The sequence below is a fragment of the Canis lupus genome, chromosome 9 (assembly GCF_011100685.1).
Source record: "Canis lupus familiaris isolate Mischka breed German Shepherd chromosome 9, alternate assembly UU_Cfam_GSD_1.0, whole genome shotgun sequence".
NCBI lineage: Eukaryota > Metazoa > Chordata > Mammalia > Carnivora > Canidae > Canis > Canis lupus.
The window spans coordinates 34,012,820-34,074,153 of record NC_049230.1 but is presented as its reverse complement, the minus strand read 5'-3'; the positions used below and the strand labels follow the sequence as shown (position 1 = coordinate 34,074,153).

The window sequence follows — 61,334 nt, the reverse complement described above, 5'->3', positions numbered from 1 at the left end:
TTCATGTTTCCTCTTTTGTGAGAAAACATGTCTGTTGGCCATTTTTCTATGATAACATTGTTTTCATTGTTTTGGTTTTTTTTCATTTAGTAATTTGAAGGTGAATCTTCACTTTTTTAAGAACAAATTTGTCCATTACCACCACTGTTCCTCCAAGGTTCTTTCTACCTTCTTAACTAGATCTAGTATTCCTCTCATCCTATTGATAGCCTCTCAGAGGAAATCAACTATTTTTATAGGAACTATGGTGACAATTACCTTAAAGCTTTAATGATGTCATTCTCCTTTAATAAATTGATATAGTAAAAAATAAGTCCAAAGTCCATAGGATGGCTTTAAAAGCCTTCCATAATCTATTCTCAACCAATATTTTCAGCCCATTACTATCCTACATGTACTCTTTGCACCGAATAAACTGGATTGTTTGCCATACTTCTCAAATAGCCCCTGGGCGTTCTAATTCTCTGTCTTGATCTATGCTATTCCTAACACCCATCTGTTTATTGGAAATTCTTCTTCAAAGAAAGCTATTTTTTATAATGCCAACAAATATATATAGGAAAGAATTAGGGGGAAAAATGGCACTGGGTGGCTCAGGGCATGATCCCAGGGTCCTGGGATCAAGTCCCGCATTAGGCTCCCTCTAGGGAGCCTGCTTCTCCTCTGCCTATATCTTTGCCTCTCTCTCTCTCTCTGTGTATCTCTCATGAATAAATAAATAAAATCTTTAGGAAAAAAAAAAGTTAGGGGGAAAAAAATCACCATTTTGCAACCATAAAAATAAAACAGGTTTGGCAAGAATCATCAATTGATGAGAAATCCAGAGAGTGATAATTTATTAGGAATAGGCTATTTAACATAATCTCGGGACACCTGGGTGGCTCAGCGGTTAAGCATCTGCCTTTGGCCCAGGGCGTGATCCCGGGATCCGGGATCAAGTTCCACGTCGGGCTGCTTGCAGGGAGCCTGCTTCTCCCTCAGCCTGTGTCTTTGCCTCTCTCTCTCTCTGTGTCTCTCATGAATAAATAAATAAAATCCTTAAAAACAAAAACAAAAAAAACATAATCTCAATATATCCCTCTCCCAAATTACTTAATAATAAGGGTAACTACACTGAAGAAGTCAAAATACCCTAACCAAGTAATCAAAATTAATGTCACTAATAGGGGTTAAATACCACATACCTCCAGATTTGATGCCTTAGGAATTACATTGGTATTATTTATGCAGTCTTCCAGTCATGAAATTCCAACCATGTGTTCCTACCATGAGGAAACAGTAGAGAAATCCAAACTGAGGACATTCTATAAAATAACTTAGGCTGGGGGCACCTGGGTGGCTCAGTTGGTTGAACATCTGACTCTTGATTTTGGCTCAGGTTGTGATCTCAGGGTCATGAGATTAAGCTCAGTGCTGCTTAAAAATCTCTCTCCCCCTCTCCCTCTCTAAAAGAAAATAATAGCCGGTATTACTAAAAAATGTCAAAAATATTATTAAAAAATGTTAAATGGAAAGACCAAGGAAGACTGAGGACATTTTCCAGACTAAAAGAGATTAAATACAATACACAATTCTGACTGGATCCTGAACTGGGGGGAAATGCTATAAAGGAAGGACATTATTGGGACAACTGATGAAATGTGACTAGGGATTATAGATTTAGAATGTGTGCTTAATTTTTACCGAAATGAAAGAGTGTATTCATTCTAAGAACCCACATATATCCCTACCACATCTAAGGAAATATACTGATACATATACTTGAGAAGAGAACCTAGTAAGACCAATGTGCTAAAATAGGGTCAAGAGCAATGAAGATTACAACAGACAAATTAACCATGCTGGGAATCTTAAGGGAGCCATCATCACTCACCTTACTTTAAGAACAAACACACAGATTTGGGTCCTGATGTGCTTTTTCAATAAAGACTCAAGTTTCTAGTATTGAACAGAAAACTGTTAAGACAGCAAAGAAAAGTTATTTACCTATGAAAAATTTAGATTCTTAATTTTCACAAAAAATATCTAAAAACACACATTATACTACCTTTTGAATTTTAATGACACTAATAGCTTTATTTAACAAACATTGATGACTACTATGTGCAAAGCACTGTGCTAGGTGCCATAAAAGATACAAAGATGAAAAAGACATAGTCCCTGCCCACAAGGAGCGTATAATCTAGTGGGGGAGACAGACAGATACACAAATAACTAGAATACAAGGCAGTAAACACAGAGTGGGCAAGTGCTGAGTGTGGCCTGAGTGTTATACTAACTAGCCTCAAGGTTCCAATTTGAAACACTGGTGATGTAGTGTTGGCTGCTTTGAAGAAATCCCATTTCAAGATGAGCGTAACAGATGTTTAATTGGTCCTACCCAAGCAGCTGGAGCCAAGAGCGTAGGCCGGGTAGAGGGGCTGTTTGAAACACTGTCACACCTACATACATGATGCTGATACAGGTATGTAGGGACAGCTAAAAAAAAAAAAAAAAAAAAAAAAACAACATATATATATCATCTGTCCTTTGGTTAATGGCTATAGCTACTGTCTTAAACAATATATTTTTATATAAAAAGGAATCTGTATAATCCCAGAAAAATCAATTTAAGGATTAATATTAATTCAACAAAGAAACTTGCCATAGGCAATTTTCTTATTTACTAAGTGATTAAGTCTTTTCTCTAAATATCTATAAAGCTCTGTAGCAATTAAACAGTTAGACATCTAAGTATTGCTGAGTAAAAACCTCTTATATTCAGCCTTCTGAAGGAAATGGTCACATACCTGATAACCTGATATAATACTATTCTAATAGCAACAAGAAGGCCTTAAAGAGATTTAAGGAAAATAATTTTTAATACTTCAAATGCAAATGGAATACACGCTGATTAAATACAATTCAGTGTTCTTTGAAAATATTTCAATGACAGCATTTGATACCAGTTAAGGCCAGCAAAATTGACGTGAGGAAAATATTACATGTATTGTCTTTCATTGGTTTCATATATCATTGCCTAGGACAATGGCAACTCAATCTTTTCTTTGAAAATTCCATTTATTGGTACTGATGAACTTTGATTTGCTTTTAGCTTATATGCTAATAACAGCTGCTGACCACTTCCTCTTGGTAGTGCTGTCTGATATAAATGGCAAAGTAGAAGCACATTTCCTGGCTGCTTTTCCTACTTCCTGAATTGGAGGTTCACCACTTAGCCTGTTTCCTTCCGTGTGTCACTGTGATCCTGGGACCTCTGCTGTTTTCGCTCAAGGAAACGAGCACGTGCATCTGATATGGATTTATCATCATTTCTTCTTTGCATTTTCTTTAGGACTTCTTTTGAGATTCCATCTGAAAACGTTACAAATTAGTCCAGTAAAACTTCAGTTGTGAAAATCAGTACAAGAAATATTAGGAGAAGGACATGCCCTGATTTTTCAATGTTAAGGGGGAAAAAAAGTAAATTAAAATTTGTCCTTTTAAAAGAAACAGTGTAGTCTACAGTTAAAAAATAAAAAGGGAAGGGAAGGGGAAAAAAAGGGAAGGGGAAGGAGGAAGGGAAGGAGAAGGAAGAGGAAGAAGGGAGGGGAGGAAAGGGAAGGGGAAGGGAAGGAAAGGGGAAGGAAAGGAAAGGAGAAGGGAAGGGAAGGGGAAACAGAAGGGGAAAGGGAAGGAAGGGGAGAAAGCAAGCATGGAGACCTAAATGTTAGAACAACTGACCCTAATTCAAACATGTAGTAGAGTTATACAATGCAATGAAACACTACATTTTTAGACTCTTCCAGATCTTGGGCAAAATTCCTTACCACTCTATTTCTCATGGTGTTTTTAAAGATTTTATTTATTGATTTGCAGGTGGGGGGAGCGCACGCACAAGCAGGGGGAGCAACAGAGGGAGAGGGAGAAGCAGGCAGGGAGCCTGATGTAGGGCTTGATCCCAGGACCCTGGGATCACGACCAGAGTCGAAGACACCCAACAGACTGAGCAACCCAGGCACCCCTACTTATTTCTCATGATGTTAAAAAAGGATAATACAATTTGCTCCATCAATCAGCGTCAGAGGTAGGAGAAAGAATCCAGGCTCCAGGCTCCACGCTCAGTGCACAGTTGGTGCAGGGCTCAATCTTACAACCTTAAGATCATGACCTGAGCAGAAATCAAGAGTCTGGCACTTAACTGACTGAGCCATCCAGGCGCCCCAATGCCTTAGACTCTTAAGTTCTTGCATTGGTATGAGTATTCACATGGGTTCTTGGAACTAGACATAACTCTAGCTGAGGACATAAATGAATGTTACTAAATGTAGAGAGGACATGACCCTCATTTCTGCTACTGTATTTCTTCTGGCCAAGTGTATATAGTTAGGTCTTCATGACAATATACATTGTGGGGGGGAATGGTAATGCTTGTGAAAATCCATCAGCAGATATCTATACTTACATTTCTTTTTTATATATATTAATTTTTGTATGAGGCTGTATAGTTTATACATTTTTTCATTTAAAAAATTAAGGTATAATTTTTAAAAATTTATTTTTATTTATTTATGATAGACATAGAGAGAGAGAGAGGCAGAGACACGGGCAGAGGGAGAAGCAGGCTCCATGCCAGGAGCCCGACACGGGACTCAATCCCGGGACCCTAGGATCGCGCCCTGGGCCAAAGGCAGGCTCGAAACCGCTGAGCCACCCAGGGATCCCCAAGGTATAATTTATCTATAGTAAAATATACACTTTTTAGCATACAGTTCTATGAATTTTTACTATTCCATACAGTCTGTGACCAAAATCAGGAGACAGAATCCTCAACCCCCCAAATTCCCTCCTGTCCCTTTGTGGTCAACTCCTCCTCTCACCCCCAGCTTCTCACAACCACTGATCTATCTCAACAGATCTATTTTTTAAAAGGTATTGGTTTTCACATCCCAAATTGACCTTTATTATAAAATTTTAAGGGTGTCTGGGTGACTCAGTGGGTTAAGCATTCGACTCTTGATTTCGGGTTAGGTCATGATCTCAGGGCTGAGAGATGGAGTGCTCGCTTAGCACAGAGGCTGCTTGAGGTTCTCTCTCTCTGCCTTCTGCCCCTCCCTGCCCTCCCACTCTACAAGAATGTGCTCTCTATCTCAAAAATAAATAAGTAAATAAAAATAAAATCTTATTTAAAAATCAGCCTCAGAAAGCTTTTTACTGAAAAGCCTTTTGTACCTATGAGGTGAAAATTAAACTTTCTGTCCTAGTTCAGTATAACTGTTTATGTCTCTCAACTAGGGACCTAACATTTCACAGAAAAATCCCCTAGAAAAAATTTTAATTTTTTTTTAAATTTTTATTTATTTATGATAGTCACAGAGAGAGAGAGAGAGAGAGAGAGGCAGAGACACAGGCAGAGGGAGAAGCAGGCTCCATGCACCGGGAGCCCGATGTGGGATTTGATCCCGGGTCTCCAGGATCGCGCCCTGGGCCAAAGGCAGGCACCAAACTGCTGCGCCACCCAGGGATCCCTAGAAAAAATTTTAAAAAGATGTTCTGAAGTAATAGTTCACAAAATTTTATAAGCAAAATAAAAGTAGCAAAGACCTACTGAAAAACAGTATGTCATTATAATTAACAGTATAGGCCATCACATCAAGTCAGTTTCCTTGGATTCAAAAATCCAGACTCACAACTTATTAGCTATGGAATTTTCAGCAAATTATTATATGCTAAGTATTTCCTTATCTATAAAGCGGGGATATATACTTACATGTACTTAACTCATAGGGTTATTGTGAAAACTCAATGGGGTAATGCAAGTTATTAGCACATGACAAAGGCTCAACAGATACTGTTGTTATTAATAATGTTGTAGACAGAGGGGTTAAGGAAACATGATTAACTGGAAGGAAAGACAGAAGTGAAAGTAAAGTCTGAGACTCATGACAACTCTGCTTTCTCAGGGGACAGAGCCCGAAACTATGCTATGTAACAATATTTATGCTTCTTGGACTTCTATCACAAGAACAAGTGATTGACTCACCCTTTAGATGCTTTACATTTTCCTTATTTGTCCATCTCCTCCTTGCATCTTCTCTCACTTCACGTCGGGCCACACTGCTCAAATCATGTGCATTAAATTCATGCAACTTGGGTAACAAGTCTCTCACCCATTCATAACGGATTGGACACACAATTCTTGCGTAGACTTTGGTGGTAACTAATACCTCATGAAAAATGATCCATTCAAGTTTGGTTTCTTGTTCATGAAGCTATATAAAATAATTCATTTAAGGATGATAACTCAGTAAGCCGCCTTATTCCACATTTGATCAGCCACATACTAATAGCCCAAATTCTTCTGAATTAATTCCTATATTCTTCAATCAGGAGGCATGGGCCAACCAGTACCTTACAGTTTTATGTAATAAAGATATAGGCTAAACTTAACCTCAAAGTGAAAAGTAGAAGACATTTGTGCATTACTAATTCCTACACCTTTACAAATTTCTTTCCTTTATTAAAAATAGGACACTTTAATAATAATAATAATAATAATAATAATAATAATAATAATAATAAAGCACTTACTGCTGAGGAAGGATGAATGTGAACTGGGCTTCCACGCCCATCCATTGTGCAAAACGTTCTCCCAACAGATCTAAGAACCAAAACAAATAAAACAAAATCAAAGGATAAAGAACAGTAAAACAATGAAATAAATAGACCACCAAGTCTAACAATGAACAATTATGTTTTACCACAAAGAGTGCTACAAACAGAAGTTTAAACTTTTTCAACTGTCACTATAACTTCTCTACCAACTCCTCTTAAATAATGATACAACTTCTCATTATATATAAACTAAACAGTCATTTCAGTTAAGTACAACATTTCTGGTCAATAATTAGTAATATTAACAGTAATATCATATTTGTGCTTTAAAGTTTCTAGAATGATTTTATAATAAAGCCTCAAAACAACCTGCAAGTTTTGAGAGCAAAGTACTTTTATTTAGAAGTCAAAACTGAGATTCAAATAAATCAACTAGTCTTCTAAAGATCACAGAGTTAATGTATAGTGAAAGCAAGTCCCAAACATAGGTCTTCTGACTTAAATACAATGTTCTTTATATAGTATGCTACATCTCTTTTTAAAGGGATAATTTTCACTATTCTAAAATCTGATAATTAGAACATTGCACCTATCATTTTTCTAATTCATGTTCTTAACTTCAAATTCCTATCCTCTTCTGGGGTGCCTGGGTGGCTCAGTTGGTTAGGTGTCTGCCTTTGGTTTAGGTGATGACTCCAGGGTCCTGGAACTGAGCCCCACATTGGGCTCCCTACTTGCCTGCCCCTCCTTCCCACTCCTGTTCTCTACCTCTTTCTCAAATAAATGAATAAAATCTTTAAAAATAACTCCTATCCTCTTCTATACTTCCCTACATAAATATTATTTGAAAGACTTGTCAAAATACTAGCCCTAGTTCAATTATCACTACAGATGATTTCCTATAATACTTTGTATATAGTCCCATTGTAACACAGATCAGACTGCATTATACTTGTTTACATACTGTACAGTACAAAAATCTTTTTAACTTGAATTATGTGAGTTAGTTGCCAACCTTATGCCCCATCATCTCCAAATACATGAGTGTACATTTCCTAAAATCAAGGACATTCTCTTGGGCATCTGGGTGGCTAGGTGGTTAAGCATCTGCCTTTGGCTCAGGTCATGATCCTGGGGTCCTGGGATCCAGTCCCACATCAGACTCCCTGAGGGGAGCCTGTTTCTCCCTCTGCCTACGTGTCTGCCTCTCTGTGTGTCTCTCATGAATAAATAAATAAAATCTTAAAAAAAAAAGAACATTCTCCTACATAAATGTAATACATAATACAACCATCAAAACCAGAGAATTAACACTGAAGGATGATTAACATCTAATCCTCAGATCCCAATGAAGTTTTATCCAAATGTCCTAATAATATCCTTTACAACAAAAGGATCCAAATCAGAATCAAGTATTAATTTTATTTTTCATGTCCCCTTAGTCTCCTTCATTCTGGTATATTCCCCAGTCTTTGACCTTCCTGATCTTGACAGCTTTTTTAGTAATAATTTTGTAGTATGCTCCTCAATTTGAGTTTGTTTGTTTCAAGATGATTAGATTTAGGTTATGTATCTTTGGCAGAAACATCACAAAAGTGAAGTTGTATTTTTCATTATATCCTTTCAGGAAGAATATGATTTCAATTTGTTTCATGACTGATAGTGTTCACTTTGATGGCTTGATTTGGGTAGCATCTGCCAGGCTACTCCATGAAAAAAGTTACTTTTTTCCTTTTCTCTTTGTAATTAATAAGAGTTTTGTAGAGAGGTGCACGTCTAATTCCATTTGTCATTAAACTTTTAATTTATTCATTTATTAATTTATATAACTACAGACCCATTGATTTCATGTTTTACTTAGTAGGCTATATAATCCATTACTATCATTATTTATTTTGATGCTAAAATGTCCTATATTGGATCAGCTGGGGACTATTCAAGCAAGTAGGTCCAGCATACTTCTAACATGCCCTCAAACTTGATTTACCTCTTCTTGCTTACTGATAAAATAAGATGTTCTGGGCTCATCTTGTACTTTCCTACCCCTATTTCTCCAAACAGTCCATTAGGCGGCAGATGGTTGTTTCAAGTCACAATCTGGGCACTAACTATATTCATTACTATTATGTTACTGCTCTCACTTCATCTCAGAGCTAGGATCTTGTATAAATGTAAATATTTACACACATACATATAAATATATATTATAAATATATACAGTAACATCTATTTTTATTCCTATATCTATCTATCCATCCATCTAAGTATATTGAAAACCATTAAGTTCACAATGATACCCTAAAATTCCAATCCAACACTACAGGGCTCATTCTCATTTTCTATTTTCTCCCTTTCAGTATTTCTAACTCCATTCACCATTCCTTAATATATTAAATTATGTGATCAATTCCTTTGTATATAATAAGTTTCCCATCATCACTATTGTTACCCCTTCCCCTAAGAAGATGCCCTCTCTCACTACACTCAGACTCTAAATGCAACACCAAACACCTCCCATATGAGTGCCTTCCCCATCCTGCTCAACTGCTGACACTCTACCCTGAGCTCTCCTTCCTCAGAGATGGCATGCTCACTCAACTTGTTTGTCTTTCAACCTCCACACAGAGCTACCCCTTGCAAGGAAACCCTTGTCATTCAACTTAGGTACTGATACCCCATTCTAGACAGCTGTCCTACAAACTCCCTCCTACCAAACTTGAGGTCCAATATCCCACTCTGAGCCACTGCAGCTCTCCCTTCACAAGTGACAATTATGGAGTCACTGTAATTGATGTCATCATAATCACGGAGCTTAAATAAATCATCAATCTTTAATATATTAAATAGTTCAACACTGTAGTCAAATACAGTAGTATTTCTTATTCATTTCTCAAGTTCATATTGCTTACCTTCGAGCTACATTTTTGAAATAGCCTGCACAAAGACATCTTCGTAGTACTTCATGTTTTGGGCCTTCAAAGGTCTCTCTTGGAAAATCACTTTGCTATAGAAATAATATATATATAGTGGTAATCTCACAGAATAATATGAAATAATCTTTCATTCTGAAAACTATACATTTCTAAAGACTTCTGTTTCTGGCCGGAATGAAGTAAGAGGGATCAGATTTGAGGCACCTGGAAGGCTCAGTTGTTTAAGCGTCTGACTCATGATTTCAGCTCAGGTCATGATCTCAAGGGTCGTGAGACTGAGCCCCACAACAGTCTCTGTGCTCAGTGCAGAGTCTACTTGTCCCTTTCCTTCTGCTCTTCCCCTTAATCGCTAGCTCTCTCTCTCTCAAATAAATAAATAACATCTTTTAAAAAAAGAGAGATCAGGGATCCCTGGGTGGCGCAGCGGTTTGGCGCCTGCCTTTGGCCCAGGGCTCGATCCTGGAGACCCAGGATCAAATCCCACGTCAGGCTCCCAGTGCATGGAGCCTGCTTCTCCCTCTGCCTGTGTCTCTGCCTCTCTCTCTCTCTCTCTGTGTGACTATCATAAATAAATAAAAATTAAAAAAAAAAAAATAAAATAAAAAAATAAAAAAATAAAAAAAATAAAAAAAGAGAGATCAGATTTACCCTTCTGCTTGAAACAACCAAAAATATATGAAATAATGATTTCCAAAGCACTGCATATCAAGCAATAAGAATAGTGATCCATGAGAAATAAATGAAGTGTAAGAAATAAATGAAATAAGTCCAATGACTGCCCCTGCTTACAGTCAACCTTGAGAGAGATTCTGGATGAAGGCTCAGGGAAGGAATAATCCATGTGGAACCTGGAGCATTATTCCCCCAGCTAAAGAAACAGGGCCGAGAATCCAGGAAGACCAAGATGGCTAGAATTTACAGGCCAAGAGTTCAGAAGAGAAGAGAACTTGACAGAGATAGGGCTCCCAGAAATTTACTGAAGGGCCTCCACAAGGGTTCAGCTGAGCACTGGTTAGCATATAAAAGTGAGGAAATTACCCAAGACAAGGAAAAGCATCTCTCCAAAGGATAAGAGGTAATAGTGCTTGGTACTTACATGCAGCTAGGAATGGGGCCTATTCCTACAAACCAGAGATCAGAACATCTCATAATTTCCTATAGTTTGGGGTACGGTATTCAGAGAATCTTGCTAAAATGCTACTCAAGGAAAGATTATTATAATAATTACCTGTTTAAGCTTCCTGATTAGTTCCCGAAGTTGAGCTTCAACACGAAATGCAGAAAATAAGCATCTCCAATGAATCCAATGTTTTTGGCACCACGAAGCTGGAGCTCCACTGCAAAACAAAAATAATGGTATCTTGAAAATACCTTCTATAAGTGAAAGTCTAACAGGGGCGTCTGGCTGGCTCAGTCAGTAGAACATGTGACTCTCGATTTTGGGTTCAAAATGAGTTCAAGCCCCACATTGAGCACAGAATTTACTTAAAAAAAAAAAAGATAGTTTAACATTCTCATACCTATTACAAAGCTAGAAACAAATAAGCAATAGTCAGTTTTTTTAATGAGATCTGTCCAATTACTGAGAAAGCACTTTAAAGAATTAAAGAATTTGAAAAAACTAATGTGTCTGAGTGAATTAAAAAATAATTTGTATGGTGCCTGGGTGGCTCAGTCTGTTGGGCATCTGCCTTTGGCTCAGGTCATGGTCCCAGGGTCCTGGGATCAAGTTCTGCATCAGGCTCCCTGCTCTGTAGGGGGCCCTGCTTCTCCCTCTCCATCTGCCTACTCCTTCCTCTGCTGTTCTCTCTCTCTGTGTCAAGTAAATAAATAAAATCTTTTAAAATAATTTGTAAATGAATTTCCTCTTATACATATATACTTTAACAAATGCCCAATTATTTTCTCATCCATGCTACTTCTACAGAACCAAAATTCTATAAGGTCACCTTCAGGAAAGGTTTAGGGAGAGAATGAAGAAGATAACTAATATTATATAATAAATGCCTACTTAGTAACAGTTACCTGGCATAGATAAATCTCACTTATGTTCACAAAAATAACTTGAGGTCAATAGTATCCCCACTGAACCTTACTGTCTAAAGTTACATAATAAATATGCATTGGAGCTATATTTCAAACAGACAATTTCTTAGTACATAGAACTATTTCACATACCTTGATTTGCACTGTTCAAAGATGACAGCTAAAGTTGCAAAGTCATTAAATCCTCCAGCTTTAGCTGCCAATTCTCTATGTCTTTGTTCTGCTTCCTTCTGGTACTCTGGATCAACTAAAATGACAATTGGAGAGACAATTTAGTTACACTTTATATCAAATGCCTACATTCGCTTTGTTTACTCAAGGTCAGAATCTGCTTCATCATCTACAGTGGAATAAGGTGGAACTATATTAACTCTTCGGGGTGAGGGGAACACCTCTAATTACTCCCATAACTTCTTTTCTTCTTTTCTTTTCTTGTGATGTATAAAAAAGCAATACTTTGGAGCAATTCACCATACTTTGGAGATTTAACCAGAATAGTAACAATAATTCTCCCAATATGCTTGCCTTTAAAATAGAATTTAGAATTTATTTTTTAAGTTTGTTTTGATTATAAGAGTAACCCATGTTCACAGTAAAAAGAAAGTATGCAGGAGTTCAGCATTCCCCCACTCTGTCACATTACCCATAAACCAATCCTCAAGGCTAACCACTGTTAAGTATCAATTGAATGTGTGTCCTTCAAGATATTTTCTAAGTATATACCAGCATATGTATATAGTGGTTTATTTTTACATAAATGGGTTATAAGTTCTGAAACTTCCTTTATTTAATAATAGCTTCTTGTCAGTACCTGTAGAATTTTTCATTCTCAAAATAGCTACATTGTATCCCCAGGGGTATAAGGAACATAACACAATTTAACCAGTCCCTATTTATCCAATTCCTAATTAAGGGCAATTAGACAGGACTATCCTATAAGCAGAACTGAACTACTAAAAGCTTTTTCTTTCCTTTTTTAACTTTATATTGAAGTAAAACATGTATGCAGAAAACAACCAGGTTATAATTGTACAGTTCAATGTTAACAAGCATAACATACCAATATACTCAACACTCAGATCAACAGTGTATTACTAGCATCCAGAAGCCCTCTTTTTGCTCTCCTTGCAATAACTACCTATACCCTCTACAAGTAATCATATCCTAACTTCTGACCTCATAGAAGGGTTTTCCTGTTTCTAAATTTTGTATAAATGTACTTTGTGTTTGATTTCCTTAGTTCAACGTTGTTTTTGAGATTTATCTGTTAGTGATTTTGACCCAATCCCACTCAGGATTCATATGCTCTCTGACTGCCCAAGTTCCCCACGTAATACTTTACCCAAGCTAAATTTGAGAGTCTCACTTTTTTTCAAAATTTCCTAGGGTTCCTTCATTCATTCTACCACATCATACCACAATTCCTATTGCTTTAATATACACATCACAACTAAATTTAGCATAAGCACCATATTGCCTGATACTAGAGAGCAGCACTTATATAGACTACTACGATGCAAATCTGCAAGGCAGCAGTTCCTGGTATTAGGAGGAAAGCAATCTGATTAAAGAAAACACTTATGAAGATAAAAAGTCTTTCATCCCAGGCTTTAAGTAGCTTCCACCCTTGTTACCTAGGTAACAACTGAGGGAAGCAGCTAGAGACAAAAGTAGTAACAATATGATTAATTACAGGCCATACAAACAGCCTTACCAAGATGAAAATACAATTCCCATTTCCTGAACCACTTAGGGAAACTGATTTTTAAGCCAAAACATTTCATTTCCAGCACTGAATCACCACTGCCCAAAAGGTATTATGCCAAAATTCAAATTGCACTACACTCATCACCGTGTTCTGGCTCCCAACACTAGGAGACACGCCTATTTATCAGGCAGGGGCTCTAGGGTCCCTGAATTGTGTTTCATGCTATAGAAATGTAGAGCACCAGATTCCTTGAACCCCTGGGCTATAAAGCCACAGAGAAGCTTCCCACTTGGCTCAGTTCTTTTCTCTGCCCCAGACAACCATTCAATTTGGCACCAGCATAATTTACACAGGTAGCTTACCATCTCTTACTAAAATGTCAGAGTAACTGCACCAACTTTTAGTGTAGATCACAATGTTAAGCTCAGCTCATATTTTGTGAAGATTAACTCTACCTGGTTAGTGTTGGATCCTTGTTGTTTAGTGTCTACTTGCTCACATTTTTAAAAATGTAGGATACTCTATGTCCATCATGAATAAATAAATAAGGGGGGGTGGTCCCTGGGTGGCTCAGCAGTTTAGCGCATGCCTTTGTCCCAGGGCGTGATCCTGGAGTCTCAGGATCAAGTCCCACATCGGGCTCCTGGCATGGAGCCTGCTTCTCCCTCTGCCTATGTCTCTGCCTCTCTCTTTCTGTCTATCATGAATAAATAGATAAAATCTTAAAAAAAAAAAAAAAAAAACATAGGATACTGGGACCCCTGAGTGGCTCAGAGATTGAGCTTCTGCCCTGGGCTCAGGGTGTGATCCCAGGGTCTTGGGATCAAGACCCACATCAGGCTCCCAGCAGGGAGCCTGCTTCTCCCTCTGCCTGTGTCTCTGCCTGTGTGTGTCTCTCATGAATAAATAAATAAAATCTTTAAAAAAAAAAATGTAGAAGCATATTGCTTCCCTGGCTGTCCACCTCACATTGATAGCTTCTCTCTGTCTCTGCTCTCTTTTTCCATTATTCTCAAAGTCAAGAGAACAAATAACATTTTTTTGTTCCTTTTCCCTGATTCTCCCCTAAAATAACCTAATTAATTGAAATTAAAAGAGGCAGAAGTCCCACAGTAAATTCAGGATATGTCTAGGAAAGTCAAAACCCATGTCACACATAGTTCCTACAATCTCAGCAAGTCTGTCCTTTAAACAACAGTCTGATTATTCATCTTTAATTACTTTCCAGTAGACATATCACTGTCTTTAATTTATTACTATTTCCCCAGATGGAATTCTATTATCAGTTTTACATCATGCAAATAGGTAGATGATACTGAAGCAAGAACTATAAGTAACAAGGTGAAGCAGCAAAACAAGGTTTTATCAGCTGAACTTCTCCATTTGGGAAGATAATTTGGTACTTTTCTAGAGAGCACTCCATCAGAAAACAAAACCATTTCACAGAAGATTTCTTTTTTTTTCTTTTTTCCACAGAAGATTTCAATAATAATAACAGTCCTCGGAGCTAACACATGAAGTGCCCTTTATTTCAAAAATATCACAATTAAAATAAACACTTTAGGAACAACCCAGTGTTGTTATTTTAAATTTGTTCCATTTTGAGGCAACGCTTTTTATCACCTAAAAAAATATTTAACAGCTCTTACTTCATTGTGTGACTTCTAAAGCAATATCTATACTAGCATTCTAGCAGATGTTGTATACAGTTTACTATAGCAAAAGACATCACTAAAAATGTTGACAGTATGATCATTTTGATGTTTATAATCTTAATGTTAGATGTTAGAATACTGCCCAGTTTTACCAGTAAGTATATAAAAAACTAAATTAGGTGGATCTACAAAGACCCAAGCCAGAAAGGACTGTTTAACCTATAAAGACTACAAATGCATGTTAGAAGCAGCTGGAAAGCCAATATACATTTTGGGTGTAACAAGATCTTAACAAGTCACATGCTCAAAAGCTGAAGCTGCATTTTGCAGCAGCTAAAGTTCTTAATGATTCAGGTTTTTAAATTAATTATATATTTATATAAAAACCATAGTATTTAAACATGAACAAAAAACTGATAGCAATTGTTATCTCTAGGACATGTTTAGTCCTTGGGTCTGATGAGAAGAAGACTTACTTTTCATTTAGTTCTCTGTGTAGTGTTTGAATTGAATTTTTAACTATATACATATATTGGAAATGGTGATGTGAGGAGTGGGTGAAACCTTTCTCCCAGAGAGACATCTGTTAAACTAGTCAATCACCAAAGACAATCATTCAAAGTCTCTGGAGACTGACTGAATCTATAGAATTCAATAAGAACAGAATGAAGGGGATCCCTGGGTGGTGCAGCGGTTAAGCGCCTGCCTTTGGCCCAGGGCGCAATCCTGGAGACCCGGGATCGAATCCCACGTCGGGCTCCCGGTGCATGGAGCCTGCTTCTCTCTCTGCCTCTCTCTCTCTCTGTGACTATCATAAATAAATAAAAATTAAAAAAAAAAAAAAAAAAAGAACAGAATGAAGGATCACATTTGAGTGGGAACTACACTCAACCCCCCCATAGCTTTGTGTGGAAGAGGGCTTAGCAGCCTGAACACAGCAGCCTTTCCCTTACCTCCAGCTCATTGCTCTATAAGAATAATCAAGGCTGAACAGCTAATGAATGAGGAACAGTAATGGCAGTGCTTACAGCTCTGTTTTGCAGAAGTGCTGTTCTAGTGAGTTCAGCAGCTGAGTGGTACCTCCCACCACTCTCAGTTTCAGAGAGCTATACCGGGTTTTTGTTTTTGTTTTTGGCAGCCAGTGAATATCCACCGATACCATCTCACCAAGCTTTGTGCTGAGGAAAATGTATACTGGGCAGTGGTGGTAACCAAAGCACCAGTTCCCTATCTCCCACTTCAAGCTTCTGCTCTACAGGGAGGATCTTGTTGGGGCAGCCCGTGAAGAGCAGATTCCCAATCAACTCCCAGCTCCTATTCCATAGCACAGAGGTTCTACCCATGAGAGGAAAGAGACAAGCATTGTTAAAAACCAGCAATACTTTACCCCTGCCAAGGTACCTAACTTTATTTGGATCAGACTATGGAATAATTAATGCCCCAAAGGCACTGTCAAAAACAGCAGAGCAATGAGCTACCAATCAGTGGAGACTAACAGCTTAAAGTGTTACCATTAGAAATTGAGGCAGATAGGCCAAAAACTTAATAGGAAGATCAGAGAAACGTGCTAAACCCATAATTGTCTTGATGTTCTGTAAGACTATGCAGATGCCCAAGGTTATACCTTCTGAGGAGATACAAAAGGTACAAAAAGGAGAGGCAACATTTGAGCTTCCAGTCTATGGTTGAACACAGGACAAACTCATAAACTCTGAACTGTGAAAACAGTCTCTAAACTACACAACACATATCCAACAGTAAAAGGTAAAAAATTCACTAACTTAAAAGTATTAAGTACAACCTCCAGCCAACAACCAGTAGCTGACTGCTGGCATTGAAATGTACAAAAAAGTATGAAAACTTCACTAAGTGGGGCTCAATAGTAGATATGGTTTTGGAAGAAGAAAGAATCAAAATATAGATCAAGAGAGATTATGCAATCTGAAGAATAAAGAAAAAAAGGAATGATGAAAAATGAGCAGCCTCAGAGAAATGTGGGACACCATTAAGCACACGAACATTTATTTGTATAATAGGACTGCCAGAAGGAAAGAAAAGAGGCAGAAACATTTTTAAGGCAATAGCTGAAAAATTCCAAAATTTGATGAAGAACATTAATCTACACATTGAGGAAGCTTAATGAACTCCAAGTAGGATAAAAGCAAAAGGACCCACAGACACATGATAGCCAATATACTGAAAGCAGCAAAAGGAAAATGACTTATTATGCACAAAAGAATCCCAATAAAATTAACAAATGACTTCTCATTAGATGTAATGGATGCTGGAGGACTGTGGAATGATTTATTTATTCACAGTCTTGAAAGAAATTGCCACCTAAGAATCCTATATCCAATAAAATAATCTTTCAAAATGAAGGCAAAATAAAGACATTCCCAGATAACAAAACCTAAAAGAATTAATTGCTTGCATACCTGATTTACAGGAAATAATAAAGGAAGTTATTCAGGCTGAAGGCAAGTGGCACCAGACAGTAATTTGAATGACACTGAAAAAAAGCACTGGCAAAAGTAAATATGTAGGTAAATGGAAAAGAAAATATTTCTTCTATTATGTTCCTTTAGTGATTTAAAAGAAACTGCATGAAATATTACCTATAAAATTGTATTGTTGGGTGTATTAATAGAGAAATGTAATAGATTTGACAATAACACCTCATGTATTACATATTTTTTTAAAAAAGAGACCTAGGGGGATCCCTGGGTGGCACAGCGGTTTGGCGCCTGCCTTTGGCCCAGGGCGCAATCCTGGAGACCTGGGATCGAATCCCACATCAGGCTCCTGGTGCATGGAGCCTGCTTCTCCCTCTGCCTATGTCTCTGCCTCTCTCTCTCTCTCTGTGACTATCATAAATAAATAAAAAATTAAAAAAAAATAAAAAAAATAAAAAAAATAAAAAGAGACCTAGGTCAGTATCTAAAGGAAAAAAAACCCTCAAACCTGTGCCTGACATAACAATAGAAAAGGCCACTGCTATTTTATAGTTACATTTTCATTATGTGGAATTTGGAGACACTGCTAAATCTCCTAGCTACACCTCAGTGCTTCAGGGGTAATTCACGTTTCATATCCATTAACATGACTAACATCAAGTGCTTCACAAAGGCAAGATTTAATCAAAAATATCTCACCAAATCAAAGCAAAGAATATAAGATATATTCCTGTTGGCTATATTATCTGAATATTCTAAAGAGTAAGACCTATGTTCATAGATACCTAAAGCCAAATATTAGACTAACAAAGAGAAGTCTCCTTTTTCCTTGAGGGCCTACAAATATAGGTCACTTTCAAATAATGTTTTCCTAAAGTGTAGGTCCCAAATAAAGGCCTTCAAGATACTAAAAACCAATTCAATGACCTGATAAAAAAAACAAAGAACACATAATTAAAACCTAAGACCTGAACAACCTAAAAAGTTAAAAAGTTGAGAAAATAATCCATCCACACACAGAAGATTCTAAATAAAAATTTTAAAATCAGGGACACCTAGGTGGCTCAGTCTGTTGAGCATCTGACTCTTGGTTTCAGCTCAGGTCATGATCTCAGGACCACAGAATCCAGTGAGCCCTGTGATGGCCTGTGTGTTCAGTGCAGACTGTGCTTGAGATTCTCTCCCTTTCCCTCTGCCCCTCCCCTCTGTTCCCACATGCTTTCTATTTCTAAAATAAATAAAATCTTAAAAAGAAAAAAAATTTAAAGCCAATACCTGGCCTTCTACTTCCAGTACTGGAATAGACTTAATTTTTCATTTCTTCACAACTTCTTTCAAAGACATATGAAAGTTTAAAGGAATATTATAATACTGTATTTGAAGTTTATAAGGTACTAAATGTAATATATATGACAACAATAGCACACATGATGGAGGAATGAATAGAACTAAATTGTTGCAAGGTTTTCTATATTTTACATGAAGCAATAAAATATTCATTGAGTAAACTGTGATTAAAGATGTAAATTATAAGCCCTCAGCAAGGAGACTAGCAACAAGAATAAAGGGTTCAACACAATCCCTATCAAAATTCTAGCAGACTTTTTCTAGAAAAACCTGGTATGCTGATTCTAAAATCTTTATAGAAATGCAAGGAATATGGAATAACCACAAGAGTATCAAAAAAGGAACACAATGGGATCCCTGGGTGGCTCAGCGGTTTGGCACCTGCTTTTGCCCCAGGGCGCGATCCTGGAGACTTGGGATCGAGTCCCGCGTCGGGTTTCTGGCATGGAGCCGGTTTCTCCCTCTGCCTGTGTCTCTGCCTCTCTCTTTCTATGTCTATCCTGAATAAATAAATAAGTCTTAAAAAAAAAAAAAAGGAACACAATGTTGAAAGACTTACAATGTCTGATTTCAAAATTTATCATAAAGCTATTTAATCAACACTAAGTGGCACTGACATAAGGATATACAAACAGATAAATGAATAAAATAAAGTCCAGAAAGAGTCATATATATATACCCATAGATTTTTCTACAAAGGTAACAATGCAGTTCAGTGGGGGAAAGAAATCTTTTCCATAAATGTGCTGGAATAAGTGTATATTCACAGAGGAAAAAAAAGTACCCTAGACCTCAACCTCATACCATATACAAAACTTAATTTCAGATGGATCACTGTACTAAACTTTATTAAAAGCTAGATACTGTAGAGCTTTTAGGTAAATATCCATAGAAATATGAGAGAGAAATATATTTTCACGATCTTGGGGAAGGAAAAGATCTTTTAGCAGTCAGAAAGTAGTAACCACAAAAAATAGTAACAGATGTATTAAACTTCTCAAAATTCAAAAGCGCCCCTCATCAAAAGCCACTGTTCAGAAAGTAAACAGAAAAGCCCAGAGTAGGAACAACTACATGCAACTCATACCTACCAAATAACTTGTATCCAGAGTAAATTAAAAACTCTGAGATTCCATAATTTTTTAATAAATTTAAAGTATGGGTAAAATATTTTAACAGACAATTCACAAAGGAAGACAGACAAATGGCCAATAATCACATGAATGTATAAAAATATTAGTTAGCAGGAAAATGCAAATTAAACCATAAGGAGGGATCACCAATATATAATAGAATGTATAAAATAGAATAGAATGTATAAAATTAACTGACAGGCAACATCAAATGTTGAGGAAGACGTAGTACAAACTGAATTCTCAAACACTGCTGATGGAATTTTAAAATGGCATGGCCATTTTGAGAAAAGGGTTGGCAATTTCTTTTCTTTTTTTTAAAGACTTATTTATTTTAGAGAGAGCAAGTGAGAATATAAACAGGGGGAGGGGCACAAGGAGAAAGAGAATCCCAATCCCAAACCAACTCCCCACTGAGCCTGAAGCCCAACACAGGGCTCCATGAGGGAGGGAGGAGGAGCTTGATCCCACAACTCAAGCTGAATGGGAAACACATGCCTACTCAATACTGTAGCAATTTGTTTCCTAGGTAGTTAACTAAGAGTAATGAAAATATACATCTATAAAAAACCTAGACAGGAATATTCAAAACAGCTTTTTTTTTTTTTAAGATTTATTTTTTTGAGAGATAGTGTATACACTCGCAAGAGAGTGAGGGTGAGAGGAGTAGAGAAGCAGGGAGAGGGACAAGCAGACTCTGTGCTAAGCCCCAGAGCCCAACTCCAACTCGATCTCAAGACCCTGAGATCACAACCTGAGCCAAAACCAAGAGTCCATGGCTTAATGGAGTGTGCCACCCAGGAACCCCTTAACAGCTGTATTTATAAATAGCACCAAATAAGAAACCATTCAAATGTCTATCAATAGAATATTGGTAAAAACTAATTGTAGTATGTCCATACAGTGGAATTACTATTCAATAAAAAGAACAAAGCACTAATAAATACAACATAGATCAATCTCATTACATTATGTTGACCAAAAGAAGCCAAACACAAAAAAAGTACATATTATATAAGTCCATTTACATGAAGTCTCAGAAAAGCCAAACTTAAAAAAAAAAAAAATCGAGAAGTGGCTAACTGGGGGGAGGTGGGATAGCTAGATTCTGACTGCAAAGGGGTATTGAGGAAATTTTCTGGAGTGATAAAACTGTTCCATACCTTTTTTTTTTTTTAAAACTGTTCCATATCTTAACAGGAGTATGGGTTATATGGGTGTGTGCACTTCGCAAAACTAATTGAATTAACAACTTTCATACGTTTCAAGACATGTACATTTTACCTCAAAATAAAAACTGTTAGCAGACATTGGTATATCTGAGGAATCCTAAAACTACTTTTGTATATTCTAGTGACAATGGACAATTAGAATATGGACTCTGGACTAGATAATAGTATTGTGTCAATATTAAATTTCCTAATTTTGGTAAATGGACTATGGTTAAATAAGAGATTGCCCTAATTCTTAGTAAATATGCATATCAATATTTTGTGGTGAGAGTGTAATATTCTCAAAACGTTCCCTTTTTTATTCTAAAAAAGAAATAAAATGCATACATATAGAGATAGAGAAAGAAGAAAAGAATAACACAAATATAGCAAAATACTAAAAACTGCTGAAACAAGGTAAAACATATAAAGGAATTCTTTACTATTCTTTCAACATTTCTGTAAGTTTAAAATTTTATAATATTAAATTTTATAAAGGTAATTAAAAATTAAAAAACTAACGCCAGGGGATCCCTGGGTGGTTCAGTGGTTTGGCTCCTGCCTTTGGCCCAGGGCGCAATCCTGGAGTCCAGGGATCCAGTCGCATGTCAGGCTTCCAGCATGGGGCCTGCCTCTCCCTCTGCCTGTGTCTCTGCCTCTCCCTCTCTCTCTCTCTCTCTCTCTCTCTCTCTGTGTCTATCATGGATAGATAAATAAAATCTTAAAAAAAAAAAAAAAAAAAAAAAAAAACTAACACCAGAGTGGTTTCATCTATTTAAAAATTCCAAAGAGGAAAAACAGCTCCTTTTTCTGGCCTTACAAGACTATTAGACTGGATCACCCTAATCTAATCTAATTCCCTGAGTTTACAAATGAAGAATGAAGTCCAGAAAAACTAGGCCAATAGTCAGATAATTAGGTTTCAGGGAGTCAGGTTAGAACCCTGGTCTCTTGACTCTCACTTCAACACTCTATAATAGTTTTTAGAGCATCTTTGGCTTTGAAAACCAGCCAAACTTACTTATTTACTCACTTTTTAAGTTTATTATTAAAGGATAGCTGACAAACATGCTACATTAGGTTCGGGTGCACAACATACCAATTCAACGATTCTTTACATTATTCAATGCACGACAGTAAGCATACTTCCTATAAAACATTATTATAATACTACTGACTGTATTCTTATACTGTACTTCTCATCTCCATTACTTATTTATTTATAACTGGAATTTTGTTTCTCTTAATTCCATTCACCTATTTCACCCACCCCCCTACCCACCACCCAGCCAACCTTACTTACTGCATATATAGTCTTCGCTAGAAAAAAAATAATTGTATATTACTAGAACCAAAATTCTGACACTTAAGACTACAATCTAGAAAGTGAGAGGGAAAAAAAAGACTACAATATATTTGAGATAGGCAGCACATGGATTAAACCAGAGTACTTTTATAGAAAAATGTATCCTCCATTATCGTCTTAGCAATAAATAAACCAATCTGGACACAACACTCAGCCTATAAAGGGATATGGCCAGTATGATAGCACATACTATTGTTAGCCTTGGCTGCAGGCAAGATACACTGTCTATTCCAAAGCTTTTTTAAAATTAATTAATTAATTGGGGGCAGGGGACAGAGGCAGTGGGAAAGAGAAAATCTTAAGCAGGCTCCATATGCAGGGGCTTGATCTCACAACCCTGAGATCATGACTTGAGCTGAAAACAAGGGTCAGAAGCTTAACTCACTAAGCCACTCAGGCTCCCCCCAGAGGCTCTTTAAAAAAAAAATTGTGATCCTCTCCACTCCCATTAGGAGAAAATAAAGCTGATGAAGTAAGGTGTGTCCCATACTGACACACCAAGAAAGGAAAGAAGTAGAAGTTTAAAGACATTAGAAATCTCAAAATAATTCTTTGGATACAACGGCTGAACTTCCATTTCTTTTGAGTCTAGGGAAGAAAAGTTAATATATTACTAATGTACTATAACAGGGCAAAGTTCCACTATACTATCTTCCTTTACCAGTGAAAGGAAATTAACTCTCAGCCAGGAACATTATCAACTCTCTATTTCAAGCAGCTCAGTTAAAGGATAACAAAATGTAAAATTCGTTTATCCTCAGTTCCATCCCTCATAGGGCTAGATATATGGGAATAAAAAATGCCAGTCAATCACTGGAGAATCTAAATAAATGGAGAGATATTTCATGTACTTGGATAAGAAGGCTCAATAACTGTCAAGGTATCAGTTCTTTCCAGCCTGACTTACAGATTCAACATAATCCCACCCAGGTAAAGGACCAGCAACGTATTTTATGGATATCAACAATCTGGGTGTAAAGTTTATATAGAAAGGGAAAATAGCCAAAACAATATTGAACTGTTTTGGAAGGGCAAAGTCAGAGAACTGACCCTATCCAACTTCAAGAGTTACTACAAAGCTCCAATAATCAAGACAGTGTGGTACTGACAAAACAGGAAAAGAGATCAATGGAACAGAATACAGGACCCAGAAACAGACCCACACAAATACAGTTAAATGATCTTTAACAAGGAAGAAAGGCGTTTCAATGGAAAAAGGATAATCTTTTGAACAAATGGGGCTAGAACAAATGGACATCTAATTCCTAGAGAATAACATGGGAGAAAACCTAGAGGATGTGATAGAGGATGCTGATAACTTTCCAAATACAGCACCAAAGGCACGACCTGTGATAGAAGTAACTGAAAACTAGACTTCATTAAAATTAAAAACTTCTGCTCTATGAAAGACAACATCAAAAGAATGAGAGGACAAACTACAGACTCAGAAAAATATTTGCAAAAGACATACCTGATAAAGAACTGGTATCTGAAATGTACAAAGAACTCTTAAAGCTCAACAATAAGAAAATTAATTAATTAATTAATTTATTTATTTATTTATTTATTAGTATCCAATTTTTAAAAGATCTGGGGGCACCTGGCTGGCTTAGTTAGTAGAGCATGCAACTCTTGATCTCAGAGTTCTAAGTTTGAGTTCCATGTTGGGTGCAGAGATTACTTAAAAATAAAATCTTTAAATAAAATAACATAAGAAAATGAATAGACCTGAATGGACACTTCACCAGAAAAAGATCTACAATGGCAAACAAGCATATAAGAAGATGGTTAGGGCAGCCCGGGTGGCTCAGCGGTTTAGCGCCACCTTCGGCCCAGGGTGTGATCCTGGAGACCCGGGATCGAGTCCCACGTCAGGCTCCCTGAGTGGAAGCCTGTTTTTCCCTCTGCCTTGTGTCTCTGCCTCTCTCTCTCTGTGTCTCTCATGAATAAATAAATAAAATATTAAAAAAAAAAAAAGAAAAAGAAGAAGAAGATGATTAACACCGTATGTCATCAGGGATCTGCATGGTAAAACAAGATACCAGTATACATTTATTAGAATGGTCAAAATCCAAAACAATGACAATACCAAATGCTGGTGAGAATGTGGAGCAACAGGAATTCTCAGACTCATTGCTTATAAGAGGGTTTGGGGGTTTGGGGGAAGGGATGTAGGGATAAATAGGTGGAGCACAAGGGATGTTTAGGGCAGTGCGATTATTTAGTATATTACTGTAATGGTGGAAATGTTTCATTACAGATTTGTCAAAACCCAAAGAATATACAATACAGTGACCCTTTAAGTAATCATAATGTATCAATACTGGCTCATCAATAATAACAAATGTACTACATGAACAAAAAAATGTTAATAATGAGCAAACTGTGTGCATCTGTACTTATCCTCAATTTTTCTTTAAACCTAAAACTGCTCTAAAAAATAAAGTCCATTATTTTTTAAATAAACTTCTTACCAGGTCTAATGAAGACATTTTCCACAGACAACATTGCTGCTATTGGAAGTAGTAGATCTTCACAATCCAGAGAAGCAGCCTTTATTACTGCACATGTCAGATGTGGAGGGAGAGGAAATTCCACCATAGACAAACCCAATCTGGTCACATGGCCACTCCTTAAAAGAAAGAAAAAGTTCTTAAGTCTTTCTACCTTGAGAGAGTACAAAGGAAATGTTCATCTTCAGAAAGATCAGATACAGTTTATATTACCTTAAATCAAATCCAGAAATTCAATTCAATATAAGAAACATGACACATTGATCATTGGTAAAAGAAAACGTTAAGATGATATGTTCCCTGCTTTCAAGGGCCAATACATCCAAAAAATAAGCAGTGAGGCAGAATAAAGTACATTAAAAAAAAAAAAAAAAAGACACAAAATGCTACAGAAGCATAGAAGATGTCCTCCAAGAAATCAGAGAATAATTACCAAATCTTTCCCCATCACACAATCATGAGAACCAAGACTATGGCTCTCTTATTATTTAGATATATACTCAGCCTAATGCCTGGCATTGAAATTATACTCAAAAATTACTGTAAATGGGACGCCTGGGTGGCTCAGTGGTTAGGAATCTGCCTTTGGCTCAGGGTGTGATCCTGATTTAGCGATTGAGTCCTATATCGGGATCCCTGTGAGGAGCCTGCTTCTCCTTCTGCCTGTGTCTCTGCCTCTCTCTGTCTCTCTCATGAATAAATGAATAAAAGCTTTAAAAAAAAATTACTGTTAAATAATACCAGATATAACATAGTTTACCATGTAATTTTTAAATTCAGAATTATGGCAAAGAAAAACTGAGGAAAAATGCTAACTTCATATAAAATAATCCATTCAATTTAAACAAATCATTTTCTACTGATAAAGGAAACTATTAAGAACCCTATTTTAAAAAGATTGAGGAGATGCCTGGGTGGCTCAGTCAGTTAAGCATCCGACTCTTGATTTTGGCTCAGATCATGATCTCAGGGTCATGGGATCAAGCCCTGCATCAGGCTCTATACTCAGCATGGAGTCTACTTGTCCATCTCCCTCTGCTCCCCTGGCTTGTGCCCACGTGCACACACTCTGTGTGTGTGTGTGTGTGTGTCTCTCTCAAATAAATTAAATTAAATTAAATTAAATTAAATTAAATTAAATTAAATAGAAACTGGGGTACCTGACTGGCTCAGTAGGTAAAGCATGTGATTCTCAATCTCAGGGTCATGAGTTTGAGCCTCATGTGTGGCACAGAGTTTAATTAAAATAAAAATTAAAAATTAAAAAAATAATAAAATGAAACAAAGAAATTAAGATCTGCTATGGTTGGTTTTGTTTTTGTTTTACCTGTCAATAGCATCACACTGGTAAAGTTGTTTAAGAGCTTCCAAAATAAGTCTCTCATTAGGTGGATCCAAATAGGGAAACCTGTGTGTTTAAATGAGATATGAGTGAGATTCCATTTTTTGACCACTGTAAGATTTTATACAGACTTGAAAATTTCTTTAAAAATTTTTACTTGATCTATTTTCAAGCCCTCTTCTCTCTTTTTTTCCTAAGCATTCTGATCATGAGCAGCATTCAACAAAGGAAGAAACTGTTTTTTCTGAATCACACTCTTTTTTTTTTTAATTTTTATTTAAATTCTAGTTAGTTAACATACAGTACAATATTAGTTTCAGGAGTAGAATTCAGTACTGAATCACACTCTTCTATTTAATTCAAGAAGCATTTCTTTTTGATTCCCCCTTAGCTAGAACACTCACTCATTCTTCTCTGCTTATTCTAATCCTGCCCCATTCTTCATAGCCAATGTCAAATCTACTCTGTTCTGTAAACCACAGCTTTTATTATACAATTTTATTATAAACCAGTGGAGAAAAATCAATTGAATGTGGGCAAACATTACAATTAACAGTACTTTAGCATGGCTTTTAATAAAATGGTTAAGTATAGCTGATTAATTTTACCATATTTGCTTTACGTATATTCTTATTTTCTCCTGAATTATCTGAAAACAAGTTGCAAATACAATGCCAATTCACCCCAAAATACTTCAGCATGCATCCTCTGAAAATAGACAATTTAGAAGCATTTGGGTGGTTTAGTCAGTTGAGTATCCCACTCTTGATTTTGGCTCAGGTCATGATCTCAGGGTCCTGAGATGGGGCCCACATCTGGCTCCACAATCAGCACGGAATCTACTTAGGAATCTTTCCCTCTTCCTCTCCCTCCCCCTTTTCTCCTCCCCCCACCCACATGCACACTAGCTCTCTCTTAAATAAATATCTTTGAAGATAAAGATATTCTCTTAATAACCACAAAACTATTAGTGAACATAAGACAATAATATTCACAAAGGGTGGCATATAACCAAGCATGAACATTTACATACATATTGTATTATTAAGAACAATAATTACTTAATACTCTCTGCACTGGATTACTTTTTCCACCGCAAGTCTTAGATGATTAAGTCATCTACTCCAACTTCTCACCTTGAAAAACTCCAACAAAGGACAAAAGGTCCAATACCTTACACAAAAGTCCATCCAAGGATTCACAGCTCTACTTAAAAACAAATAAACAAAAATCTCGTAGACTGTTCTATAATCAGTTTTCCTACAACTTGCACCAACAAGTCCTGGTATCTTCTAGAGCAAGAGTCGACAAACACTTTCTGTAAAAGGCCAGATAGTAAATAGTTTAGGTTTTGTAGGCCATATGGTCTCTGTCACAATTATTCAGCTCTGCTGTTGTAGCAAAAGCAGCCATACTTGAATGAATATGCATGGCTGTGTTCCAATAAAATTTTATTTACAAAAACAGCCAGTGAGCCTGGACCATAGTTTTCGACCCCTGTCCTAGAGCAATACCAAACTAGTCAGCTTCCTCTTCTATATGAGAGCCCTTTCAGATCTGCTAAAAAAAAAAAAAAAAACAAAAAAACAAAAAACCTATCATTATTTTTCTCCCTTATTTACCAAATTTGTCAAGCACTCTTTGTATTATTTGCTTTCTAAGAGTGCTTCCTTTGGCAGCACATATACTAAAAAATATTTGCTTTCTAAGAGACCCAACATACCTAATTATCATCTTTCAGAAACACTCTAGCTTGTCAAAATTCTCATAAAATGTGAGGATATCCAAAACTGAACTCCAAATGTAGAGTGACCAACAGGAATGCTATAATTCCAGTCATCTGGATATTGCAATCTATTAATTAAAGTTTATGCCAGTAGGAATTTTTTATTGTTTTCTTAACAGAATAGTAATTGCAAGCTCATACTAAGTTCTGGTGATCTGATAATTTCAGATCTTTCCCACGTGAATTTCCTTAATGTATAACCAAAACACAGGATATAAAATGTAATCTTTCAGACTTTTGCTTGTTGATTTTTGTCCAAGGTTCTGGCTTATTGAGATCATTCTAAATCTTCCGGTTTTAATCAACTACTAATTAGATATCTAGACATTTTCCAAAAATCTGATAACCATGATTTTAATATCTTTAATAGTTTTATTGAAATGGTCATGAGGAAAGAGCAAAGTTCAGCATACTATCAGCCAAACTTCCATCTAGGCTATGCTAAGCCATTAATCAATACATTCTGGATTTAGCTATTAGGCAACTATAATCAGCAGTACTGTCATCTTATTCACAAAGATGTCAAATATAATCTTATTATATACTGTGTAGAAAACAAGAGATATATTAGGTTATTGTTCAATAAATTCTTATGGTACACCCATTATGTGGACTAGTTTTGTCCTCAAACTGAAAAGAAAATCGTTTATTTTAACATATTCTTCATGAACCAGTTTGAGCCATACAGATTATTATAAATCACCATCAAATTCTCTAAAACCATTTTTCTAATAAACTAAGCTAGAATTTGCTAAAGATCAATTTCAAACATACTGGGTAATTATTTCCAGATTCCACCCTTTTCCTAAATAAAGACGTCAAAAATTGTATTTCTCACAATTTTCTGGCAACCTATTCTGCATAATTTCTCTTAGATAACCCTAAATCTGCAAGTTTTTAGTACTATGGAAATAATGTATAAAGCCTCAAGACACTCATTTATGGTCATTAGGTTTTATCTTATTTCCTAATCCATCGTGGTCATCAATTCCTTACCTAGACTTGTTCTTATCTTTCTGATTTTAAAAACATTCTTGATAGAGAAAAAAGAAGCAAGACAATAATTGAAAAGCTCCATTTTCTTTTTTTTTTTTTAAGATTTTATTTATTTATTTATTTGAGAGAGTGAGAGAGAAAACAGAGGGAGAAGGAGAACAGACTCCTGCTGAGCAGAGAGCTGAACCCCCAGGACCCAGAGATCATGACCTGGGCCAAAGGCAGACTCTTAATCAACTAAGCCACCTAGGCACCCCTAAAGCTCCATTTTCCTTCTGTCATCTATGAGTACTCTACCATATATCCCAAATACTGGCTCTATTTTTCCTTATACTACACACATATTAAAAAGAGAGAGGAGGGAGACACTCAGCTGTTTCAGTTGGTGGAGTATGTGACTCTTGATTTTGGAGTTTTGAGTTTGAGCCCCACACTCAGTGTAGAGGTTACTTAAAAATAAAATCTTTTAAAAAAGAGAAAGAAATCTTTTGTTTGTTTCTAGCATTTTGGAACTTTTAGTTAACATTCTAAGTCTTAAAACTTAAGATGGAAAAATAACTCAATGCAGATGATATTAAGTAATTATGATTCCTACTTTTTAAATATATTCTTAATTATATGCCACTCTCAATATTCTTTTTTTCTAATACATGTTTATTCTTGATTATATGTTGCTTTGTAATTATATTATTCACAAAAATAATAATATTATGAATGTTATTTTAAAACCTAGGTTCATCTGAAAGCTTTCTGTTTAGGGATTTGGATTTCTTCAAATGATCCTTCTTTCTCATTGGAATCATTCATGATTACAGTTAGAATTTCATATATTATATGGTTTCCTCTTTTTAAAATCTATGTTCTCATTTAGAAAATATCTACTCTTAAACTGTCCAAAATATATTTTAATTGGCTTTCCAAGAGTATACAATACATATTTGGGTACGCCTAGTAATTATTTTCCTACTTATGAATTTAAAGAATGCATGGTCACCTTCTAAGGTTTCTGACAGTTTCACATTCGCAGTCAATTTAGACTAAAATTAAAATTCAGGGACACCTGGGTGGCTCAGCAGTTGAGCATCATGCCTTCAGCCCAGGGCATGATCCTGGAGACCCAAATAAAATCTTTAAAAAATAATAAATTAAATTAAATTAAATTAAAATTCATCATTTCCTTTACCATGTATAATATGAAATTTCAAGCCCCTACAACAATGTTCTATCCTATGCCAATTAATTATATAGTTTAACATTTGAGTAATTTAACAGTTGTTCCATTCTTTGTTTCATGTGTCTGAATCTTATTTCCCTAACATAAGTTAAGTTTAGTAAAAGCAAAATACTACCACAGAGTATTACTCTATCTCTCAAAGTACTTGGTACAATGCTGGTCATACAAAAGATGCTACCAGAAAACCAGTTTCTGATTGGAATAAAGGTCATTATATATCTTCCATTACAGATGAACAGTGGTCACTAAATGATCCAAATAAACATCAGCATGAATATTTAGGCCAAGGTTAAAACAAGAACAAGGAATCAAATCACAGGAAAGCATTGCAAAGAAGCCTTTTATTTGGGTTTAGCTAAACCTCAAAATGAAAGGGATGTAAGAGTCAAATACTTCAAATGAATTCTGAGGAATAACATGGCTCCATCCTAACAAATTTTTCTTTTTTCAAATTGTCTACATACCTTATAACATCGTGTATGGCAAGGCACTTTAAGGTCAGAACTACAGATGTCAAACTAGTTCTCTTAATCTCAGGGATCACATGGTCAGGCATACACTGGTTCCAAAAATCTTTACTATAGATCCGAAAGCATTTTCCTGAGGAAGTCCTGCCAGCTCGGCCACTTCGCTGTAACGCCTCACTCCTTTAGAAGCAGAAAAAGAGAAGTCCCCAAAACATACTGTAAATTTCCTAAGTAGTTAACATCATACCCCTAAAACAGTTAAAAATTATCTATCAAGTTGTTTTTTGAACAAAAAAAGCTTGACATAGAAACTTACTTTGAAATTGGAACCACCTCCAGGATGTCCAACCCTAATCTGGGATTGTGATTTAACTGCTTCACAAAGCCACCATCTACCACATATCTAAGAAAAACGAAAACCAGTTAAGTTTCTAGAAAATAAGACTTGATTTTTAGCTACTTTGGATTCTCCTTTTCTACCAAACTAACAACTACATGATGACTTTTATATTAAACGTAAAGCCTAAAAGTCAAGAAATGAGAATACCTGTACATCACTAATGGAAATGTACAATGATTAAGCCAAAGTGCAAAATGGTTTGAAGCTTCCTCTAAATGTTAAACACAGAACCACATGACCCAGAAATTGCATTCTTAAGTGTGTCTCAAAAGAACTGAAACAAGTACTCAACCAATATTTGTAGGCATATTTTTGTAGAAGCACTATTCATAAGAGCCAAAAGGTAAAAATAATCTAAATGTCTATTAACTATTAAAGGATAAATGGATAAACAAATTATGGTATACACATACAATAGGATATTATTCAGCCATTAAAACAAATAAAGTGTTGATACATGCTACAGTGTGGATAAACCTTGAAAGCATAAGTGAAAGAAGCCAGACACAAAAGGTCACATACTATATGACCATTCATATGAAATATCCAGAATAAATCTCCATAAAAACAGAAAATAGGTTGGTGGTTGCCAAAGGCTGGAATGGAGAGGAGCATAGGGAATAACTGCTTAAAGGATACAGGGTTTTACTTTGGAGCAATAAAAATGTTTTAGAAGTAGAGATAGTGTTAGTGTTTATACAACACTATAAATGTATTAAATACTGATTGTTCACCTTTAAATGTTAATTTTACATTATGTGAATTTCTCCTCTAAAAAACAAACTTACAAGACACATCTAGACCACTCTAATAGGTTCAGAACCTAATTCCAGGTAGCCTTTAACAATAGCATTTAAATCAATAAAACAGAGAACAAGTCAGGTAAACAACTAAGTTAGGAATAGAAGTAAGTCTACCATTCACTAAAGGAACATTCCAAATATTATTTGGAATATTATTATAAATAATATATATATATATTATAATATATTATAAAAATATTTAATGACTTTTGTCTTTACTGGAAACAGAAAATTAAGAGGTTAACCTACTCTGAAGAAATGACAGCCCTTAGTGAAATATTTATTTTTAAAGTAAAGGAGAAAAGCAAAGGAAATTAAATTTCCTCTCAGATCCAGGTGATCATTTTACCCAAAAGAAAGATAAAGGATCTTTGAGGGATCCCTGGGTGGCGCAGGGGTTTGGCGCCTGCCTTTGGCCTAGGGCGCGATCCTGGAGACCCAGGATCGAATCCCACATCGGGCTCCCAGTGCATGGAGCCTGCTTCTCCCTCTGCCTGTGTCTCTGCCTCTCTCTCTCTCTCTCTCTCTCTGTGACTATCATAAATAAATAAAAATTAAAAAAAAAAAAAAAAAAAAGAAAGAAAGATAAAGGATCTTTGAGATTTAGGTCTAGTCTTCCTGTGGCAAACAGACAGACTTTTAGTTAAAGACACAAAATATACTGGATAAAAGATAAATATCCAAAAGGACTGTGGTTCAATAGGGCAAAAGAACTTCACATTAACTATCAGTCTAGACTTAAAATTTCCCAGTGTTTCTCCATTAAGTATACTCAAAAATTTGATGGCATCATTGATTACATTAAAAATAAGAGACTCACATCATAGTTCATTTCACAAAAAGGTGAGAAAAGTGAGCAACAGTACCTTCAGCTAAACACTTGGATATACAACACTTAACTCCACCAAGTGCAGGTGCCAGGTGAGAAAGAAATATCAAATCATCTTAGATATATGCTGATAATGAGTATAGAAAAACAGCTTTGTGTTTTTTTTGTTTTTTTTTTTTTTTTATGATAGTCACACAGAGAGAGAGAGAGGCAGAGACACAGGCAGAAGGAGGAGCAGGCTCCATGCACTGGGAGCCCGATGTGGGATTCGATTCCGGGTCTCCAGGATCGCGCCCTGGGCCAAAGGCAGGCGCCAAACCGCTGTGCCACCCAGGGATCCCAGAAAAACAGCTTTGGCTTTCTATTCAATGAATAATGAAACCCATAAAGCATGACACATAATCTTAAATTTGGGAAGAGAAAGCTACAAATTGCCAAGTTCAAGTAGTTAAAAGTATGATCAAGAATACTACGTGTAGGGCACCTGGGTGGCTCGGCAGTTAAGTGCCTGCCTTTGGCCCAGGGCGTGATCCTAGAGTCTCAGGATCGAGCCACAACGGGCTCCCTACATTGAGCCTGGTTCTCTCTCTGACTATGTCTCTGCTTCTGTGTATCTGTCATGAATAAATAAATAAAACCTTAAAAAAGGGGGGGGGGAATACTATGTGTACCTCCCACTCCATTTCCTAACCATGGCAATCAATAATTATTAAAAATGGTAGGTGATTACAAGTAGGTGAGAAGGAAATTAGTGGAAGGCACCAAGGAGCAAACTCAAAGCTAAGTGGCTTAAAAGTTGTACCTGATTCCATCTATTGTCAAAGATGTTGCAGAAATATTGGTGGATATGACACATTTTCTAATTCCAGGTGGAGGTGGCAAAAATATTCTTCTCTGTTGATCTAAAATACATGTAAAGAGCAAATGTTAATTTACAACATGCATTTATCAAATTCCACGTTTGAAAAACTTTCTTTTCATTAAAAGTTATGTTTCCTTCACCTCTTTAACTATCTTGAATTCAAAATAGCAAAATTTATCTTTGCTCACCTTTTACTGCTAACTTTTTTAGATCTATTAAACCACAGATTATTATTGCTAAAATAAACCCTATAACAAAATTTATATAGGTCTATGGCTCCCTTTGAGTATATTTAAAAACTGTGGCCCTCTTCTCCATTAAAAGGCACATATGTACACACATACACAAATTTCAAATAACTTCAGGGTGTTCAGGGACTCTCTGAAGCCCATCCAATGACTACACATTCAGGACCTCTCTCTACCTCAAAAACTGATTAGCTAAATGGTTTTTACTTTTTGGGATATTTTTCTAATGCCCACCTCTCTAAGCAAGTAACACAACAGTCATTTCCCCTACCCACACATTCTGAAGAGTGAACCCCAACAAGCAATGCTTATACTATAGTACCCTGTTGCTCCAGCCATAGTTTATGGCACTAAAGATAAACATCTCCCCAAAGTGGGAGCAATCTGATTCTCCTGAAATTTGGAGTAAGATCCAGGAGATGCTCTATTTGATTGGCTAGTCTCTTACAAAGAGGAAAAATGAACTTGTGAACCTAGGGAAGTGGTTAATGCACATGGAGGAAAGCCATGAAAGTTGACAGAGTATTTCTGAGTTCCTGGCTCTTCCCAGCACTTGAGAGGACTGGGTGTAAAATAAGTAGTAAGACAGATTTAGCCAGACTTGCTCTCTGCCAGGTTAAGCACAAAATAAGACAAGAGGGTTAAGAATGTTTGCAAGGAAATGATTACAGTATAGGTGAAAGAAAGTAAGTAAAGGCCCGATAAAGGACATGTGTCAATGCATTCTGAAAATTGTTGAATTACAAGCAGTAGAGTATTAGGCAAAAACAGAAAGTAATCATCAGAAAGATGTTTAAAACTGAGATCAGAAATGATGGTAATGACAAAGTCTAGGATGGAAAGCTTCTGGACGGGTGGCTCAAGTGGGACAAAGCAAAAGATCATTTAAGTTATAGAGATCAAGGAACTTCAAAGCAAGAGATTTGTTTGGACGGATCACAGTACTTCAATAATCTCCAAAAATTAGGAGTGATCATTTCATCAAGTACACAAGTCAATCTATTGGGGGTATAAAAAGAAATTAATAGCATTTTTATATGTTTCATAACTTTTTAAACTGTTATATATTTACTATTGTACATTAGAAGAGTAAGTATATATGTAAGAAGAAAAATAATTAAATGCCTGGATATATTTATTTTCCACAATTATGCCCATATTTGCTTACAAAATTCATCTTTTCTACATAAGCAATCTCAAATTGTTTTCTTTTCAGTCGCTGAGAAAATCTTAACAAAACCTGTTCCCAAATAAAATCTTAAAAAGATCCAAGTGTTCCCAGTATATATAACAGAACAAGCTTGAACTACTGTAAGGGAGAAAAAGAGTGGCACAGATGAGCATAGTGTTAAAAATCAGGGAACTAGGCCAATCATCTCATTTTATAGATGAGAAAACTAAATTCCGGAGAGGTCAATGACTTGCTAAGATTTACACACAGATGGACAAGTTTGAAACCAAGTTGAGTAATGCTGCTATTCTTCCACATTATTCAGAAATTAATTTCACAAGTAAAAAAGTGCTAGAAAGGCAGTTTATAAAAGATCTGTGGAGAAGCTTTAAGGTGAATACAAAAATAATTCCAAAAAGACCTATTTCTTTTACAGTTTTTTGGCAAAAAACTTAAGTGTTAAGAATTATTTTTCAAGTATTAGACTTAGGTAGCTCATTTCTTCCAAATGGTTCAAAAGAGTTTTATACTACTTTGTAGTTCACATTATGTTTATACATTATTTATGATCTACTTATTCTACCACAGTGTTGTTCCATGGAACAAGGACTTTCTTTTATTCAAGACATATCCCCACTACCTAGAACAATATCTAGACCACAGAAAGTGTCCAAGAGAGTTCAATGAATTGATAAATAAAAAATGCATTATATAAATAAGTTAAGACCCTTTCTACCTTTAAAATTCCACACTACCCTAAAATTTGCATACATTAAAAATGGCCTTTCTGAACATATTTATCTAGTCCATTTTTCAATCAACTCATTTCTAAAAATATCTAATTTTTTAAGTGTTCAGGTCAAACAAAATTTCCGTTTCATTTACCATTTTGTTCACTATAATCAACTGAAAAGTCTTGAAACTGCTGTTTTGACAAGACTCATGTTTATTTCATTTACATTTCACTCCCAGTTTAATACCATATTCCCCAAGTACAAACACATACCAGTTTTCCTTAAGTTTATTTATTTATTTTTTAGTGATCTCTACACCCAGTGTGAGGCTCAAACTCACAACCCTGAGATCAAGAGTCACATGCTCTTCTGACTGAGCCAGCCAGGAGCTCCAACACATACCAGTTTTATGTTTGTTTATAAAGATTTGGAAAAAAGTTAAATAAACATATCCTAAAGCACATTCTCACTCTTCAAGAAGGAAAGGGGAAACGGAATACTTTCATTAAGATGTAGTAAAGTCCTAGGATGTTATCAGTGAGGGGAGCAGGGGATTGGCTAACAGCTAAGAAAGATGTTCCAAAGTTTACAAAGAAATAAGGATATGAGATATTACTCATAATGAAGGGACACTCCTAGATATATACATATAGCATATTATATGTTAAGACTAACTGAAACTTCCTCACAAAATTTCTTGTCCTGGGAAGCCTAGGTGGCTCAGTGGTTGAGCATCTGCCTTTGGCTCCGGTCATGATCCGAGGGTCCTGGGATCAAGTGCCCCATTAGGCTCCACACAGGGAGCCTGCTTCTCCCTCTCTCTCAGTCTCTCTCTGCCGCTTTCTCGGTCTCTCATGAATAAATAAATAAAATCTTTAAAAAAAAGAATTGTTTTTTTTACCTTTAAAATCTTTAAAAATTTAAAAATCTTTAAAATTTAATTTTATTTTTTATTTAAATTTTTAATTTAATTTCTTGTCCTGGGATGCCTGGGTGACTCAGTGGTTGAGCATCTGCCTTTGGCTCAGGTCATGATCCCAGGGTCCTGGGATCGAATGCCCCATTAGGCTCCACACAGAGAGCCTGCTTCTCCCTCTCTATCTCTGCCTCTTTCTCGGTCTCTCATGAACAAATAAATAAAATCTTTTAAAAAAAGAATTGTTTTTTATCTTTAAAATCTTTAAAAATTTTTAAATCTTTAAAATTTAATTTTTTATTTAAATTTTTAATTTAATTAAATAAAATTTAATTAAATTTTTTATTTAGATTTTAAATTTTAATTTTAAAATCTTTAAAAAAAAGATTTTATTTATTTATTCATGAGAGACACACAGAGAGAGGCAAAGACACAGGCAGAGGGAGAAGCAGGCTCCCTGCAGGGAGCCTGATGTGGGACTGGATCCCAGGACTCCAGGATCATGCCCTGGGCCCAAGGCAGGCACTAAACCGCTGAGCCACCCAGGGACCCCCAAATAAAATCTTTTTTAAAAAATTTTCTTGTTCCAAGGTCCCCCATAAAGATTCCAAAGAACTATTTCTGAGAGAAGGAAAAAGAAAGAGAAGAAAAAAAAGAAGGTAACTTAAAGTAGTAAACAGAAACTGTTTCTTGGCGGGGGGGAAGATGACAGTTTTGAGAAGAAAGAGGTACAACACTGCTAAAACTGTACCCAGCTTCCCTCAAGAAGTTAGTTTTGGGTGAGTAAAAATGTCTTAAGAATTCTCACTAACACAACTGAAAATCAAATTCCTGACACAGAGAAAAGGCTTGAGATAATCAGTAAGTGCAATTAAAAAAATAACTAGAAGGAAGCTAAAAAACACAGAACACAGGCAATCCAACATAAGAATAACTGAAGTACAGAAACCAATAAATAGATAAAAACTATATTCAAAGATACAACGTGACAGTTTCTCTGAAATAAAGAATTGAGTATTCAGATCAAAAGAACATATATAAAAGTTCATCTTGGTTGTGGTGGTCATTGTACAGGTATGTACATTTGTCAAAACTCATTGAACTTGAAACGCTCATAGTTTGTTACATATAAATGATACCCCAATAAAGTTGATTTTTTAAAAAAGCACATCAAATTCCAGGAAATTCTGATATAAAACGCTCAACACCAAAAATTTCCTAATTAAAACCACTGAATTTTAAACATAAGAGAAATTTTCAGGCAATCAGACAGAAAAAGCAAATCACTTACTAGGAAGGGGGAAAAAAAAATCAGGCTGCCCTCAGACTTCCGAACTGTGGCAACATTATAAGTCAGAAGACAAGTGGACAATATCTACCAAGTTCTAAGGAAAAGAAAGTGTGACCCAAGAACATAAAATCCAGTCACAATATAGTTCAAGTATACAGGCAAAAGCCAGATATTCTCAAACATAAAAGAGTAATAACAAAAATAATACTCAAGAGCTCTTCTATTAAAAAAAAAAAGTGAACAAAACCCAGGAAACTGAAAATTAACCAAAAGTAACTTATTTTATCCTAAACATTTTATTTACTTGGCAGAGAGAGAGACAGAGAGAGAGAGAGAGAAAGAACATAAGCAGGGGGAGCAGCAGGCAAAGGGAGAGGGAGAAGCAAATTCCCTGCTGAGCAGAGCCCAAGGTGGGGCTTGATCCCAGGACCCTGGGATCATGACCTGAGCCTAAAGCAAACACTTAACTGACTGAGCCACATAGGCACCCTTAGCCAAAAGTAACTTCAGAATGGAAAAACCATGGTCAACAGGATTGATGATAAACACCTAAACAATGTAAAAATAACTAACAAAAATCAGAAGGGAAAGATACAGAAAAATCAAAGTATTTAAATCTTTATCTTCCAAGTCAGATGATCAGCAGATAAGATCTCCAATCTTCTAAAAAGAAGTGATTAACTTCAGCCTCTTAAAATTTTTCATCTTTTTAAACTTGAAAGCAACCTTTTTTTTTTTTAAAAGGAACATTTTATATCATATTCTCAAGTGGTAAAGAGTTACTTGACATTTAATAATTCCTTCAAGTATATTTACATAAAATTAAAAACGTTTTGGGACACCTGGGTGGCTCAGCAGTTAGGCAGTTGCCTTCGGCTCAGGTTGTGATCCCGGGATCCAGGATCAAGTCCCACACTGGGCTCCTGTGAAGAGCCTGCTTCTCCCTCTGCCTATGTCTCTGCCTCTCTGTGTCTCTCATGAATAAATAATCTTTAAAAAATAAAAAAAAATAAATAAAAACACTAAAAAAAATAAAAACTTTTTAAAAAAGCAAATAACAGTATAATCTCACTTTTAAAAAGTATTTCTATCAATCCACCTATTTGTTTGCTTATCCTTCTGCATGTACACACACACACACACACACACACACACGGTTATTTTTATATGAAGGAACTTGAAGTGATTACTTTCACCTTTGTAACTTTGGACACTGCTTGAATTCATTATAATGAAATTATATCATTTTTCTTTGAATAATTTTTCTTAAAGGAAAATTGGAGCAAAAATATGGAGACACTAAGAGTGTTAATTCTGCACAGTGGCAAATGGATTGTTTCTGTACTTTTCTATTCTTTAAAATTTTCTAAATTTTTAGAAATTTAGAAGGGCTAAAAGAGAAAGGACTTTAATGTTTTAAAGAGAAAAACATTAAAGAACATGTATAACAAAATGCCATTTTTCTTAGAAAAACTTAACAATAATATACACTTAAATATATAAAACAAGTTTAGAACAATATACCTCAGAATACTAGTAGTGATTATCACTTAACCATGTTGGTGAGATTTAATTATCTTACTTTTCTGACTTTATTTTACAACTACATACTCTACAACTATGTGCTCTTTACAACTATGTATGCTTTTAAGACAAAAGAAAATTTTTCCCACTTGGAGAGACTCCATGTAGAGTAAAAATTTTTATGCGAAGCTCACTAGCCTTATTTTCTCTCATCTTTAATCTTAACGTGTAAGGAAAGTATCACTGAAAATTCAAATTCTAGATACCTGCCGAATTGAGATGTCTTCATTTTGCAAGAAACCAAGCAAGCAAGCAAGCAAGCAAACTACTTTTGGATTAATACAAAAGTATTAATCTTTTAAAATACTATATACAATACAAGGTAAAGCTCCTTTCCTTTTCCTCATATATTCTGAAAACACAAGTACTATTTTTCACCCCCTACTGAATAACCAGTTATCAAATGCAGGTTTACCATGTGACCTCAGAAACATTACTTAGTCTCTATCCAAAAAAAAAAAGAGGCCTAATTATGCAAGAAAAATAAATATGGGTATGTGTGCATTTTTCTAGAGAAAGAAACCATGGCTTTCATGATCTTTTAAAAAGAATATGAGACTCCACCCTCTAAAAAGGCTAAGAAGCACTGAGTTTAGATAATTGCTTTCAGTGCTAAAATTGTCAAATTCCATGCAAATATTTTTTGCTTATGAAGTAACAGGTATATTTCAGTAAACCTGATGAACTGCAAAATCTTAAACAAAGGAGGGAAGACAGAAGAGCAAAAAGGTTTGAGGAAACAAGAATAAGGTCCTAGACACAGCTAGCACTTGATATAAGACTTCACAGAATGTCTAACAGAAAGTGAAAAATCTGGAACTCAGATTAAAAAATACTGCCTACACTATGAGCTTGAGAAAACTACCACAAAGGGTAGGGGTTAGGAGTTTAGCCCAGGGAGTAGGATCATATAATCTTGGCAGTAAAAGGGATACCAGAGCACCTCTTCACATTTGACAGTTGAAAATTTTTTATGTCAATTAGGTATCTTAAGATGTCCCTTTAAAACAGCCACCCTCATGGCTAACAGAAATAAAAGCAAATACAACATATTCACCTCATAATCTTCACTTATTTACTAAACCTAGATCTGAGTCATTTTTGATTCACCCTTCACAACAGGCTACAGGCAGGAAACCCTTCTTCCCTCTCCTCACTCCCAAGTACAAGTTTTCTATTCCTAAAAAATAATGGGAAATAAAGGAAATAACATATCCCCACCACCCAAAGTAGCAATAATAAAGAAAATAAGTGCTGTCTTGTATTAGCCAGGCTTAAAAAAAAAGCCTAAGATCCCAGGAACTTACCACTCCCAACTTCATTTCACCCATTACTCAGTACCTTATCAGCTCCATTTGAATGCCTCTTTGCATTGTTATAAATTGCTCCAGTAAATATTACTATGCTCATGATGGATCACCAGTATCTGGCCCTCATAGAGCCCTTGGAACCAGAAGGGAAACTAAAATAAACAAAGCCCTTCAGTAATGGCTCTACCAATACCCAGTTCTACATCTTTACCGTTCACATATATACACCAACACAGAAATCTCATACACTGGGAATTAAGGCTGAAAGCAGGCTGAAATCACACTGGAAAGATAATGAATGCCAAGTTATTAAGTCAGTATTTTAATTGTTGGTAATAAGAAATGGCTGAGATACCCAACAGGAAACTGACATGATCAGAGTTGTGCTTCTGAAAGATTATGCTTACCACTGCAGGTAGGATGGTAAGTTACATCAGGGAAAACAGGTTAGCAGGTTATGTTAACAACTCAGGAAAGGAAATTGAGGATCCCAACTCTAATGATGACAATGAAAAACGAAAATGAATGAATGAATGATCTGGACAGGACAAAACAAAAATAAAAACACCTGCAGGAGTTGTCACTTATTTGGTCTGAATGATCACAGATGATATGATGCACAGTCTAGAAAGCCTTGTGAGGAGATCCAGGAATTCTAGACTACAGGAGTGAGACTTAAATAGAGATAGTCATCCATACAGAAGTGATAGGGTGAGTCCTGGGAGTCAACCTCTCCAAAACAAAGAATTCCAAGGAAACAGCAAGCTAAGGATAAAACCTTAAAAAAGTAGTCACATTTAGAGAGGAACAAAGGCTGGGAAGGGTGAGAGGGTAACATACTTAGAGAAAGAGTGGTCAGGAGAACCAGGTAATTAAATATTATCCCAGAGGACAGCATTTCAAGGACACTTATCATCACAAAACCAAAATACAAACTATTGAAAAAAAAAAAAAAAACACATGAGATTTGAGAAAGAAGAGGTCATTAGCAACCTTTAATAATATAAAAACTGGGGTTTAGAACATTAAACAAGACTCAATAGCAGACTCAGCATGTTATTTTCAATGTGACAATAACAAAGGAAAGAATGAAATTATTTATATAGAAAAATATATTTATATTATTAATGGTTAATAACAAAGCAACTGTAATGAGTTTTGAATTACCTTAGCAGTTAACAAAGTAAATTATGAAGGAGCCACCAGATCAAATTCCAGAAAACAATGAGAACCTTAATTATCTAATAATGACTCTAAGAATTCCCTTAAAGATATAAAAACCTAAAAATAGATTTCAAAATAATAAGAGATTTCAAAAATAGCATGTTGTCTATATTTACCAAAACACATATTCCTAAACGTTTTTTGTTAATGTAAAATTAAGAACCTCTACTCAACAAAAATAAAAACACATATAAAACATAAAAACATTCAAATGCTTTTTACATTATATTAAATGCTAATCACCACCAAACTCTAATTTCCCTTTAGTTTTACATATCAAATTCCATAATCATTTTACTAAACATATTCTAAACCTAATTCAACAATATTTATTATGAACAAATATCCAAATACGAGTTTGCATTTGCTCTTTGAAATTACAAAAGAGGGGGCAGCCCCGGTGGCACAGCGGTTTAGCGCCGCCTGCAGCCCAGGGCGTGATCCTGGGGACTCCAGATCGAGTCCTGCGTGGGGCTTCCTGCATGGAGCCCGCTTCTCCCTCTGCCTCTGTCTCTCTCTCTCTCTGAATGAATTATAAATAAATAAATCTTAAAAAAAAAAATAGGGGATCCCTGGGTGGCACAGCGGTTTAGCGCCTGCCTTTGGCCCAGGGCGCGATCCTGGAGACCTGGGATCTAATCCCACGTCGGGCTCCCGGTGCATGGAACCTGCTTCTCCCTCTGCCTATGTCTCTGCCCCTCTCTCTCTCTCTCTCTCTCTCTCTCTCTGTGTGTGTGACTATCATAAATAAATTAAGAAATTAAAAATAAATAAATAAATAAAAGATAAAAAAAAATAAATTACAAAAGAGGGATGGCTGGGTGGCTCAGTGGTTGAGCGCCTGCCTTTGGCCCGGGGCGTGATCCTGGGGTCTCAGGATCGAGTCCTATATTCGGGCTCCCTGCACGGAGCCTGCTTCTCTCTCTCTGCCTATGTCTCTGCCTCTGTGTCTCTTGTGAGTAAATAAATAAAATCTTTAAAAAAAAAATGAAATCACAAAAGAACACCATCATTCTTGAAAAGTAGACTAATGTGTGCTACTTCAAAAGAAAACAAACACAGTGTTTAGTCACAGATGTACCTGGATGTATATAATTTCTAGAAATTCTTTGGCAATGCTAAATTAGTTTTAACTTACGGCACTACTATCAAGATATTATACTCCTAATTTCAAGAAATTACCAATAATATGTTTGTTCTGCTGGGAGAGGACACAGCCCACTCTTAAACAATACCAAGACAGGATGTCCAAGGCTCCTAAAAAAGTGAATATGGAAAGACTGGAAAAAAAAAAAAATAACTTCTCTCAAGGAATGCTGGTTCCCTTAAAGTTCTATTTCATGATCTGGGTATTGGTTACAAAAATGAGTTGTTTATAAAATTAACTGGCTGAACACTTAGGATCTGTACACTATTTGTACATGTGATTATCAATTAAAAAAAATTAGTCAAATTTTCTATTCTAGTGAGGAATTACCTGTTGTCATAGATCCATAACATGGCAATATTAACAAACCATCCAGAGTTGTATCTTGAACATCATAATCATAATCAACAGACTCTGCCATCTGAAAAAGTAACTCACAACTTTTTTCAATTTCAAACTGACCTGAAATGACGGAGGGAAAGTAACATCAGCAATTGAACAGCAAAATTAATTTAAGAATGAAAAAAAAGCATTCTAGATTAAAATTATTATTTTTGCATACTAGTTATTTTCAATTGCATTTTATCTAAAAAAGATGAACACATAATTGTAACAAATCTCAACAATATGGGGGATCCCTGGGTGGCTCAGCGCTTTAGTGCCTGCCTTTGGCCCAGGGCACGATCCTGGAGTCCCGGGATCGAGGCCCGCGTCGGGCTCTTGGCATGGCATGGAGCCTGCTTCTCCCTCTTCCTGTGTCTCTGCCTCTCTCTCTATGTCTATCATGAATAAATGAATAAAATCTTTAAAAAAAAAATCTCAACAATAAAATTAATAGAACACTACTTTCCAAGGAATTTAAACATCTATAGAAATAAAAATGTTTATAATCTTCAAGCCTTTCTCTCATTTTGCTAATACATTATCTGAGGAAGACTCAGTAAAGCTAATCATAAATATAGGAGAATCTAGTCCAGGAGATACTGCATTTAGGTGTATTTCAAAATACTTAAGTAACCTGAAAAAGGCAGAGATTGCTACAATGTCTCACTTCTGACATCTGTACAAGCAGAGTAGGAGGTGAACCATGAAATGACTCATTTCTGTTAGTGGGATGCTGCTAATTGAAGAATCACACCAGTTTAGGATTTAACTAATCTATTTTTGACTTCCAAAAAAGGCTTGTCTATGAGACATGGATTCAACACCTTATGTACTGCTTTCACACAGTACCATCCCACCACTCAAAAAAAGGAACTAGTAGGATGTCTTTTGACATAAAGGAATTAATCATTCAGACCCAGGACCATTTAGTGTTAGAATAGCTCTACAGAAGATAGACTAATAAAAAAATTAATAGTTTACCATTTAATATCTTTTTACTAAAAGGTCAGTGTGTTTTATATATGTTTTACTAATGAGACTGGCAGTTTTTACAGCAGTATAGAATTATCTTATATATCTTATATAAGATAGAATATCTCAAACTATTCAGATAATCATACAAAGCTAAGGCAATATGAATTAAAGCCCAGATTTCCCAACAAAGGTAACACTCTATTTTGGTGCCACATTGCATTCATAAATAGTAACATTTAAACCTGATACTGAATTCTCACCAGTTAGAAAAACCAAGATGTCTCCAGCCATTTCATTCAAATGGATATCCATGGTCACTTTCACAATCTAAAGCAAGAAACAAGCATAATACATTGATGGAAATGCAGTCCGCCACTCCCAACCACCTCCCCTTATTCCACAGAAAAATGAAATTTGAGTGTCAAAAGTTCTAGAACCGGGCAACCAGGTGGCTCAGTATGTTAAGAGTCTGCCTTTGGCTCAGGTCATGATCCCAGCTCCTGGGATCAAGCCCTCTGTCAGGCTCCTTGCTCAGTAGAGAGCCTGCTGCTCCCTCTGTTTGTGCTTGTAATCTCTCTCTCAAATAAATAAATTTTTAAAATCTTTTATTTTTAAAGATTTTATTTATTTATTCATGAGAAACACAGAGACACAGGCAGAGAGAGAAGCAGGTTCCTGGCGAGGAGCCAGATAATGGGACTTGACTCTGGACCCAGGATCATGCCCTGAGCCAAAGGCAGATGCTCAACTGCTGAGCCACCCAGGCATCCCAAATTTTAAAAATCTTAAAAAAAAAAAAGTTCTAGGACCTATAAGGGCTACTATTAAAATAAAAGGGAAAAAAGGACTTACTGAACTACTCAATTAGAATCACAAATATAAAAAAAGACATAAAAAGGATGCCAAATAATACCGCTTGAATATATGCAGTATTTTCTCTGTCTCGTGGGCCAATCAAATTGCAGAATTTTTCTCTGACTGGATAAAGCCTTCCAGGTATATCAAATATTGGACAATTTCCAAAGAATGCTGAGAGCTTGGCTAATTCCATAGTTGCTGACATCACCACGACCTTCAAATGTTCCTTCCTATTAGGAGACTTCTCTTGAAATAACTTCTTCAATAAACCAAATAAGATGTCCTAGAAAAAGAAGTAAATTTCTAGTAAGTCAAAAGTATACCTAACAACCAACTTATTTGAAATATTTTGCTTTCCTAACCAAAGAATTCCTATTTCAATACATTAAAATGTAAGTAAGACCAGGCAATTCTCAACAGGGTAAAAGCTACCCCAGATAAGTCAACTAACAAACAACCAGTATATTAAAATACTCACTGTAGTTAGAGTTCTCTCATGGGCTTCATCTAAAATGATGACACTGAACTTGGTAAGATTTGGATCTCCCAGAATATGTTTCAGTAAACATCCATCAGTCATATATTTGATTGCAGTTTCCTAATGTTCAAACAGCAGAGTATATCAACTTATATAGAGAGAGAGTGTTACAGAAATTCACCCCTGCTTCATAGACTAAATTCCCCCCAAGTGTACAGACATTAAATGATCCAACTAATCTGACTAAATAAAAAAGTACATAAAATCTTCTAATAACAAGAATAGTACATTGTAGAATTTGTCATCTATACAGGGACAGAGATAAGGAACTAAGGTGAATGTTCTGGGATAAAGCAACAAAAGGGACTAATCAATAAGGAGATATAAAGTAGTCAGGGAAAGTGGTAAGATAATGCAATAGCTTCTTCCTGTGAGCAAGTTGTGAGAAACACAATGAAATGGGATCCATCTCCCTGTCTCAGCCAGTTTTAAAGGACTCAGGAGAAAAGGTAGAAGAAATGGTCAGGTGCAATTTCCTCTCACTCTCTTCCTTCCTGATGCTTTGCTTATCTTAAAAAGTGTCAGCCAATTAGCATTAAAACAAGGTGAGAATAAGGCCCAAAGGCTAGAAGTTAACAACAGTATATACATAAAACAGAGGAAGAAAAAAGAAAGAAAATTCCCTAGCAGTAACACTAGGAATGCAAATATAGCATTTTGGGGAGTCACTGTGTGCCTTAATTGATGGCCATTCCTATTAGGGACTGTATTTAAATAGGGATTGTTTTGTATCTTGTACACTAACTATAACCATTAACTATTAAAAAGAAAACAATTTTAAACTTGTGTCATGAATACAGATGATACTTGCTTATAACACAGATGATACTTGCTTACTGACTTTGCTAAGTTATCTGTTTTCCACTGACTTCAGGAATACAAATATATAATATGGATGAACCTTGAAAACATTATACTAAATGAAACAATCTAGACACAGAGGAAAATATTGTAAGATTCAACTTATATGAGGTACTTAGAAAAGGCAAATTTGTAAAGACAGAAAGTAGAATAGAAGTTATCACAGGCTGGAATGGGGGAGTCAATGTTTAGTAAATACAGTTTCTGTTTGAGATGATGAAAACGTTCTGAAAATAGATAGTGGTGATGGATACACAAACTGAATATATTTTACACCAATGAAATGTAACACCTAAAAATGGTTAAAATAGTTACCATTTAGTACAATAAAAAATTGTTTTAGTACAATAAAATATTGTTCTAAAGAATACAAATGTAAGTTTCAGATAAAAAAAACTTAAAATAAGAGAATCCTTAAAAAATATATACCTAACTGTCCCTTATAAAATTAATTGAGAAGGGAGAAAATAGTAAAACTACTAGACACTTAAGAGCTAAATCATTTAACAAAGGGCATCAAAAATTACTTCTAATATGAGTCCTTATTTCTTTAAAATATAAATGCAGATTTGAAGTTAAATCTTTCATAACTTTCTCCAATCTTTCTGTAAGTTTACAGAACTTAAATTGCAATAAAACTTTTGTACCTTAGAGCTGCAATCATCGAAACGAACTTGGTACCCTACTTTGGATCCCAAAGCACATTTCATTTCTTCAGCAACCCTCTGAGCAACTGATATAGCAGCTACTTTTCGTGGTTGAGTCACACCAATCATACCATGTTGTGAAAACCCTATCAAAACCAAAGGTAAAAAACACAAAATTGTTAGTAATTGCTTCCATTTAGAGCTAAACTGTTTCTGACCAATCAACACAAACTGTTTAAAGGTTTCCAAAAGAAAACTCTGCAAATTAAAAACACACTGTTTTAAAGATTTATTTTTGCCACAGAAGTTTAAATATATCACCTTTCTTAGATTCTTTTTTTATTTTTTTTTTTTTTACCATTTTAGTATCTCTGAAAGATGTATCTTACAACTTATGGTATTTCTTTATTAATAGGATGTAAAATAGTGGTATGTCTTAGTAAATGGCACATTAGATTTGATGCATCAGAGTAAGTCCGTATCAGCTAAGAAATTTTTATTTTTTATATAATATCCAACATAATTTTGCTCTGCACCAACCTTATGATAGGAAAGTTTTATCATATCGAAGGAAAAGACACTTTAAGGGCAATTTGTTAGCTGGCTTGGTGTTACAGAGTCAGGGAATAAATATTTACCTGATAATACTCTGGAGAAAGAACCAAGAAATATTAATGTCACCAACAGATATCACTATATTTCTGAAAAGTATTTCAATACCTAATGGTTAATAGTCTACTGCAAGACAATTTCATTCTATAGCAGAGAATCAATATCTATCTATAACTGTATTTGAGATTATGGTATTGAAAGTAGAAAAATCGTCATCTGAATTAATTCCTGAATATGAAATAAGACCGTATAAAAGCAGGGAGGATATAGGGAGGTTGTGCCAATAGAAGAATTGGGATTGTAGAGCAAATGGTGGTTATTTGTGCAATACAGAAGTCTTATTAGTTTTTTAAAGGACATATTTTTAAATTCTCCCAATATTATCCCAGAATAAAATTACCTGCTTCATACAGATATTTTGGGAGTTGAGTTGTTTTACCACTTCCTGTATTTCCAGTAACAATAAGGAATGAATTGTCCCTCACAGCTTGAATAAGCTTTTTTCTTTGTTTTTGAATAGGAAAAGTTGGAGTAGTTCCTCCCTCCTGTGATGTGCATCCTTTCTCTTCTGTAATAACAGAAAAACAATTGCACAATTAAAAGGACTGTAAAGGTACATTTGACTCAATTTCCCACAACTGAATAAAGACAACAGAATCTTAGGGCTGGAAGGGATCAATCCATGACTTCTCAGGTAAATCATCTATGTCCAATTTGTATGTGATGGTTTACAAGCCCAGAACAACTTTTTAGTAAAATCTAACAACATGAGCATTTGCTAATGCATGACTCAGAGTACTTGCCAAAGTAAGCCTAGCATAAGCCAATGTATACGCAAGCACACCTATATAGAAGTGCAAAACCCCAATTTTATTAAACAATAGACCAAAACCTAGAACACTGCAGGAAACTCTCAGCTGAATTTAAAAGAGCCACCTGTGTTTGCTTCTGATTCATGGTTCAAGTTAGGTCCCTGTTCAGAGTGACTGATATCCCAGAAGGCCAAGTGGTGGGTAACCATGGAAACTGGCTCCTGGAAACTGGCTCCCTTCATACCATACCCAAAGGCAGGCTGGCGGCCCGACGAGTGGTGGGGGTTGGGGGGGGAGAATAGATGGGTAGAGAACAAAGGCTTTATGAGCCTCTTTACGAGGAGAACGCGTCCAGGCGTTGGGGTTCACTTTTTTGTCCCCCAACAAGGTTTTCACCCAACTTGGATCTGGGACCGCCCCCCTCTAGAGCAAAGTGCTCATTGGACGCAAAGTTCGCCTCCGGCTTGGAGGGCGAAGAGAACGATGCGGTCTCCTCTCCAACTTTTCTTTGCCCGGCAAAGGCGGACTTTTATCCCCCCCAAACCCCCCCTGCCGAAACTCCCGCTGGCCTCCGCTGCGTCCCGCGGACCGCACCTCTATCAGCGATGGAAACAGCCGAAGGCCGCTCTTCCTGAAGGTCTATTGACCGCTCGCCCTCCTCCTGCCGCCTTGGCGCCCTGCCCGCGACGGCGGGAAACCGGGACATAGACCTGGCCCGGAGCGGAGGTGAGCACGTCCACCGATCTGGGGAGATGGGAGGGGAAAAGAGGAGACGCGCCCTGATGACGTCAAGGTGTTTACTTCCGCGCGTGCGACTAGGAACTAGGGGAGGGAGAGCTGTTAGGTGACGTGGCGCGCCGCCGCCGGAAAGCTTTCCCCACCCACGCGACCCGGCGAGGCCACCGGCGGATGGCCCAGACCCGAGGGTTTCCCGCCACATGCGGGTGTGCGCTGCGCGTAGGGCGTTGATGCCATCCCCCAGGTCCGGAAGGACCCCTTGCTACTTGTGCGCAGAAGAGCCCAGTGACACCGCCTTTTCTAAGCTACTGTGGGCACTGTAACCCTGTTCTGCCTTCGCACACCTAACATGATGTGACCCTTTGCCAGAAGCTGGAGCCTTCCTAGAGTGCGTCATTCCGCAACACATTCTCACCTTGCTCCTGATCTGTTCATTTCAGAACTACTGGGTTTCAGAGCTGAACTTTTAGTTCTGTCGTGTCCAAAGCTTACGTCCCCCACGTTGTTCATTTCTTTCACAGGACCCTACATTTCAATTTGTTTTATTCCCCTTTCCCCCTACTAGACACGAGAGCAAGAACTTCAGAAAACCACGGTACCCTCAGCTCAGCAAACTGATTCAAAATGGGCCATCAATACTTGTTGAGTTTTCTGGATGGTGAATAAATTATTGGTCTTCAGAGAAATTAAGTTCACTTAATGGATATGGATTCCTTGGAAGTCGCACTATCAGAAAAAAATTAAACAAATATGCAACTATCAGAAGCTGGGCAACTTTTTCAGAAGAGGTATTTTGGTGGGCAGATCTTACTGGTATAGAACCTTCCAATTTTGTAGTGTCAATTGTAACAAAATCAATACTAGATGAAGATTGTTTCTTGAGCTTTTCAAACATTCCTATTACTAGAGTTAACCGATACTTAGTGCCAAAGAAGACAACTCAAACTGCCCCTTCATGGTGAACTAAAGGCCAGACTGCTCCTATCTGATCAGGCCTCAAAAGATATCATTGGACTCCAAGATTTCTCTGTGCTCATTAAAAATGTACCAACTGCTTTTACAGGGGACTGATTAACAACTCCTAAAATGCAAATTTTTGGATTTTGAATGATACCAAATGAAATGCAGCTAACAGCTTGGTATCCAAAGCCTGGGTACTACAGGAAAAACCTGGCAATAGAAGTACCTCTCAGATTTCTCTTATCCATTCAAGAATTCTCTCAACCTTCTAGATTCTGTTAGAAATTCAAAATATTACAAATCAGAAAAACAAACCAAGAAAAGAAAAATACATTTGTAGTACAGGCAAGGTATTGGTGAGTACAGGGCAAGGTATTTTAGTATATGGCACCTCTATCAAAGTCACATCATAAGAAAATGAACAGAATCATTTCAGACCAAGAATAGTTAACATTTTTGAGGCACTTAATATTCAAATATTTAATGTGAATTTTTCATTTATTCCTCACAAAATATCAGAGAGATAGATTATTATATCTAATTTTCACATGAGAGAGTCAAGGCTCACATACTTGCCCAAGATAACAAAACAAAGAGGCAATAGGACCAGGATTTGCCATATTAATAACCACTATACTGTAATGAGAGATGGAATTATCTAAATCTTGGTGCCTAATATGTTTTCTTTCAATGTTTGCAAGTCAGCTATTGTAAAATGACTTCATTCTTGATAGAGAATCACCTCATGAGAGTATCCAGAAAAAAACCCTCAAACCAAGAATGAAGAAAAGTAAAAGTGAAAAACTCAAATGTTGTTTAATGTTAATTTTAAAACCAAGGACATTTAAAACACGTTACCATTAATAGCCACATGCCCCAAGCTACTCCAAATTAAAAGATCAACAATTATTTCCTGCCCAGTAAGTTTGCAGATTACAATGGCAAACAAGATACAAATAGACAGTAAAAATAGAAAACACATGGGTTGAATCTAAGAAGAAATTTTAGTGTTGCAAACAACATTGAATCTATTTCCTGTTATCTATGGGTCACAAGAAAAACCTGAAAGAAGTGATATTTAAAGAAGTGTGAGAAGTATAAACTGCACTGTGCTATTTTATAGGTAGTCTTTCAAAATGTTCTTGAATCCAAGCAATTTGCCTCTGAACATCCAAAAGAAAGGAAGGAGGCTCAATATTAGAGATTTATAAAAATGGAATAGAATTTTAAAATCATCTTCAGGAAAGAAAGGAGAGTATAGAATCAGTGTTACAACTTAAGAGAAATAACTGGAGCATAAGAAAAATTATCAAAGATATTAATTAACAAAATCCAGAAAGTTACAACCCTAGGCAGGGGATGATACGTAAAAAGCTAATCATAACAAGAAGTCACAGCAAGAGAGTGAGTGGTGGTGTCAAAGTACAGGCATATTTTCTAATTCATGAATTTGACCAAAACAATAGTTGTCTTGATAAAGAGAGGCAGAGAGAAAGCAGATTGTAAGTGAGTGAGAAGGGAATTAGAGACCAAATTGAAAATGTACATAATGCATTTGGAGATGTTTGATTAGAATCAACTAAAGGAAATGAAAGAAAAGAACAGCCAGAACGAGATGCCACTGCTACAGCGTATATATGATGATTTTAAAGAATGATGATGAAATCATTGAGGTACAATTAGAAGGTATGTTTAGGAAAGTGGAAACACAGAGATACTGATGAAGGGGGGAAAAGTGAGTTCATATTTTGAGAAAGGATCAGGGTTGGAAGAAGCAGAACAAACTTTTAGTGAAGGTAGTATTATAAATCTGCATTTGTGGCAGCTTTGAATACCAAAATATGAATCTGATTGTTTCTCTGTATTTTCCTTCCCTATTTCTATCTTACTTGTAAACCAAGGACCTTTCTTCTTCTCCAGCCCTCAATAGAGTAGAAACAAAGATCCAAGGACACTGCTGACCTAAGGACCAAGACCAGAATGTCCTCTGCATGAAGAACTGGTTATTTTTTCTTCACAAGACTGATAAGACTGGACCTAGGGAGAGGGAAGAGAGAATGAAGAATGTAATGAGAAAAGAGGAACAATAGAAGGAATAGAGCCCTCAAAGTGGGCAAGGGAAAAAGGCTTGAAAGTTCTAATGGGAGGAATTCAAGAAGATGAACCATCCTCAAAGGTGGAACCCTCCTTTAAAAATAAATCGGGGATCCCTGGGTGGCTCAGCGGTTTGGCGCCTGCCTTTGGCCCAGGGCGTGATCCTGGAGTCCCGGGATCAGGTCCCGCATCGGGCTCCCGGTGCATGGAGCCTGCTTCTCCCTCTGCCTGTGTCTCTGCCTCTCTCTCTCTCTCTCTCTGTGTCTATCATAAATAAATAAATAAATAAATAAATAAATAAATAAATAAATAAATAAATCTTTTTAAAAAATAAAAATAAATCAAGGTGAGGGGTGCCTAGGCTCAGTCGGTTAAGGTCTGCCTTCAGCTCCACTCATGATTCCTGGATCCTGGGATGGCCTCAAGTCAGGCTCCCTACTGGGTGGGGAACCTGCTCTCCCTCTCCCTCTCTGCCTGTCACTCCTCCTGCTTGTTTTCTCTCTCTCTCTCTCTCTCTCTAAAATAAATAAATAAATAAAATCTTTAAAAATTTAAACACATTTTAAAAATAATCTTTCAAATAAATCAATCAATCAATCCAGGTGACCTTTCCAAGTTATTGGCCATGCTAATCAGAGCCAGGGATCCTGAGTCAAGATGCCTCAGATTCAAAGCCTTGTTAAAAAATGTTTGGATCCTGGGCATTTGGGTGGCTCAGTGGTTGAGCATCTGCTTTTGGCTCGAGTTCAGCATCAGGCTCCTCATAAGGAGCCTGCCTCTCCCGCTACCTATGTCTCTGCCTCTCTCTTTCTCTCTTTCTCTCTCTCTCTCTCTCTCTCATTAATAAATAAATAAAATCTTAAAAAAATAAATAAAATCTTTGGAACCCCATGAGACCTCACTGTACCCAGATTTACCAGGAGATTTGGGTAGGAATGAAGTTGATGGGCTTCATCATTTATAAAACCAGGAATGCTGATAAAAGAAGTAAAGCTTTGAAAGTTTCAAGTCAGTCCTGCACCTGCTCTGGGTCATTAACCAGCTTTACTTGGAGTACACATCAGATGGAATGCCAGTCTGGCTGTAAATCTCAGCAAGCTCTGTTAGTTGGGAACATGGAGCATCACTGTGCACTTGTAGACATGTTTTTTTTCCTTTGTGGCATGAATAAATGTAACTGAAGGGCACTACACACGCGCACACACACACACACACACACACACACACACACCAAAACCCAAAACTTATGACCAGTTTGTTTAGCAGTGTTGGATACATGTAGCACTGAAAGAGAGGGAGGGAAGCTTGTACATTCTGGAGGGAATGGAAGTATGAAGAAGAACCTCATTTCCTAAATCAGGTAGAATTAGAAACAATTGAGAATTTTTCTATGAGTGATGTGGTGGTGGACCCCATACCACTGCTATATATTCTATTAATATGCCTGTAAGATGTCAGCAATTTGGAAAAAAATAATAGATGGACATATCATGGAACTTGGAGAAGTATCCACCTTTCAGTCCAAAGTAAAAGAAATCATCACACTCCTCCTTGCTCAGGCAGGAGTCTGCTTCTCCCTCTGCCCATCCCCCTGCTCGTGTGTTCTTTCTCTCTCTCTCTCTCTCTCTCTCTCTCTCTCTCTCTTTCTCAGGTAAATTTCTCTCAGGTAAAATTTTTAATAAATATTTTGTTTATTTATTTTTTATTCATGAAAGACACAGGGAGAGGCAAAGACATAGGCAGAGGGAGAAGCAGGCTCCCTGCGGGGAGCCGGATGAGGAATTCGATCCCAGGACTCCCAGATTACGACCCAAGCCAAAGGCAGAGGCTCAACCACTGAGCCACCCAGGTGCCCTAAAATCTTTTAAACGTGGGGGGTGGGCACTGTGCCTGGGTGGCTCAGTTGGTTAAGTGTCTGCCTTTGGCTCAGATCATGATATCCAGGTCCTGGGATCAAGCCCAGGTTGGGTTATCTGCTCAATGGGGAGTCTGCTGGTCCCTTTCCTCCTGCCCCCAGCCCCCACCCCCGCTCATGTTTGCTCACTCTCTCCCTCAAGTAAATAATTTTTTTTTAATCTTAAAAAAAGAAAAGAATCAGAGGTAAGTCGGTCTCATATAAAAAAAGAGAGAGAGAGAGAAATCATCACACTTTCTTCTCTTTGTAATCATGTCTCTGGTGTCCAGATATTAAGATCTGATTTAGTATCACACACCCTTCACCAAGCAGTCATTAAATCATTCATCAGTGATATAATTTAATTGAGAGATTAATATGGATTGAGACACTTCTAATTTTTGTCAATTAAAATTGATGCTTTACATGTATGCATATAATCTTGAATAAATGTGTAGAATTCCATATTCTATTTTAAAGTAGTTCCCCTTTCCAAAGAAGGCTCAATGACTACTCTAACTTCCTATTCATTCAGCAAATATTAGAATACACAACTCTTATATGTATCCTTTTTAATAGCCATACAGAAGCATAAAAATATGTGTAAGGCATGATCCCTACGTTCAATACCATTGCATGTATTCAAGGAGATAAAATATTTAGAAGAGGAAAAACTAGCTGGAGTGATCACGGGAAGGCTTTCTGGAGTTAGTAGAATTTGAACTGAGATTTGAAAGTTGGGAATATTCCTGTAAATGTCAGGGAAAGATCCTGGATAGAGGAAATCTCACAAAGGCACTAATAATAGAGTATCAGGATATGATTAATTATGGATTATTGAGAAATCTACAAAATTAATGTTCTATCTCTGGTCATAGTCTCTGTAAATCTTTCACTTGCCTGAAGGTGGCAAGCTGGGTTTGAGAAACTTCAGCATCAATATTATTTTTTTTAATCAATATTATTTTGAAAGAAAAATGAAACAGTATTTCTCTGAAAAACAATTTTTATTGACATTTTACTTGTAAAATTAAAAAGTGAAAAAGGTAAAAAAATAACTAACGCAATCATTTAAAATCTGTATATATTTAGTATTACTTATATTGGTTTTTTAAGGTCTATTTTTTTTTAAGATTTTATTTATTTATTCATGAGAGAGAGAGAGAGAGAGCCAGAGACATAGGCAGAGGGAGAGGGAGAAGCAGGCTCCATGCAGGGAGCCCCACGTGAGACCCAATCACAGGACTCCAGGATCAGGCCCTGGGCCGAAGGTAGGTGCTAAACCGTTGAGACACCCAGGGATCCCCCTTAAGGTTCTATTTTGAACTAATGTCTACACACGTCATGGGGCTCGAACTCACAACTCTGAGATCAAGAGTTGTATGTCCCCCAATGAAGCCAGCCAGACACCCCTAGAATAACTTATTTTAAGGCACATAGATTTTAGATATTTTAAATTTTTAAAAAAATTTTTATTTATTTATGATAGTCACAGAGAGAGAGAGAGAGAGAGAGAGAGAGGCAGAGACACAGGCAGAGGGAGAAGCAGGCTCCATGCACCGGGAGCCCGATGTGGGACTCAATCCCGGGTCTCCAGGATCACGCCCTGGGCCAAAGACAGGCGCCAAACCGCTGCGCCACCCAGGGATCCCAGATATTTTAAATTTTAATGATTTTATTTTCCTTGTTGATTTCTCAGTTATGATACATTTTTTTTCATTTGAAAAGATAGGGAAAAAAAGATTATACCTTTTTAAAGTTTATTTATTTATTTATTTTAAGTAATCTCTCACCCAAAGTGGGGCTCAAGTTCATAACCCCTAGATCAAAAATCACACAGTCCTCCAACTGAGCCAATGAGATGCCCCTTAAAAGAGGTTGTACTTTTAAGTATTACCATTAAAATCTGTGATTATCATTGTTTATAAATCTTTTGAGAGCACTCAGGTTTATTGAGCCATAGTTTCCAAATGGTATAACTCATCCATTTTTTTTAGTTTTGAGTTTTGAGCTTTATGAATTTTGACAAGTGCATGTGGTTTGTAACCACTGCTATCATAAAGACACAAAGCACTTCATCATTTTAACAAATTTCCTTGTGCCCCATTGTGGTCAAACTCTTTCTTCACCTCTAAGCCCTGGCAACCACTGATTTGTTTTCTGCCTCTAGAGTTTTGCTTCTTCCAAAATGTCAGATGAATGAACTTTTAAGTCTGGTTTTTTGTTTCATTGAGCATAATGACCTTTAGTTTCATCTAGAGTTGATTATAGTTGTAATGTACATCAATAATTCAATCCTTTTTATTACTGAGTAGTATTCCATAATTTGTTTTTCAATTCACTAGTTGGACATTTATGTGGTTTCTGGTTTTTGGTGATCATGCAAAAAGTCACTATAAACATTGACATACAGATTTGTGAATGACTGTATATTGTCATTTCTCTTTGGTATGTACCTAGAAGTGGAATTGCTGGGTTAAATGATAAATGTATGTCTATAAGAAAGTTCAAAACTGTTTTTCCAAAAAGACTGGAGCGTTTTCACTTTTACCAGCATGTATAAGAATTCCAGTTGCCCTGCACCTTTCCTAGGACTTGGTATATCAGTTTTTTTTGTTTTGTTTTTCCCATTCAAACAGGTAACAGTAGTATGTCATTATGGTTTTAATTATTATTTTTTTACATTTTTATTTATTTATGATAGTCACAGAGAGAGAGGCAGAGACATAGGCAGAGGGAGAAGCAGGTTCCATGCACCAGGAGCCCAATGTGGGATTCGATCCCGGGTCTCCAGGATCGCGCCCTGGGCCAAAGGCAGGCGCTAAACCGCTGCGCCACCCAGGGATCCCTCATTACGGTTTTAATCTGCATACCTCCATGGCAATGATGTTGAACATCTTTTTCTGTATTTACTTTGTAGTCCATGCATCTCTGAGGAAGTGTCTATTCAAATCTTTTGTCAACTTGTGTAAAAGAAGAGTTGCTTATTTTCTTGTTATTTAGTTTTTTGCTTTTAAAGATTTTATTTATTTGAGAGAGAGAGGGAGAACGAGTGGGGGAGGGGCAGAGGAAAAATCAGGCTCCCACTGAGTAGGGAGCCCCATGCGGAATTCAATCTCAGAACGCTGAGATCATGACCTGAGCCCAAGGCAGATACCTAACCAACTGCACAACCGAGGCGCCTCTCATTATTTACTTTTAAGAGTTACTTATAGTCTAGATTCAAGTCCTGTATCAGATATATTTGCTTTCAAATATTTTGACCTAGTCTAAGGCTTGTCTTTTAATTTTCTTAATTGTGTCATCCAAAGAGAAGTTCTTAATTTTGATGGAGTCCAATATATCAATGTTTTCTCTTTTGATTGTGCTTTTGGTCATATCTAAGAAATCTACCTGATCCAAGGTCACAAAGATTTTTCTCATATGTTTCCTTTTAGAGTTTTTATAGTTTTGGGTTTGACATTTAGGTTTTAAGCCATTTTGAGTTGACTTTGTGTATGGGTCAAGGTTCTATTTTTTCACATGGTTGTGCAATTATTCAAGCGCCATTTCTTTATACCAGAAAAAATTAGCAAAGAACAGGACTTACATTGTTTTTTAAAAGATTTTATTTATTTATTCATCAGAGACACAGAGAAAGAGAGAGAGAGAGAGAGAGAGGCAGAGACACAGGCAGAGGGAGAAGCAGGCTACATGCAGGGAGCCCCGACGTGGGACTCAATCCTGGGTCTCCAGGATCCCACCCTGGGCTGAAGGCAGCACTAAACCGCTGAGTCACCCAGGTGTCCCAGGACTTACATTTTTTAATTATGAGGTTAAAATCTGAGATAATCTTGTTGGAGAGTTTTTTCAAACCTAGTTCTTAGATTTTTTTTCACTTTATTTTCTAAATATTACACCCTATTTTATTTTATTTATTTTTGCACACTATTTTAAAAAGAACAATTTGTGTCAGGATTTCTCTACCTCTTATTTTATTTTACTTGGCAATGTTAAGATTTCAAAGCATTTTCATTTTTTTTATTCAAAGCATTTTCAAATGATACTATCTCTGCACTGTCTAGAATTATGAGATTTTAAACTCCAGCCCCCCTTTTTTAGAGATGAGGAAACTGAGGCGCAAAGATCTTCAGTGAGTTGCCCAAGATCATATAACTGGAAAGAGGCAGAGCAAAGCCCAAGGTACAGTTTTCCAAATCTCCAGGCCATTGTTCTTTCTGCCAACTGTGTGTGATCCCCTATTAAATGTGTCACTAGCTTCATTTCCTCTTATTAAATGTGAATATCTGCTGCAACAGTAGGCTTTTATCTAAGATTTCATTTTCAGGGATGCCTGAGTGGCTTAGTGGTTAAACACCTGCCTTTGGCCCAGGGCATGATCCTGGAGTCCTGGGATCAAGTCCCATATTAGACTCCCTGCTTGGAGTCTACTTCTGTCTCTGTCTGTGTCTCTGCCTCTCTCTCTTTCTCTCTGTGTTTCATGAATAAATAAATAAAAAATCTTTAAAAAAATTTCATTTTCGGGATCCCTGGGTGGCGCAGCGGTTTGGCGCCTGCCTTTGGCCCAGGGCGCGATCCTGGAGACCCTGGATCGAATCCCACGTCGGGCTCCCGGTGCATGGAGCCTGCTTCTCCCTCTGCCTGTGTCTCTGCCTCTCTCTCTCTGTGACTATCATAAATAAATAAAAATAAAAAAAAATTTCATTTTCAGTGCTTTTCCATCTAGTACATAAAATTTGACTATACAAAATTAAACCCAATCCTTACAAAATACTGCCAAGCTTTATCCAATCCACGGGTTTTACAAATCTCATCACAAAGTAAATACACACACAAAGGAAACATAATCTAGACAAAGGAAACAAATCTAATTTATTAATCTAAGGATTACCAAAATACTGAAATTTTAGTTGATAATTCTAGGATTTTACACTTATACATAACTTTTATTTCACATTAAATTAGCTATGTTTCTTCATTCAACTGTAAATTAGACAGAAAATTAATCTTTTACACTACATGGGCAAGCTGGTGAATTAAATCTGAATGGTCTAGTCTTGCCTTATGCAACAAAACATGTAAAGAAATCTAAGAAAAAGAAATCACTAGATACCAGAAACAGATAGGAAATGCAAATCTATAGGAAAATTAAAGACTATTATATGGGGACAGTCTCCTGCAAGGATATTTTCAGAGTGCAATATAATTTCTGTAGAGTAAGATGAGTTCACAACAACAAAAATGCACAGCACATGAAGAAATGAACCATCGTTAGAGATATCAGGAACCCAGCAAACAGGAAAACTGAACCCCAAGAACTAGAAATAATAAGAAAATCCTGAAGAGATTATAAAATAAGTGTTTTAAAATATTAAAAAGGTAAAAGAATAGAAACCATAATGAAATAAAAGAACATACAGGCATATTTGAAAAAATAATAGTATTAAACATTCAAAAAAATATTTGTTGAAATTAAACACTCAATAGAGTTTAAACAAATGAAGGCAAAATGATGAAGTAGAAGACAAAGCTGAGGAAATCACTTAGAATGTAGCACTTAACTATGAAGACATGGGAAATATGAAAAAATAGGAGATATAGAGAATAGAATAAAAAGGTCCATGATACATTTAAATGGAGTTCCAGAGTGATGGAATAGACAGAGTAGGAAAAAAGTAATATTGCCATGAAAGAAAAAATAAAAAATCATATACACCTAAACAAAGTAAAACACAGAACACAACAGAAAGAAAGAAAATCTTAAAAGCAACAAGATAAAAAAGATTTCCTACAAAGGAACAACAATATTATTTTTATTATTATCATTATCATTATCAGCAGATTTCTCATCGATAAACATCGAGCAGAAAAAAGAGAATAGTAGGCATCACCATATTGTTAACAGAAAATAATAAGTCTATATTTCAAACCGTCGCTCAAACACATTCATGTGTCTTTTGTCGTTGGGAATATTAATCTTTCTCTGATGCTTCAGAAGACAGAGAAGAAAAGACAAGCCAAATAAAAAAGAAATGGGATCAAAGTCCTCCAAATAAGAATTGGAACGCATTTGTCTTCAATGTAACCCATCTCAAGCTTCAAATACTAATTTTTTTGAAAGTAATTTTGAAATTGTTTTCATAAAAAAGCCTAAATAATGAGCAGCCTAAAATATGAAACCATAAATTTCATCTTTCTCTCCTTGATGGTCACGATTTTTTGAACACACCATAGCAATATAATTAGGGAACATTTAATTAATGCTCCCTCAAAAAGAAGCTAGAGGGCAGCCCGGGGCGGCGGGGGGCGGGGGGGGGGGTGGTGGGCGGTGGTGGCTCAGCGGTTTAGCGCCGCCTTCAGCCCAGGATGTGATCCTGGAGACCTGGGATGGAGTCCCGCGTCAGGCCCCCTTCATGGAGCCTGCTTCTCCCTTGGCCTGTGTCTTTGTCTCTCTCTCTCTCTCTCTCTCTCTCTGTGTGTCTCTCATGAAAAAAATAAATAAAATCTTTAAAAAAAAAAAAAAAAAAAAAAAAGGAAGCCAGAACAGTATTTTCTAAACCCTAGTTCCCAGTTGTCTTTCAGGCAAAGACAACTTACCCTATTCTATCAGGATCCACTCTTAATGATGTCTTTCATAAGTGCCATAGAAAAGATGCCA

General features: G+C 36.4%; 1 protein-coding gene and 1 long non-coding RNA gene across 3 annotated transcripts; one reads left to right on the top strand and one right to left on the bottom strand.

The window, feature by feature from the left end:
• Positions 1 to 2,044: 2,044 nt before the first annotated feature.
• DHX40 (DEAH-box helicase 40) lies at positions 2,045 to 49,769 on the bottom strand. Its single transcript, XM_038547955.1, has 18 exons — positions 49,585 to 49,769; positions 48,579 to 48,746; positions 47,567 to 47,712; positions 45,999 to 46,118; positions 45,576 to 45,803; positions 44,923 to 44,989; positions 43,634 to 43,765; positions 33,619 to 33,718; positions 31,101 to 31,187; positions 30,782 to 30,964; positions 26,287 to 26,367; positions 24,921 to 25,078; positions 11,706 to 11,820; positions 10,756 to 10,864; positions 9,504 to 9,598; positions 6,571 to 6,640; positions 6,023 to 6,251; positions 2,045 to 3,354 (listed from the first exon to the last, which is right to left on the bottom strand). The coding sequence occupies exons 1-18, from the start codon at positions 49,694 to 49,696 to the stop codon at positions 3,215 to 3,217; spliced, it is 2,340 nt and encodes a 779-aa protein (XP_038403883.1). The 5' UTR covers positions 49,697 to 49,769; the 3' UTR covers positions 2,045 to 3,214.
• LOC111097412 lies at positions 49,194 to 52,984 on the top strand. Of its 2 annotated transcripts, none has more exons than XR_005364610.1 (3): positions 49,194 to 49,716; positions 50,294 to 50,516; positions 52,609 to 52,984. It is a non-coding gene; the product is annotated as an uncharacterized LOC111097412 (long non-coding RNA). The 2 variants fall into 2 exon arrangements; XR_005364611.1 differs by having other exon boundaries at positions 52,590 to 52,984.
• The last annotated feature ends 8,350 nt before the right edge of the window (positions 52,985 to 61,334 follow it).

Bases quoted from the DNA above. Each gene is read 5' to 3' on its own strand.
- DHX40 (XM_038547955.1), bottom strand. From the start codon at position 49,696: ATGTCCCGGTTTCCCGCCGTCGCGGGCAGGGCGCCAAGGCGGCAGGAG. The intron at 45,804-45,998 runs GTGAGTATTTTA...TTCTTTTTCTAG, and splicing joins ATGAGAGAACTCTAACTACA to GACATCTTATTTGGTTTATT. The intron at 9,599-10,755 runs GTAATTATTATA...TTATTTCTATAG, and splicing joins TAATCAGGAAGCTTAAACAG to CAAAGTGATTTTCCAAGAGA.